Genomic DNA, 72089 nt, shown 5'->3' with positions numbered 1-72089 from the left:
GTAACATTTTTGTCTTATTCTCCAGCTTTTAAAATAGCAAAGGTCAATGTGTTCCAAACTTATGAAGTTTAGAAGTGGGATACAAAGTTGCTGATAATAAGGCACTTTTTCAGAAGTGCTGCCATACTACTTGAACTTTTTCTAAGATGTCCTACTTCTTAGAAAACATTCACTTTAGCCCAGAGTTTCAAGTTCACCAGTTGCTGTGTGTACTGTTTCTTTTTTTCTCCCATGAGATTAAGATGCTTTTCCAAGAAGGAAAAGTATATCAATCAGTTCTTCAGCGCTGCTAAAATTATCAGTGAACATCTTGTCAGACTCTGATGTGTGAATCTGTTTTGTATGCCTCTATCCCAGGCCAGGTTTGTTGATGGAAGGAAACACTTTCTCTTTTTTAAGCCTGAATCCCATCCTGTGTGGAACACATTAATGTAATGCAGAGTCTGTGGGGGTAGGCAACATTCGAATTTGTTTTCTAGCTTTCTTATTTGTCCACATTTCCTTGAACATTAAGTTTAAAACAATGAGCTCTTCTATTTTCTCTCAGTGTTTGTTGGATGCTTTTAGAGATCCTTTATTTCAAGCAGAATTGCACCCTGGTTCTAAGAACCTCTGATTTAGGGGTTGGAATCGTCTTTGTTATGTTCTTTAATGTCCTTTGATCCTGGTCCTGCACGCCTCAGCTATTGCAGCTATCCCCAAACCATTTACTTCTCCACTAACGTCAATGATGAAAGGGGAAATAAACCAGGTTTGTATAAATATGGGATCCTAATGTGGCCACTAACATAAAGTCACTAATGCGACCTTCTCATTAGTATTACTTTCAATTAGGTGTTCTCAAACAATTAGCTTTTGAGCTATATAATCTTATTTATAGCATATGCATTCCCTGATGAGAGAAGAAATTACTTCTGGGAAAGCTTTGCCTCAAACTTTTAATTTAGATACTAAATTCAGATACATTACCTCAGTTGGACTTTCTTCTCATGGAATTACTAAGCTCAGTTCTCTTGATCATGTGATCCTTTAGGTGTCATGAGCCTCTTATCAAAACAGCCAGTGAAATCCATGGATGCTTAGGGCACACAGGGAGATAAATGTAGCAGAAACCTGCTCTTCAAAAATAGCTTTTAAAGTTCTCAGATTTTCAAACCATTCTCAGAAAAACACCTCATGTTAATATTATCTTATTAATTATTATGATTACATTATTAATAATATTAATCATATTAGTATTATTTAAGGCCATATATTCATGGGCACCTATTCTTAGATACAGATTTGTCAAAAGTTTCTGTGGTTGTGTCTTTGACTACCATGAAAACTGGTATCTGGAGTCACTTCAAATACTGGTCCTGATAAACTTTTCAGTGTCTGTAAGAAATTTATTGTACTTGTACATATACATGTAATCTCATGGAAAAAATGCAAAATAAAATACAAACATTTATTTTATTTTTGTAAAAAAAAATATTGTATTTGCAATTTATTGTATTGTATTGAAAGTACTAGCTAATGAGAGGATCGCATTAGTGACTTAATGTTAGCGGCTACCTTAGAACCCTGTATTTATACAAACCTGCTACTTACCAGAGTGCTGTATCAAATTCTCTCCAAATAAGACATGACCTTTACCTGCAAAAAGCTTACCACTGAAATGTAAAGTCATACAACAAACACAAATGTATTCATCCATTCTTTAAAGAAATGCATATTGACTACTCAATATTTTCTGGGCTCTGAAGAGGCAGTCAGTACATAGGGACAAAGTCTTCCCTTCTATTCTGTTATTTTATGGTATGACAAGAGAGGTGGATTGGTGTGGGAGGGGAACAGAGAACAGCAAGAAAGGCAATAAACAAGGAAATTACAGATTGTGATAAGACCATGTTAAAAATAAGCAGGGTGATGAGTTTAAGTGTTAGGGGAAAAATTTTACTTTCGAGTGGGTGGTCAGGGAAGGGCTCTCAGTAGAGGTGAGATGTGATCTGAGATCTGAAGGATGGGATGGAGTTAGCGATGGAAGAGCAGACCAGGCAGAAACCGAGAGCAAGTACAAAAACCTGAGGGCCAAACTTGGTTTTCTAAAGAACAAAGAGAAGGTTACTGTGACTGGAGCACATGAATGAATGAGAGAGGTAAGGGGATGAAGTCGGTAGGAGAAGCAAGAGTTAGACAGTGGAGTCCAGGTTGGATTTTATTTTAAAGGCTGTGGGAAGTCATTGAAGTGTTTTAAGAAGGGGAATGTCTTGTTAGACGTTGAAAAGATACTTCTAGTTGTTCTATGGAGACTAGATTGTAAAGACAAGAGTAGAAATGGAGAAACACATTAAAGACCAATTTCTGTCATCTACATAAGAGGTGAAGTTAGATTGGACTAGAATGAGTCAGTAGGGATGGAGAGTAATAGGCAGATTAAATATATATTTTGAAGGTAGAATCAACAGAATGGAATGATGGGCTGGATATAGGGGATAAAGCTAGTGGAGGTGTGAGGATGATTCATTGATTTTTGACTTGAACAACTGGGTATCATTTGCTGGTAAACAAGGAATTCTTGAAATAGATAAACTGAAAGACCATGAAAGACCAAAAACAAACTTGGAATAAATCACAGGGCTATGGTAGTTATGTTTTCTTTGTTTATGTGTTTTGGATATGCTTATTAAAATATGATTACGGTGAAGTTCTGTTTTAAGTGTTGTAAACAAGGATAAAATAGACATGATTTTTTAAATCAGTCAGTCAATAACATTTTATTGTGTGACTATCATGTTCCAAGCCTACTGGTAAGTCTGTCATATTATTAATTGTCTCCAGGTGGAAAAAAATCAACCTGCCAAAAGAAATTAAGATATGATGTTATGAGAACTATGGGAACAGAGAGGGAGAGGAGAGGCATACTCCCCCTGGAATGTGGAGCAATCTTACTGGGAAGCAATGATAGTTCAGAAACTTCTCAACATGAGTTGCTGAAAACTTGCTGTGTGGTTGGGCTTAGGGCAGAGGGCTCAGCAAGCTTGTTCTGATGCTAGATTTGAGAGCAAATTTGTGGTTGACTGTGGGGAGCTGAAGTTCTCGTGGCACTGTCACTGCCTCAAAGTTGACATCTACGCTGGATGTGCAAAGCAAGACAGGGATTTCGCCAGGTAGATGTGGGAAAATGGCTTTGTAGCTAGAAGAAAGAGAATGGTACCCAGGTACAGAGGGGTGGAATGACAAGAAATGAAGGTGGACAAGTAGAGTGGGAATGGTTTGGGAAAACTTTGTGTATTATTCTGGAGTGTCCCCAACTTGCCCTCAAGGATCTTCCTATCCCAGAAGGAAAGCTGTTCTCTCATATGCATACTGATTTTCATAGAAGCCTTACATTTTTGCATGACAGATTAAGAGAATAATAAATTCTCAATGAAGACTTGATGATCAAGAGAATGGTATCATCTTCAGTGGTTTGGAAGTGTGTGTACCCCAGAAAACCATGTTCTTAAAGCTAATCCATTCCTGTAAGTGGGACCTTTTGAATCAGTTACTTCTGTTAAGGCATGCCCAGGGTGGGTCTTAATCTTACTGAAGTCCTTTATAAATGGAATGAAGAGAGAGTAAGAGGGAGGGAGGGGGGAAGGGAGGGAGAGAGAAACCACAGAAGCAAGAAGCTGAAAAACATGAAACTTAGAAGAGAAGAGGGAAACCAGCAGATGCTGCCATATGACTTGCCATATGACAGAGGCGTCCAGGATCGCCAGCAGCTGGTCTTCAGGAAGAAAGCATGGTCTTGATGCCTTGATTTCTACATCTCTATGGCCTCAAAACTGTGAGCTTGAAGCTAATAAATTCCCATTGTTAAAAGCCCATCCTTTTCCTGGTATATTGCTTTCAGCAGCCTAGAAAACTAAAATATTATCTTTGGGGAATTATAATATATTTAGGCATTTAGGATCTATGTTTCTTCTCCCTAAGAAAGGTATTAGTAGCCTCTTGGTAGGAACTGCTAGGGAACAATGATGGACCTAACCATTGAGAAACTTCAAGATTACTTTTAAGGACCAGTTCCTTTTCTCAAGCTCTTGTTTTCTTTGCTATTATAGGCTTCAAGAAGTGAGCCCACCATCCCTTCTTCTTTAAAGCTACTATCTTCCATTTTAGATTTTGGATTAGTTCTCTCAGTAAAATGGCTTCTGAGTTGACAGCATTTCTGCCAGCTCCCAGCTCCCAGCTTCTAGAACCCATCTAGGCAATAGAGAGATCAAGAGATTGGGCTTTGTGGCCAAGGTGATCATATTTGAATCTTGACTCTGTCATGTATTAGTGCTGTAAACTTGGACAATTTTCTCAAACCCTCTAAGCTCGGTATTCTTTTAGTCTGTAAGATGAGATAGTGCTAATCACCACCCTGTAGAGTTGATGCAAAGGACAAGTGAGATAATGCATACAAATTTAGGATAGTGCCTGAAATGCACAAAAATTATAAGTTCTCTAAAATGGGTAGCTCTTCCTCAAAGCTTGAAGACAATTCTTTTGCAAGTACTCAATTCATGTTGGCTGCTGTGATCATGAATATTTACCAGGAATCACAAATACAACAATCGCAAAACTTAAGTAAATTTTGTAACCTACGCTTTCCATGGTCATATCAACATAGAAGCAAAGATAAAGTCACTCTCAAAGAAACTAGTTTCTCTGGATCTTCTTCTTTTTACTTGGCGAAAACAGCATTTTTCTTCATTTACTCCCACCTGGCTCAAGAGCACCAAGAAGTAGCTGGCTCTTTTGGTCACTGCAAGGTGTGCACCCCTGTTCTGTCTCACACTGGTGGTAGCTCCTCTTGATGCTTCCATGGTGGCTGCTGCTGTCATTGCTTCTGGTGTCTGAGCACTAGCTGAAGCTTCTTATCCACCCAGACCAGGAGAATGGCACTTGCTCTGGCTCCTGGCTTATTCCGCGGTTTCCATTCTGGCCTCACCCGTGGATCCAAGTGGAGAATCACTCCCTTCACCATCGATGGGACTCTGCGAGATAGACTGCTATGTTGTATGGTGCAGCCTCGTGCTCTCTGTGTGTACTAGAGAGCTCGTCTAACAGCTTTTTGAGCTTTTACTAGTTTGTTTTCTGAAGGCTTTTCTTCCTGAAATTCAGACTGGATTATTTGAGAACTAGTTTGGGAGATATGTTGCGTGTGGAGGGACCGTGATCATTCTCATGCTTTATGGTTCTTGACACTTGCTGGGAAAATTGCTGGAAGCAACACTGTACTTTTGACTTTTTCTTTCATTGCAAAAAATATTTATTTCCTGTGTCTTTCTGAATTCTTTAGGAAGATCATATGCTGACTTTCCCTGGAAAGTATGTGGTAGGTTGAATTATATACCCCAGTGAAAGAGTTACTCTGGGTATAAACTCATACAAATAGGATCTTTTGAAGTTGTTATGTTTGCTTAAGATATGGGGCTTCATCTGTATTACTGGATGTACTAGCTAGGATTCTCTAGAGAAACAGAATCAGCAGGAAATATCTATAGATATAAAATTTATAAGAGTCTAATGTAACTGTGGGAACATAGAGTCCAGAATCTGTAGGGCAGGCTGTGAAGCTGATGACTCCGATACAGAGTCTGAATGAACTCTACAGGAGAGACTCACCGGCTGAAGCAGGAAGAGAAACTGTCTCTTCTGAATCCGCTTTAAAAGCCTTCCAGTGATTAGATTAAGTGTCACTTATTGCAGAGTACACTGTCCTTGGCTGATTACAAATGCAGTCAGCTGTGGATGCAGCTGATGTGATCATGATTTAATTCTGTGAAATGTCCTCATAGGAAAAGACAGGCCAATACTTGCCCAACCAGACAAACGGGTGCCACCACCTGGACAAGTTGACACATGAACCTGACCATGACACTGGAATCATTGATAGGCAGAAGAAATTCAGGTACAATGACTCTGAAAAGGCAACACAGGTGGAAATTGAAAGTCCGTGTAAACTGGAAGAGCAGACACAAGAGAGAGAGATTGCCATATGATGGGAGGCATGGCAGAGGTGCAAGTCAAGGGACCCCAAGGATTGTGCCAAGCCAGTCCTAGGACACCACAGGCTCCTGGGAGAAAGTATGACTTTGCTGACATATTGATATTGGACATGAATCCTTCAAATTCGTGAGATTAGAAGTAGTTGTTCATTAAGTCAACCCATTGTGTGGTACATTTCATAGCAGCCTGGCAAACTAATACAAGGTCTTTTAAAATTTCTGTGGAGCTCTAGGTTAGTATCAGCTTTCCAGATATCAATACTAAGCAAGGAGGATCCCTTTCCCATCGCCAATGATAAATGTAAGGAGGAAAAAAAAGAGAAACGTATATGCATACAGATAAATGTAAAATACAGATTAAAATGACTTTTGTACATTTCCCCAAAGTTTAATTTTCTGGCTTAATCAGTTAGTCTTATTTTGATGATTAAGAAAAAAATAGGAAGAAAGTCAGGGATGCCTAGTGAGATGTACTGAAAAGAGTGAAGAAAGATAAGACAAAAAGGCAAATATATTGAAAAAAAAGTGATGTTTTTGTCTGTTGAGTATTTCACCAGGTCCTTTGTAGCTGATTAAAAGAAGTCATGCCTTGTGCATGTCAATGGTCCTGCTCTGGCTTCTCTAAAAAGCATTAGAATATATGGTATTTTCTACAAATGGAAAACCGCATCATTTAACAAGAGAAAGACACTATTTACCCTACCTTATTATATGACTTTGTATTTTCTTGGAAGTCTAAGAGAAAGTTTATAAATTTAAGAAAGGCTTTCTTTCAACATGTCAAACTAGCTTTTAGGCAAGATGACCCCATGTTAAATGAGATAAGTGACCAATTCTTTATTTGCTGTTTGTTCTCAGTACCACCCTAGAAAATATAAGCCAAATATTGAATTTAGGAAAATATATTTAAAGCCAATCAATGAAAGGTGGGCCACAGTTGCTCAGCAGGCAGAGTTCCTGCCTGCCATTCCAGAGATACAGGTTCGATTCTTACTCTTTATTTAAAAGTACTTCTTACTCTTAATCTAAATATCACCATCTTTCATATCATTAAATTCTAAACAGTTGTAGAATCTAAATAATGACAATCCCATTATGAAAAGTTTAAAAGAAAACTTTCATTATGATGTAAAGCAATCACTTTTTCTTTCTTTTTTTGTTCTAATGGCTACTAAAAGCATCACAAATAATGTTTTGAATTAAAACTGACAAATAACTATGTTTGTCACCTTTCTGTTGGCAAGCAACTTGGCACCATATGGGATTCCCTAAATAAATATTCTGGTTTACCATCTCAAAAGAAATTTTTTGTTATTCAAAAAAATCAATAAAATATATGGAAATAAAGCAAAAGGAACCCCTTATGTAATAAAGAGTTAAAAAAAAATATATGCTATCACCAAGTATTGGATTTTGGAAAGGAATCTCAAGAGAGTACTCTTTTATGCCTCCATAGTAGGTCAGAGTGTATATGTGGGCCAGGTTGCAGAAATTGGGGGTACTGGTGAGAAAATACTGTTAGATTCTGCAACTGATTATAGAAGTAGAGGAGATTCTGCAAGCAATATTATAGAAGTAGAGGAGAGCCCAGAAGACAGGACCATGGCTATTCTAACTCAGCTCTGTGTGTTTTTGCAATGGAGTATCCATGACCTTGGTTGAACCACTGGCCTCACAACACAAATGCCCAGATCAGTCCTCCTTTAGGAATCAGTATGGATGGAGGTGTTTAGGGGAGAAGGGTACCACTTTATTTATGTACAAAATATATTAAACTCTACTGTGAAATGTTGCAATAATACTAGGTGGAGGCTGTTCCTTATTGTATCATTAAAACAACAGTGGGTATTAATATTCACTTACTTTTTCTTTTGCTATTTTCACTTATGTATACTTCTGTCAAAACCCCTCCAATTTTGATGATCTTGTCATTTGATTATAGCGAACATTTCCTTCTTTTGACTGCTGTCATATGTAACTTTCCTGATTCACTTTACTTTTTGGGGGGAGGGGAAGCCTTCTTTGATCTTCATGAGCTGAATATGTATGTGCTAGGAGCACATATCTATGTATAACCAACCATGACACTTTTTACATTGTGCGCGGGGCCAGGCAGGTAACATAACTGCCTGAAACAGCTGGGTATAAAAAATAAAGACTACACAGCCTGCATTGCAACAAAGCTTAATTTATGCTTGTAGGAGCTAGATACTTATCCCTTGCTTTTGGTACATTAAACTCTGTGGCTACGGGAAGCATTCCTATCCTTACTTACTCTTGGGTCTCCACTAACAAGTAAGCCCTTTGTAGGTATTTAGTAGGGATGATTAAATGTTTGAATATGAGTTAATGCAATCTGGATTTTTCTCCCATAGCTCCATGAAACTTCTCTCTTTTAGGTTATTGGTGACCTCCAGATTACAGGATCCAACATTATTTATTCAGTCCTTATTATTTGGCCTCTTTCAAGTAAAACAAAACAAAACAAAACACAGTATTCTACATTATTGACTGTGTTTTCCTTATTAGAAAGTTTTCTTACCCTAACTATTTTGATGCCATTTGCTTCCTCTTTCTTTCTACCTCTCTGGCTTCTACTTTCAGGTCTCATTTCTCTGCCTGCCCTTTATGTGGTGATGTACCCAACAATAATGTATTCTTTCCTCCCCTTCATTTTTCTCTTTGATTTGCTTCATCAGTTCCCAGAAGCTTTAAGTACTATTTACCAATTACTCTTAAATCTGTGCTGTCTGACCCAGAACTCCCACCTGAATACCAAAACAGAAAAGATTCTAAAATTCTAAACATAAAATTGCCTTTGAAATTCATCCACAGGGATGTTCTACAGATTTCTTACATGCATATATACCTCCAAACACTCATTCTACTCCAATGTCCCTTCTCTATTCTCTTCTGGGATTCTACCACTTCATATATTTATGGGGTCCTAAAAATAACTGATCTTAAGTACTATGGATAAAGAGTGACAAAAACAGATCGAGTCATTTGACAGTGAGAGATATTGAGTATATACTAATCAAAAATAACCATATCATTTCAGTTGTGTTAAGGCCTCTGAAGCTAAAGATCAGTGTGCCACAGGAAAATATAATGCGATAATGTAACCCAATCTGGAGGCCAGAGCACAGCTTCCTGAGAGAGTGGCATTCAGGTGGAGGGCTGGGGAGACAGGGTTCTATGAGGAAGGATTACTGGGTGTGGAGACCTGGGGCTGGGAAGAAATGGATGCATTGGGAAGGCAGGATGTCATGGAAGAGAAGGTTGGGAATATTTGCAGAAGTTTTATAGGTCACACACAGGAAATTAGGTTATAGCAGTGTAAGTTATTAAAGTGTTTTCAGTGGGGGAGCAGCGTAATAAATTTTGACTAAAAAAGATTGCACGTAATCTGCTCAGTCCCCCAAACCAGCGAGATGAGAGCCCTTCCGGACTCCTCCCTTTTTTTGAGGTCCCACAGCTTTCGAATCAACTAACTCACATTTCTCTAAGTGGTCAGGCTTCTTCTCTCCTCAGTGTCTTTCTACTTGTTCTTCTCCCATCTGAATTCCTCCCACTCTTTCTATGCTTGGGTATTTCTTACCTGACTTTGTAAGTCTACACATCACACAGGAAATCTTTGTGACTTTCTGTCTCTCCTTGTCCCTGTCCCCATTTCCAAGCGAGCTAGTTGATATTCTCATTGTAGTCTATATGTATACCCATTCTAATGCTTATCATTTTTTAAAAGTTTTTTTTTGAGAAATCTTCACACACATACTGTCCATACATGGTGTATAATCAATGGCTCACAGTATCATCACATAATTATATATTCATCACCACGATCATTTTTAGAGCATTTACATCACTCCAGAAAAATAAAAAAGAAAAAACTCATACATTTCCACACCCCTTACCCCTCCCTCTCTTTGACCACCAGTATTTGAATCTACCCAATTTCTTACTCTTTGTCCCCCCCTATTATTTACTTATTTTTTATCCTTATATATATATTTCAATTTATCTGTCCATACCCCAGATAAAAGGAGCATCAGACACCAGGTTTTCACAATCATATAGTCACATTATAAAAGTTATAACATTTTCCAGTGGTATTCAAGAATTAAGGCTACTGAAACACAGTTCAACAGTTTCAGGTATGTCCCTCCAGCCCCTCTAATACATGATAAACTACAAAGAGATATCCCTATAATGCATAAGAACAACCTCCAGGATAACCTCTTGACTGTTTGAAGTATCTCAGCTACTGCAACTTTATTTTGTCTCAATTTTCTCTTCCCCCCTTTTGACCAAGAAGACTTTCTCAACCCCATGATGCCAGGTCCTGGCTCATCCTGGGAGTTCTGTCCCATGTTGCCAGGGAGATTTATATCCCTAGCAGTAATGTCCCATGTAGGGGGGAGGGCAGTGAGTTCCCCGGCTGAGTTGGCTGAGAGAGAGAGGACACATATGAGCAACAAAAGAGGTACTCTGGGCGTGAACTTTAGGCATAATTATAAGTAGGCTTAACTTCTCCTTTGCTGGAATAAGTTTCATTGGGGCGAACCCCAAGATCAAGGACTCAGCCTATTGATTTGGTTGTCCCCACTGCTTCTGAACACATTAAGAATTCTCTAGGTAGGGAATTTGAGTATTTTTTCCCTTCTCTCCAGCCCCCTAGGGGACTTCGCAAATAGCTTTTTATTCACTGCCCAGATTATTCTGGGATATATCAGGGCATCACACTAACCTGTACAAACCAATAAGCTCTCACAGCCCGTTCAAGGTTTCATGTACTTATAGTATTCAAGTAAACTAACCATACAAGTTTAATTAGATAATGTGGTGCCCAAAAATATGAATTTTGCACCAAAAAATATCTCTCCCTTTGGTCTCACACAGAAGCTGAAGTTTTAAAATATGGAGCAAATCATCCTTTACCCGGTATTCTAATTTGCCTTAGTCCTATTCAGATCAGCTTCATTCATATCTCTAATAGAAGTCTGATCACTTTTTCAGCTTTTTTAGCAGTTCCTCTATGGGCTAATGCCAACTTTCATGGCTTCAGAGCTCTAATTCTGAGTCTCAGGTGTCATATAAATACCTGGATTTTCAGGGAACAACCAGGTTGTGTACTAGCAGCTCAATATCTCAGAATTTAGAAATAACAATTACAATTCCTGAATATATGTTATCATGCTGTTTTGAAATTAAAGGTATACTTTCTTTTCTACTTCTCTTGACTGTGAGCTTTTGGGGGTCAAGGATCTCTTTGAGATTCGCTCAATACAATAGTACATGGCTAATAAACAGATGTTGAATAAGTGAAATATCAATAAGCAGGACTTATTTATTTGAGGCAGATATCAATTTTCTGAAAGATTATCTATGTATATTGGGGGCAGCACAGTTTTACAAAAAAGGTATGGGCTCTTCAGTCAAAGAGAACTGGATTTATACTTTAGGTTCTTAACGATGTCTTTTGTAGCAAATTAGTTTACTTCTTTAAGCTTCAGTTTACTTATGAAAATAATAAGTGCTAGTATGGTTTTCTGGATTGAATAAAATAACTTCAACATTATGCTGACTTATTGTAAGCTTCGAATAAATGTAACCCTTTCCCTTCATTACCCTTTCTTCCCCTTCACTCACATTCTCACACTGTCTTTCTTTTCTCCTCCTTTCAGTTAAATACTAACATACTTAAGTTATATAGGTAAATACTCTAATAATGTGGTCTCAGAATTTATGGCAATTGATGAGTTCTTTTGAGAAAGATCATGTGAAATGAACGGTCTACATTTCTGTAGAACTCTGGCACTAGAGTTCAAGAAGGAGCCCCAGATCTTTAGGGATATGAAAAACAGTCTGAAAGATGGGTTTTTAGCCATTATCTCTGTGCATATCACAATTGGTCTTGGATATAATGGAAAAATCATCTTGGTTAAAATATTGAACATGATTTACTTTTTCAGCTTTTTATATTAACCCATGATTTTTAGTAGATTAGGATTTTTGCATCCAATACATCATTCAGTATAAAATTCATTGTTAGCTAAATGATATATAATGCTAATATAATTGATATAGAAGATAACATGTCAATGGTGTTAGGTTAATTTTAAGTATGTATACATTAATAAACTCTTTTTTTATATGATAATATGTTGAACCAAGAAAATTTTAAATATTACCTTTTACCATTGAGGAATCATTATCATTTATTTTAGGACCTTTTTATTATTTCATATTGCTTGCAAGTATAAAAAAATAAAAGTACCAAATAATAATTAGACAGAATGTAATAGGTTTATAAATTGACAATGTCAAAACTTTTTATTAGTTTTCTGATCTGTGATCGACACTGAACACTGAACAGTCATAATCTGTACTCTGTTTTCAAGAACTAAATTACACTGGTAGGTATCGCTTAGATTTACTGGAGATGTGCTCATTTAAAAAAGTTTGGTATGGTGCTCTGTTTTTAAAATGGGCTAACTCTTGGAGACAGCACAGTCACTGGCTACCAATTTAGACTTGACAATCATTATAGATTAGAAGAGGCAAACACTGAGGTAGGTTTAAAAATAGTTGCAAGCCTTTATATGTCTCTGTACTTATATGTATTTGTATATTTATACATACACACAGAGAGAGGCAGATATGTGATATGTATATCATAGGGAATTTTGTTCACAATGTTTTCTCTTTTTTGGTGCATGGGTCAGGAATTGAATTGGGGTTTCCCATATGGCAGGTGAAAATTCTACCACTGAACTACCTGGGCAGAGAGGGTGCATTTTGCTGGAGAGAACTCAGCATCCAGCTAAAAGGAGAAGCCACTGATATTTCAATAAGTAGTTGATGCGAGAGAGGGAAGCAGAAGAGCATAATAAGGAGGATATGGTGACATGTATAAATGTGGGAAGGAATTTGGCATTAGGAAAGTCTGCCTGCAGGTGGCTGATGAGAAAGAGAACATCATTTTGGGGTGGAAGGAGAGTGCTGGTAAGAGTAAATATGGTCCCCATTGAGATTATTTAGCACATTTGCCAAGATAAGGACTCAACTAGAGAGAAATAAAACAAAGTTTTACATGGGCCAAGGTATAAATCAGGCAGAGTTCTCAAGATCAAATTAGACATTCAAACATCAGAGAGGGAACAAAGGTAATTTCTTGTTGAGCCTAAACATGTCAGAGGCTGAATAATGGAACTTAGGCTGGCTTCTTGAGTAAGAGAAGGGCTGCAAGGCCTGATATGCAATGGTTAAGATAAGTTTCTACGTGATTCTGAAAACTGTATGAGTGTGGAACTGCAGCAGCCAAGCCCTAAGAACTGTGGAAGGACTGGGTGTGATTGATGTAGGTGCTGATTCAGGATGAGCCACACATTCAAAGCAGGGTATTCTGAAAATGTCCCTCTGCAAAAATTTGTATAGAGATTGAGAGTTTCCTTGATCAGGCAAATTCATAGTATTATTTAGATTTTGGAATGTCAGTGATCCGTTCTGTACGGGACTCTAGGCCAGGCAGCCTAAGTGACGGTTATGACTTTAGTTGGAGAGAAGTAAATTTAGAATTGGAGTTGGCAGGGAATGTGAAGAATAAGAGGAGCTTGAGGAAGGAATTAAAAATAAGTGAGGAGGCTGGAGATAAGGACAGCTTAGATGGGTAAAGAAATGCCCACGTTAGCTGTAAAAATCGGGGTGCTGTGGAAGAGGAGAGAAGAAGCTTTTGAGTATGGAATACATCTGGGAAATATTTAGGAAAGAAGACTTACTTGGTTTACAAAAAATTGTGGAGAAAAGAAATACTGAGTTGCGATTCAGCGATGGTGAAATCTTTTGCTGGAGCTAAAATTCGAAGGGCTGAGACCTTACAAAGAACAGTATTACTTGAAGGTTGGAGATCAGGTAATGAGGCTGCTGACTTGGAAATGAAAGCTGGATGAATAGACTGTTAAGCCTGACTGTTGTGTCAAACAGCATCACATCAACTTAAATGTCTTTATAACCATCAGTTCTTATAGATGACTCTCTGACCTACAGTTTAAAATATAAAGAACAAAGAAACTTCCCTGCATGAAAGTAAAGTTGTTATGTATTATCTTTGCCTGACTAAAGCTTGAATGGTATTGTTTCAACAATACCTTTTCTAATGTAGCTATTTTCTAATACAGAAATGTACAACACTATTTGTTGTACAATATGTGAAAATATATTTAGACCTCTTGTAATATGGAATGAGTCTGTATGTCAAGAGGATCATTACATCCCTTTATTATTTCATTATTAAGGCAGCCCTTCATCAGACTTTTGTTTGTAACTGTTACTCTACCAGATGGTGGTTTTGGAGAAATAAAGGACAAACTATCTGCTTTCCAGAAGATTATGTCTAATGGACGACCAAACAAGTAAACAGCTAAATATTATTAGAATTATGATAGAACAAAACACAGAATGCTTCAGAAGCTTCTAAGGAGACATTTAATCCAGACTGGGAAAAATGGGAAAGTGCAAATAAGTCTTCAGTCCAGTTCAATAACTATTTTTCAGGAGGAGGTAATAACCTTTCTATTGAGTTCTGCAGGACAAAATAATTAACCAAGAGAAGAACATCCCAGAAAGAGTGACATGGACAGAGTCAAGTATGCTTACTACACAGCAAGCTGCATTTGACAGATTACAAATAATTCAGCACAGAATACAGGCTATGAGTGCTGGAGAGTTGGAAAGTAGAAGAGGTACAGAGCAAAGTTACTGAGGTATGAAGAAACTAGGTCATGAAAGAGTCTTAGAGGTCAAGTTAAGGACTTTGAATTTATCCTGAAGTCAAGGAGAGCCTGAAATCGTTGCAGAAGTGTTAATACACGAATAGCATTTTCAGGTTTCTCTTTTAAAGTTATTATCATGGAAGTAGTGTAGAGTATGGTTTAGTGGGGAATGAGCCTGGGGGAAAAGATATTGCAGTAATACCAACCAGAAGGTATGAAGTTTTGAACGAAGGTGATGGACATGGAAATGAGGGAGAGGAAGCAGGTTTAGAGGATGTGAGGAGATGGACTTGAAAAGACTTGGTTAACAATGGGAAGTAGTGGGTGAGTGAGAGGGATGATGACAAAGAATAACTCCCATATATCCTAGAAGGTAGAATGGGTGAGATCTAGAGAAAGAGATTATAAAACTGGTGTGAAGGGTATAGATAATGAGGTTTCAGTTTGAACATATCAGAGAGAGTGTAAGTATGGTATCTAAGTGGAAATGCTCAATAGAGTGTGAGAGATACGGGTTGGTGCTCAGATTGGCACAGAGATTTAGATTTGTTAGTAGTCAGCAGTTTAAGTAATAAGAAAGGGTGAAGTAATTCAGGGAGAGTTCATAGGGTTAGAAGGAAAGAAGGCTAAAGATAGAACCCTGAAGAATGATATTACTTAAAAAGAAGAGCTAGACTTGAGAAGGAGCAGCCAAGGGAAAGGAGCCAGGACAGAGAGAGAAATACCGATGTATACAAGGTAAAGAGTGAGTGACTGGAGATTGAGGACCCTAATGGAGGGAGCAAAGGGGTTAAAAATTGTCATGAATTTAGATAAATTAGGGAGAGGGAGAAAAATAAGGTGATTCCTTTGATTGCCCAAGTTCGCTGCCTTTCCAGCCACAATTCTGGGAATGGGAACCCAGGAAGAGTTTAGCAAAGTCCTTGCATTGAGAAGACAAATTTGGGACTTTGGTGTGAGTGTGGGGGCAAGTAGGTAAAGTTTGCCAAGTAGGGTCCTGGAGAAGAGAGTGTTCACAGAGAGAGAGAGAGAGAGAGAGAGCTCTGGAGACCTACAGAGAACCTTCGGTCCTGCAGCTGAGTCCTGCTCATCGAGTACATGCACAGGAAATATCCAAGGCTGGGGAAAGACCCACTGGAGAGGAGTAGAGCAAAAATCACTAGAATTAGGGTCAAGAAGATACCTATTCCCACTGGCCTTACTGGAAAACTTGTACTTCATGGGCATCAGGTAGAGTATTAAAAAGAGTTTTTCTGTAGCAGTGCGACAAACTTTGCCATCAACTTCTTTAATGAGCTTCTCTGGTTTTGCCCATAAAACCAAGCTTCTAGAGAATCAAACTGTTTCAAAGTAACTTAGTTATGACCTAGAACAAAGCTCAAGAATATTTATAGGAATACAAAAATATCCAGCACATAAGAATATTTATAGAACTACAACATATCTGGTATCTAACAAGATAAAATTCTCGGTGTCTTAGCATCCAATAAAAAGTTATCAGGCATGAAAAGAGGCACAGAAATATAACACATAATGCAGAGAAAAATCAATCAATGAGAAACAGGCTCAGAAATGACAGGTTATAGAATTAATAGACAAAGGTATTAGAACAATTATTATAAGTATATTCCATATATTAAAAAAAGTAAAGGAAGGATTGAATATGTTAAATGGAAGACTTGGAAGACATGAAATAATGATTCACACAAACTTGTAGAGATGAAAACTATAATGTCTTCTGTGATGAAAACCATACAAAATTGTATTAATAGCAGGTCAGACACTGCAGAAGAAATGATTAATGAACTTGAATACAAAGCAAAGCAAACCATTTAAAATGATACACAAAGAAACATGACTGGAAAAAAAAGAGAACATAGTATCAATGAGCAGTGGAGCAACCTAAAGCTGTCTCATATATGTGAGACTAGACTTCCTCAAGTGTGGGGGGTGGGGAGCGACAGAAAAAAAATTTGAAGAAATAATGGCTGAAATTTTTCTAAATTTAAGGAAGAATTATAAAACCACAAATCCGAGAATCACAATGAACCCCAAGCACAAGATGCTTGAAGGAAACTTCACCAACCTGCATCTTAATGAAATTCCTTGAAACCAACGATGAAGAAAAATCTGTAAGGATCCACAGAAAAAGGACATATGAGCAGTCAGTGGAACTGCATCTTTAAAATACTGAAGACAAAAAAAACCTGCCAATTAAAACATCTTTCAGGAATAAACTTGACATAAAACCTTTTCTGGACAAATGAAAACTGAAAGAATTAATCACCAGCAGATTTGTATGACAAAAAAGGTTAAAGTTCCTTCAGGTTGAAAGCAAATGATACTAGACAGAAATATGAATTTAAATAGAGCAAAGGAGAGCACCAGAAATGCAGGTTAATATGTGGGTAATAGGATTTTTCTTCTTATTTATAAAACCTTATTGAAAGATAACTGATTGTTTAAAGCAAAAATAATAGCAAAGTAGCATAGGTTTATAACATATGTAGAAATAAAGGGTATGAAACAATAGCGCAACGGCTGCCAAGGCTAAAAAGTGAGTAGAGTTTTGTAAGGTTCGTATACTTTATGTAAAGTTTTGTAATATAAACTGAAGGTAAACTGTGGTGAGTTAACGATGCATACTGTAGACCAAAAGCAACTGACAAAAATAAAAACAGGGCGGTGCGATGGTGGCTCAGTGGTAGAATTCTCGCTTGCCATATTGAGACCCGGGTTCGATTTCCGGTGCCTACTCATGCAAAAAGATAAAAAATACAAACAAAAATGAGGGATAGCTAGTGACTCAATAAAGGGAATAACATATAATCAGAAAAAAGTCCTCCATTAATCCAATAGGCGGGAGAAAAAAGTGAACAAAGAACAGATGAGACAGGCCATATAACAAGATGGTAGATTTCAATTCAACCAGATCAATAATCACATTAAATGTAAATCGTTTAAACATGCCCACAAAGGGTAGACATTGTCACACTGGATAAAAAGGCAAGACCCAACTATAAGCAGGGTTCAAGAAATCCAATTTAAATATAAAGAAACAAATAGGTTAAAAGTAGAAGAATGGAGAAAGATATGCATTAATACTAATCAAAAGAAAGTTGGTGGGAATTTAAAATAATACAACCACTTATGAAAACAGTTTGGCAGTTTTTTTAAAGTTAATGTATATCTACCATGTGATCCATACATTTCATTGCTAGGTATTTACCCCCAGAAAATTGAGAGCATATGTTTGTACAAAGACTTCAACAAAGATATTCATAGCAACTGTACTTGCAATATCTAAAAACTTGAAACAATCCAAACATTCATCAGCAGGTTAATGGATAAACAAATTGTGGTCTAGCCATAAAATGAAATCCTGCTTAGCAATAAAAAGGAATGAACTATTGATACAAATAATGATTGACTTTCATAATTATGTTGAACGAAAGAAGCCAGATGTAAAAGATTGCACAGTGTATGGTACTCTTTCTATAAAGTTCTAGAAAATGTAAAGTAACCTATAATGCAGAAAATCAGATTGGTGATGGCCTAGGGATGGGGAGGGGGTTTAGGGGGGAGGGATGACAAGGGCACATGGAAAACTTTGGGGCTGCTGAGTATGTTCATTATTTTGGTTGTGTTGATGATTTCACAGGTGTGTCCATATGTCAACTCTCATGCAACTGCACACTTTGAAAATGTGCAGTTTATTGTATGTATGTCAATTATACTTAAGGTATCTATTGTGTAAAGTATACTTAAAATATCTATTGTTAACAGATGGAACTATTACCAGGAAGGGTCCAGTTCCCAACTGAGGTGGGAGATAATGAATTTACTGTTGCAATAATTCATATGATGGCATGATTTTCTTCATCAGTGTCAGAAGTTTAGCTATATGAACAGAGAATGTGAAGACTTTATGGGACAGGGTTAATTTCTCCCCAGGGCTCCCATGTCAGTGTCAAAATAGTAACGTCTTCTAATGGGTGGGAGGATTCAAGTCTCTCTGGATGAAAGTTTCATGAGGTGCAGTCACTAATGCACAAGAACTGAAGAAATAATTCGCTCAATGTAACCACGAAAGAGTTAATGTGCATGAAGTGTCAAATTTTCTACCAGTGATTAGGTACCAAAGAGAATCTGACTTAATGTATTTTCAACTATGCTGACAACATGCTGTATTTAATAAATGATTTCCTATATAATATTTGCTCTACTAGCTCATTTCAGAGCTCCCTTGTACTTTTTAATAAACTGGTTATAGATGAGCTTAAAAGTGTTGAATTACAATGGACAGAGAATTGTATATTTAGTTTTTTCCTTGACCTACAGTGCTGGAACATAATGCTGTAAAGATTATAAAGATTCAAAAAAAAAAATTCTGTTTAATTGTTCTTAGTTCTGCTGTTTGCACTGTTCATTGGCATAGCACTTAGTAATCCTGATGTATGGTGCTCTGCAAGGGTGGATTTGCCATGGGTTCTGCCTCTCCCAGCAAAGCTAGGATCGACTATAACTCAAAAATGCCAGATGCCGACCATAATCAAACAATAATGCAACAGATAATTATTCAAGAGTAATGCTGAATTTTTGACTATGATGTTAAGCTTTTGCAAAACTATTTCAGGTTAAGCCCGGGTGATTGAGGCATTGTATCATAGATATTTACAAAACAGAATATTGTGATATTTGAATTATGGGTCCAGCTTTGTCAGTGTTTACTGTTGTAAGAACCCCAGAATGTGATCTCAACTCATCCTTGTAATGTGAGCATGTCTATATGCATAACTGAAAATAAGTTTAGCAGTGTACTTCATTTAAGACTGCAATGAAAGCTTCCCTAGACTTCATTAATGAGGCTGAGACAGATTCTCCTCCTTTGTTCTATCATAGGACATAGCATTATGTTATCTAATGGAATTATCAGTTTACATTTGTCCTCTCTGTGAGCTCTTTGAGTTCAGGAACTGCTTTTTTCTTCATTGTGTCCCCAGCAACATTAATTTGTTTAATTAATGAATGAATAAAACTGGAGTCACAGAATTTCATAATTAGTGTTATCCTCAATGTCCAATGTCTTTAATATTAACTGAATCTCATTAGAGGTGGGTCTAATCAATGTTCAAAAATGCAATTTTATTTACATGGCAGAGTCCAGCTTTTTGTTATTTTGTGTTGAGTGGTGCTAAGCAGGTGGCATTCTTGAAGGCCTATGAAAGTGTTGCTTTTGATTAACAAGTTTCCATGTGCTAAAAGAAAATCGATAACTGGATTTTCTATTATTGACAGCTTATGAAACAAGTGGAACTAAATTTTACACAGTCTTAGAGGTAGCATCTATTTAAGTAATGTGTCCCAGATGGTAATGATTTTTTTTTCTCCTCAAAAACACATGCCCTTGCAATTTTAAAGTTGTTTTCAATGAGTAGAAAGTGTGGCATTACAGATACCTCAGCACCTGCCCTTCCTCTCGCCTGGAAGTCTCTTGAATGCCAAGGGTGTTACTCTCTGGTTCACCTGAGACTTCACTGTCCGTCACTTTAAGCATTTTCTCACCAATATCATTAAGTTTTTGCTGTTTTACTTCCATTGCATTTGCATTTCAAATACCGCCCCCCACTGCAGGCCTGAGTTAAGTATGTACCTTTTCCATACTTACCTCTAAACTGCTTAATACCACTGGGAGAAACTAAATTAGATAGATTAGCACAATCAAAATTTATAAATCTCCACTCTCAGTCATGCCTTTGGCATGCTCTAGTAATCCTGCTTTCCTCAACACTTCTTACCCCCATTCTCCACAAATGTTATTTCAAGTTTTACCATTCTTTAAAACTTTCTAACCCAAACAGTTTTAATTTCCTAGAATTCCTGTAATACTGAGTGGTTTAGAACAAAGCAGAAATGCATTGTCTCAGAGTTTTGGAGGCTAGAAATGTGAAATCAAGGTGTCAGCTGGGCCATCCTACTCTGAAGCCTGTAAGGGTGAGTCCTACCTTGCCTCTTGTAGCTGCATCACTCCAATCTCTGCCTACGTCATCTCATGGTCGTCTTCCCTGTGTCTCTGTGTCCAAATTTCCCTCTTCCTGCAAGGAATCCATTTGTACTGGATCAGGGCCCATTCTAATCCAGTTTGGCCTCACCTTGACTCATCACATTGTTAGTGACCCTATTTCCAGTTAGAATCACAGTTACAGGGTCAGGAGTCAGGACTTGAACCCACCTTTTCGGAGACACAGTTCAACACATGATACCTCCAAACCCCGTTCTCTTCTCTTTTTTTATTCCTTCACTTCCACAGATGAACCCTGGTGCCTGTTACACAGTAAAAATGGAAGCCATTGAACAGGAAAGCACTCAGCTTCTCCTTTTCCACTTCTGATAGTATATAATTCTTAGACTAGTTCTTGGGTCCTTTCCTGCTTCATCAGGGGATCTTGGCACTGTTGACCATGTCTCTCCTCTATCTCCTTTCTCTACTGACTCCTTATCAGCATTTGAACAGATTCAAACTTATATTAAAAGTCTTCCCCTCCTGACTGACTTATCCTGTTCCTATCATAGCTAAACTCCTTTTAAATTTTATGTGCTTCTGTTATTTTTATGTCTTCGTCTGCCTTTCTTTCATTCCTTCATCTGCTGGAGTTTTTTTTTTTTTTGTTCCAGCCTAACTATGCCCTGAAGCTATTTCCAGGAACGTCAGTTTTTATGGAAAAATCCCACAAAAAAATTTTCAGGATTTAGTTTATTAACTTCATGGTGGCTTTTGGAATGGTTAATCACTTCTCTTTTTCCTTGAAAACATTTACCCTAGGCTCCCCTGAGAGTCCTCTTTCCTAAGTGTTGGTGTCCCTCCATGTCCCTGGGTGATCAGTCCAAGTCCCTATTTTGTACTCACTGTCTCGTGTTCTCTGAATGATCTCATTTACTCTTTGGCTTTGAAGACCATCTGTGCTGGTTTGAAAAGGTTTATGTACCCTAGAAAAGCCACATGTTAATCCTAATCCCATTTTGTGGGAGCAACGGTTTCTTCTAATTTCTATTCAGCACTATAGGTTGGAAACTTATATGACTCGATGAATTGTGGATATTAAACTTGATTAGATAGAGACATGCCTCCGTCCATTCTATGTGGGTCTTGATTAGTTTACTGGAATCCTATAAAAGAGGAAACATTTTGGAGAAAGTTGGAGATTCTGAAAGAGCAGAGAACGTCACAGCACCATGAAGCAAAGAGTCTACCAGCCAGTGTCTTTTGGAGTGAAAAAGGAAAACACCCCCCAGGGAGCTGGAGAGGAAGCTAAGCAGATGACACCATGTTCACCATGTGCCCTCCTAGCCGAGAGAGACCGTGTTTGCCATGTGCCTTTCCATTTGAGAGAGAAACTCTGAACTTCATCGGCCTTCTTGAACCAAAGTATCATTCCCTGGATGCCTTAGCTTGGACATTTTTATAGACTTGCTTTAACTGGGACATTTTCTTGGCCTTAGAACTATAAACTAGCAACTTATTAAATTCCCCCTTTTAAAAGGCATTCAATTTCTGGTATATTGCCTTCTGGAAACTAGCAAACTAGAACACCATCTATTCCCTTGTAATTCTCGATCTCTCTTCTGAGCCTTATCTGGTACTCAACGTGGTACTCAAATATCTTATGAAAACCTCCACTTGAGTTTGTCAAATAATCACAAAGCTCTATCTATCCCATAATGAAGCTATTACTTTTCCCTTCCCAATGTCTTCCTCTTCCTGTGCTTTCCCAGCAGTGAGTGGAAGCACCCAGTTGCCCAGCTGTGTGTGTGTCCCTGGGTTCCTCTCTTTTCATTCCCACCTACATATTCAATTATCTGCCCCCCTTCAATGTTGTAGTTATTTGCCTCTAAATATCCCTCAAATCATTCAAATTCTCTCTATGTAGATGATCACTTTCCTACTTCAAAGACCACAATCTCTCACTTGAATTACTAATTAACCAACTGTTTCCCCACCTCCAGGCTGCCTGACTCTAATTCTGTCTCTATGCTGCAGCCAGAATGATCTTTCTCAAAGATCTAATCATGTAACACTCCCACTTAGAATTCTTTCCGTTGATTCCACACTACCTTCGGAATACAGTCCAAGCTCCTTAACACGGCTTACAAATCCTTCATGATTTGTCCTTGCTTATCACCCCCATCTCATCGTAAAAAGAAATTGTTTTAAATTTATTTATAAATTTATATATATATAAATTTATTTGTTTATTCCTTTTAATAGAGAGGTTGTGGGTTCACAGATCAATCAGGCATAAAATACAAGATACCCATATACCGCCGTATTACTAACACCTTGTATTGGTGTGGACCATTTGCTACAACTGATGAAAGCACATCACATCTTTTACCAATCTAAGCTCTCCTAGGCTTACAACTTTCAGCACTGCTTCGAAGTCCTGAAGGTGCCAGACTCTGTCATTTCTGGAACTTCACGTGTGTTGTTTCCTGTGCCTGAAACATGTCTACCAATCTCTCAACCTCAGCTCTTAGGTTTCTGCTTAGACATCATCTTATAAAAAGTCTTTCTTAATAACTTGATCTGGGTTTAGTTGCCACTCCCGGGTGCTTTCATAGCATACTAAACCTTCCCCCATTGTAGCATAGAAATTATCTTTGTTTCCTACACTATAAGCTTTATTAAAGGTGAACCATGATTGTTTTACAGCTATAATTCTAGTAACTGGGGTATTCTGACACTTAATGAAAATTAACTGTAAGGATGCAGGTATGTGTGCATGCATATGTGAATTAAATTTCTCTTTTTCCATTTTATTGCCTAGTTTTATTCATTCATTATTTATGCAATCTATATGTTAGCTAGGATCTTTTATCTCCTTAAGATATATGAAAGATCGACTTGAACCCACACTTCCATGTTTCTGAAATTCAGAGCTCACCTGGAAATTTCTTCAACTTTCAGGTAGATTTTTGCTCTAATAATCCTTGGCTCTTGTGACCATTGTTTCCTTATTGCAACAAATCAACCCAGATCTGAAACTCAGATCCTTTCACAATTCTTAAAGAGACTTACTCATAATAATTGTGAATATGGAAATTTTTGCTGAAACAAGGGGTGTGTGGGTACATGTGGGAGGTGTGGAGGGGTTTTATACACCAGCTCTGCAGTTTCAAATTGAACCCCCTGCCTCCAGGGGTCTCTAACTGGACCATTTCTGTGATTTCTCTTTCACTCCCCTTACGCATTCCTTTCCCCTATTCTTTGCTTCCTCAACTGCTCTTACAAAAAAACAAATTCTTCTTGTTTTGTGCAGACAAATTTAGCCATTTGCTGCCCTTGCTGCTCTGTCAAATCCATGCCTTCAGGTTTCAGTCTGTATCTCAAAAGGCTTTTCAAGATGTTTTGCCAATCAAGGGCAGTTCCTGCCTTCGTAGAACAATGCCTTTTTCATTTCTTTATGATTCATTTATTCATTCCTTCTTTGAACAAACATTTATTTTGTGTTGGACCCTATGCTAGGTGCTGTGAACTGAAAAGTTAGGGGAATAGGTCCTTTATCTTGAAGAACTCAAACTGGTGGGGAAAGGGATGTGCCAGGAGAGGTTTACGGTACTGAGAGAGCATAGAGAGGGGAATGGCCATCAGTGTAGTATTGTAGACTAAAGCCAGTCAAGAGTGTTTGAGGAGTAACTAGACTGGAGAAACAACAGAATGTTTAAACTTCTTTTTAATACTTCATCTATAAAAGGCAGGAGGCAGCTGTGATCCTGCAATGGGATGTGGGCTTGGGATGATATCAGCTTGTTCATTTTGCAGCCAGCTCAGTGGTTTGCTATGGAAGCAGGTAGATAAGTGAGGACACTGGGATTTAATAAGCTTTTTTTTTTCTGGGCCTTTTTGAAGGAGTAAAGGGTGTACAGTGGAAATTCTAGTAGTCTAGATAAGTGGGTACTAAACTTGGCTCCCTTACTAAGTAGAGCATAAGCTTGAACAAGCCATATTTGTCTCTGTTTCTTTGCTTTTTTATTTATTTAATTATTTACTTCTATTTCTTTGCTTTTAAACAAGGGAAAAAGATTATGGATGTATATGCTGTTTAAAAGAAATGTAAGAGAAATACACAAATGTAGGCTATTCATCAGTGTCTGCTGAAATTTGCTACTGAAGTTTCTAGTGAATTTAACTTGTGTAGAAATTAAAAGCTGTAGGGGTTATGAACCCAAAGTTCCAAGCCTTAAAACGGCTCCGTGAATATGGGTATAATGATTCACAAAGTAAATAAATAAATATAAAATCCTTTCTAGCTATCTTTATTTCATATTTGCATGCACTTGGCAACACTTCTAAATTGATAATTTAACAGAAATCTTTCTGTTAGAGCCACAGTAAACCTGACTCTGATTTTTCCCAACTTGAGCAGATTGAAGATGAGACCAGGATGCTTAATACTGACTGTGTTTCCAAGTTTTTGTCCATTCAAACTGATGGTGCATTTTGCTTGGAGAACGTCCTACTTTGCATGTGTGTTTTAATAACAGAAGAAAGCTTTCAATCTGTGAGTCAATTTATGAAACAGCAAACTGTATCATCTCTGAAGGCCGCACATATAATGACCAGAATCTATAGAAATGTTCCTAAGCCATGCTGAAACTGTTTCAAGAAACCAGATGTACAACCTAACTTTAAAACAGAAAAGGCTGCAAGGATAAAAAATGGAAATAAAAAGTACTATGATTAACATAGATCTGCACGTAATTCTTTAAAAAAGCGTTTTATAACAATACATGGAACTTAGCAATTATTTGCTAATAAGCTTCTTTTCTCAAATACAGAATGAATTATTTGATAATTTAATCTTTTGTATAATGAATAAAAGAGCAAAGAAGAACTCTAAGTTTTCCATCATTATCCTTTTAAAATTAAAAACTTTTAACAAAGTTTTTTTTGTTGTTGTTATTTTGTTTTTTGTGTTTTTTTGCATTGGCAGACACCAGGAATCAAACCTGGGTCTCCAGCATGGCAGGCGAGAATTCTGCCTGTTGAGCTACTGGGGTCCCCCCAACAAAGTTTCTTTTTAATGAGGAAAATAATAGGGAAGTAGAATTTAAATATTCCTCTTTTTTCTTATCAAATGTTTTATAGAAGTCTTCTTATAAAGACAATTTAGGAAATAAGTTTGCTTAAAATTGTGATTTATTCACTGTGTTTTGATGTGTCTTACTTAACATTCATTTACTTTATTTAAAGAGAGTCAAAATATAACACATACTGGAATAATTTAGGACAAAATAAATGAATGAAATCAACAATAAACTTGATGTAGTCCTTTACTCAGCACTATATTTTAGAAAGAGACTATGAGACTATTCTTTTATTTTAATTCAAAATGATTTAATTCAAAATGACACAAGAATTGTAGGTACAAAGTGTACTTTAGCTGCCACTTGCAAAAAACAAACATTTAATAGAATTTCAAAATCATTACAAAAATCCTTCAGTAACATCTAGCTTTCTCTGTTTAGAGTTTGGTAAAGTGAACTGATTTTATATAACAATATGATTAATATGTAAAACATGCATTTGATCAGATGAAATTTTAGTTTCTGATTTCATGTAAATAGGAATTAAAATTTTGCATCGTTTTGATTACATTGAACAATAATAAAATATTAGGGCAGCTTAATTCAAGATCGGTGCAATGACGAAATTATTAAGTTTTACGTGGCTTTGATTTCTTGATTTACGTTGACTAAAAGGAAACAGGCCTCCTTATAGACGTTTCTCTCCTCTAAAAGAATATTCTTTGAAAAATTAAATTTTTATAATCAAGTGTTTTATTTTTAGCCTCTAGAAGAGTGAGAATACATTCTAATAGGAATTATACAACGACTCTATATCAATAAGTATTCTCACATAAACACAGAATTCTCAAGGGAGTATGAAAGGAAAGATGTCTTAAAAATTATGGTGATTTAATTTTATTTTGCCCTAGAATGACATTCTCTGGAGTATTTGTGAAAATGAAGATGAATATGCAGGGATACATTCGGTTGATTTTGTGCCAGATGGCCGGTTACAGAGGCTGAACTAAGCTGAACTGATTGATTCGTTTTTGCCATATTGCACGCTGGCGTTTACCAGAGTTCATGTCACTCAAGTACTAACAGATTTGGTAGGCTGTTCCCCATCCCTCCCCACCCCCCCACCCCATATTTTAAATTTTTCTTAGGATGTCCATTTTTAAAATGCAACTTCTTTTTTTTTTCTAAGTTATACCCAAATGTCCAGTTCTGCCAAATAAGTTTCTTAACTTTTTTTAATAGAAGAAATAAATCGTACCCTCAACATTACTACTTTGTGTTCATAAAGGTAAATGATTCATATTGAGTGATAAACATGCAAAGTAAATAAAAATAATTACCAGTTCAAATTTGGGGAAATATCTGCAATGGATAGAATTTATAATTCAAATGACTAATTCCACAATGACTTTGAAGAAATACAGAAGATGTGGTACCTACCTTCGAAGGGTACCTACCTACTAAGGAGGAGGAGACATGTGGCATATGTATTTGCTTAAAGGGAAAGAGAGACAAAGAGAAGCGTGAAATACCCAGAAGCTAGGATGCAGGAATTATACAAACCACGTGTGCACCTCTTCTCTTCTTTCTACTTCTCGGGACCTTTTCCTAAAGGCTACTTCCAGGATCTAGAATGTGCTGTTGTGAATATAAGTTGTTAGATAGTGAATGATCATTTAAGAACAGAACAGCAGCAAAAGCAGTCAGGAAACTCCCGAAGAAGAAAAAATGTCACCGATGGATTATCTACCAGGGGTGAATGATTATTGCAGTGTGTATTTCATTCCCAGGATTTAAACTCAAAGGAGTTATTACATTTTTCCAAATTTTAGTATCATCCCCTTTTATTGTACAGGGCATGGATCACTGTCTAAGAGATATGTTTATAGAGTTATACATTGAGTATATAAAGTCCTTTAATTTTTTCCCAAGAGTATGAGGTTGGTTGACATAATACCAAATAAACCTTAAAAAAAAAAAAAAAAGAACAATTGTGCCTGCTTCGGCAGCACATATACCCAAATTGGAACGATGCAGAGAAGATAAGTGTGGCCTCTGTGCAAGGATGACGTGCAAATTCGTGGCGTGTTCCTTGTTTAAAAAAAAGAGAAAAAAAGGAGCAATCATCATAAACCTAAACAAATCACAATGTTGAATACTCTAAGTATAATAAAGGATTTTGAATCCTGTATTGATAAGAAGTTTCAGCATAGTTGGGGAGAACTATAACCTGAAAAGCACTTTTCAAAGGAAAAAAGAAATGATCTCTTGGCATGAGATAGCAGATTGTGAATTTTTAGTTATTCATCCTCTACAGAAATTTTAGAGAAAATGGTAGGAAAATGAAGGGGGATTATTTCAAGGTGCATAAGGCCAAATTATAATCTATTTTAGTTCTCACTTATATGTTTACCAAGGTTGTGCAATATCTCCCATGAATGATGGGTGGATGAAAAATTTAATAAAGAAACAGATTTTATTGTGACAAGAAGACTAAAAATGGCATTACCTAGAAATGAAATTTGACCTTTATTATTTGAGTTGAGAGGGAAAAACTTGGCAAATGATTCTGCAAAATTAGTTTTTTTCATCTTCTGAAACTTGTGACTGACAGAATATATAAATTTCCACTATGCTAAAAATTCCCATACCTTCCATGTTACCTACAGTAACATGGTGAGTCAAATAGAGCAGGCAGCCCTGTAGACTGTAGGATTGAAAAGGATTAAAATGGGTGAACCTATCGTACTTTATTGACCCAGGTCCCACATTAACCTGATCTGATCCTGTAATTACTATGAATAGAATAGGGCTTACAGTCCTTCCTTAATAACACCCCATGCTTTTTTATTCTATAAAGAGATTTTCTATTCATGTTCTTTACTCCTTTTCAGATTTACAGATTTGTAGCAAGGAAGAATGTGTGTGGCTTGCTGACATGTTAGGAGAGAAAGATACCTTATTCAGGAGCAGTAAGTTACATAGCTCAATACATCCACATTTTTTTAAACCTAACTTACTTTAAAGTTTGTCTCAAATTTCCACTTATCCAATTTCTACCCCTTTTTAGAAGTAACAAAAGTCAATACAGAAAGCTAAGGCAGGAAGGAAGACTAGGCTTTAAACAGAGGGAATTGTTAAAATGCTGTAATTTCATAGTTTTCTTCTGGTTTTAACTTTTGGAGGGCTTACATTGAAAAATTATGTTGAAAACCATTAGCTTCTGTAACCTAGTCAGAATGATACATAGTGAGAAAGATTTTGTGTATGAGTGATGCACAATACTATAATTAATAATTGGCATTTTCTTTCAATTTAGAAAAACAGCTGCAGCTAGCTGATAAGGGGTATTATGAGAATAAAGTAATACCTGACTATTAATAATTATAATTTGGGTGTTCAAAAATAGTGACATCATCATTTTGCTTGTAAAAATGGATTAAAAAGTCCATAAGTAGTTGACCCGAGTTAAGAATTAGGAGGTAAATAGTGGTCATGTTAGAAGATGACAGTTTAGATTATCATGATGTCTTCTAAAATCTTATCAAATGAGAGTTTTACTTCTATAGTAACAGCTTTTAATTTTCACTGTAGTTGTGCAAAAATTCAAAAGCACACCTTTGTCATTAAGAAATGATAAATGTCCTTGTGAGTGAAGTGAGTGAGACTGAGTGAGTCGAAATGATTCTGTATCTATGTAAAAGGAAGAATTAAGATATTAAAGTACTGGCTTTACAACACCTCAAGTAAAAATAATGTTTTGTAAAACTTCTATGATTATTATATTTGTCAAAATAATGATCTTTCTTAAGTGTCAGCATGAGTCAATCTTTTCCAGAAAAATAAATAAAATAAAATAAGCCCATTATGAGATTAGACTTTGTTAGTTAAAATGTTTGAGTAAATATTTTAAAATGAAGTATGTTAAAGAAAAATGTGAGTTGCAAAATGAGATTAGTACTTTGACAGCTACAAGATATTGGATAGATGATATAATTTCATTTCTTTTTAAAGTTCCTGTTTAGAGAAATTAATGCCAGGAGATTGTAGCATTTAATATCAGAACTTTGTTTTAAAATCTTTTATCATAATTTTCTCATCCTCCCAAATAGAGGGATTATTATAAGTCAATTTGATTAGTCTGTCAAAAGCCTCTTTCTTTGCTGCTTTTTCTAAGAGCATGAAAAATCTATAGCATGCTTTTAAGAAGGAAGAATTTGAAATTAGTCAGGTTAGTAGTTGGCCAAACAAATTCAGCTTGTTGCTATTCATTATGAAAAAGGCATTTTGCTTTAGAAGTGTTAGGTGCAAAACCTATTTAATGGTGGAATTCTGTGAGCTCTTTTGGTATTTGAGGTTTTGCTTTTGAGGGAATATTGATAATCTCTCTAATAACATCATGAAAATATTTTAGGCTCATAAAACCAAGTTGGCAATTAGTGACTTTAAAAGAGCATATGTGTATACTTTATTCTTTGTAATAGTGTGTAATTGGTAAGAGATCCACAGTGAAACCCCATCTTTTTGGTAGCTATTTTTACCATTAGAATGAAAAAGCTTTTGGAAACAGTAGGGTAGTTTTCATCTGTAGGATTAAAAGGAATCTGAACAGAAAATGGATTCATATCATCTTCTTTTTGGGTACTAAACATAGAAAAATATATAGCAGTTGATTTATTATAAGTGGGTTGAATTTTCTCTCCTGGTGGGCTTTTCAAATCTTTAGTTGCTGTTCTTATCCTTGCTGTGCGAATATCATTTTTATATCACTTTTTGTTAAAAGGAATTTCCCATGAAAGCCCAGAAAAGTAGCCTGGAATCTGATTATCCTCTTTCCATAAAGATTTTGATGGGTTGGGGTCAGCATTACACCTCTGTTCGGATGACATAATTTATATCAGACTCTATAATATGAAAATTGTTCATGAATAAGAGTGGGCATTATAGCCTTTAGGACTCGAAAGGATTTCTTCTGTAAAACACAAAAGGACCAAAATGACAGGAATAGGAACCCATGCTAGAGAAGAGACTGTGAGATTGTGGTGAATTTTTACGGTTTTAGTAGATGAAAATATAAATATTTTCTCCTTTATGTTGGAAAAATGAAAGTGATAGAGCATAAAAAAGTGTTGTTTTTTTTTAAAAAAAGTTCCCAACTACTTACTGTAGGCTGTTCAATTTTTAAATTTGCTAAATCAGTTGAATTATCTTGGGTCTAAACCTACTTATCTTATTAAGAAAGAAGCTAGTATTTGATTAGGGCTTTTAAGTTGAATGTCTGAATAAACAAGTAATAACGTGTTTAGATGCGACTGCTATTGTGTTTAAATGCCGAAAATGTAGGCCTGCTAGTAATAAATCATATTTTGTGCAATCTCCTACATAGTAAACTACAATAATGTTTGATTGGGATATAGAATGTGTTCCTGTTAAGCTTAACTCAGACCTTACAGGTGATAGTGACTGAAAGCTGAGATTTTGCACTTTTGCATTAGAAAAAAAAAGTGCAGTTTTTAAATGCTTGTTTCCTAACAGCTCTAAATAAATAAATATTTATTTTATTTTGACTTATAACTATAATATGTACCACTCTATTTTTTGCCATAAAATGTAGAAATGTGCTATCATATCTGTATGCTATTGCAAATTGGCTTATTTTCCCATTGTAATAATCACACTAAAATCATTTAATTTAAAAAATTGCACTCTTGGAAGTAACTTTAGCAAACCTGACACTGAAGATTGTAAAAGCAGACTATCAGCTGAGCAATTTTCTTTCCCGATATAAACTGAAGCAGTAATGAGAGTCACAAGTTTATGTCCAGAAAGCTAAATCTTATAGGTAATTTAGCTTTGGATTTCAAAAATCATTTTTAAAAAGACTTGAATATTTTTTTGTATAAGAATATGCTGTAGTTTTTATTATATGCTTGTATTTCGGAGTTGACAGTTTAAGAATTATGAAAATGCAGTCAAAGGCCCACAGACAGTTTCCTTTTTAAATTGCTATTATTTTTATTTATTTATTTTTAGGAAACATTTATTACACAGGGTGGCACTGTGTAAAGTTTATATAATTCACTCAGTGCTGCTGTTTTTATTCATTAAAACATAGATCTGTTGGAAAGGGAAACATTTAAAAACATTTTTTCCTCTTTGGAAGGAATTCTTATGGTTCCCTTTCTAAAAAAGATATATTAAGATAGTTTGGAAGGCAAAAAAATACTTTTCACAATTGTAAATGATGCATATAAAATCTAAAAATTGAACTAAAAATGAGGTTACACAGCCACAAAAACAACAAAAAAATTAAAAAATGAATTCCATAAAGCCCTTCTTAAATATGAGTATTGATTGTTGCCTTGCATCACTTATGCAGAATTAATGGCAGACTTCACCATGTTCTAGATAATTCCCCTCTTTTGGTTCAATAAGCATATTGTGCACACCTGTGTTCTTGCACAAAATTTTTGGCAGTGCAATTTCCATTTTATATTTATTTCATGGGGTCATCAAATGCAGGTCCACCGATATTGAGGAGAACAAAGTATATGGTTATGTATTTTTCCCTGAAGTCAATTATATTCCTTACATCATTGCTGAACTTTAGTTACAGCAACATTTCTCATTATTACTTCTGTCATTGTGTGTGTGTGTTTGTGCATCCATGTATCTAAATTAGCCATGGATTTCCAAAGAGAAAGACCTTTCCTTAAGAAGATTACAGAACAGGTGGTTCAGTGGTAGAATGCTCGTCTGCCATGTGGGAGATTGGGGTTTAATTCCAGACCCATACGCTTCCCCCACCGCAAAAAAAAAGATTACAGTAAATGTATGTGACATACTTATTTAAGCAAATCTAAACTATCCTGAACTGCATAGTACATGAATGTAGGGGTATGATGATAACACAGATAGTATCATCACTGATAGTTATAACTTACTGAGTATCTACTCTGTAACATGTACTTTTCTTTTTTATAAGGGCAGGCACTGGTTTCGAACCTCGGTCTTGGGCATGGCAGGCGAGAACTCTACCACTGAGCCACCGTGGCCTGCTCAGTGTCATGTGCTTTTCATATATTTAATCCTATATGCTAAGTATTCTCCTTATTTTATGTGGAAAATGAAATCTCAGAGAGGTGAAGTGACTCCCCAAACGCACTGCAATCAGTAAATTGTGAGAGATGGAGTTTTTACCCATGTCCACCTTAACCTACCCTGCCTCTTTACCCTAGCATTTGCATAAAGATTTAAAGTTTACAAAGCACCCTGATGTAAAGGATTCCAAGTACACCAGTTCTAATAAAACATAATCATTTCCAAAAAAGTAAATGCATTTGATGGCATTTGGGGCATCTGCACACTTGATGAGTTGAAGGGATAAATGCACATTATTTTACATTTTATAGAAAGACTTTAAAAAGATGGCAAGGTACACATACTTTATCCAATCTAATAAGTGGCCTATTGGACATAAGGGCTGCAGTAATCTTCTCTTTGCAAATAAGCACCAAGCACAGGATAATGTATGATTGAATGGGATTAGAAAGGCGATGTTAAGCATCCCTCCTTGATTTTTTTGCTCTACAAAAAAAGATAAAACTCTATCCACACATGTAAATTGCCAGGTAGATTGATAATAGGTCTACAGTGGACATTATTCACAGTTTTTGGAGCTCCTTTATTTTCTACCAAATATTTTCCCAATTTTTTCCAATCAATGAAATATATTCATATGGGTTTATTCAATACTGTTTTTAAAATTATTAAAGTTTTTATATGTGAAAAATTGTGTTTAGTCTCTCGATTTTTATGTTCTCAGGAATAGAGTGAGAAAACTGTTTTTAATTTTTGTGACTGATTTTCAGGTTTTGCTTTGTTGTGGGCATTCCAAAGGTAGAATCCATGGTGCTAGCCTTAGTAAAAGGTGCTATGAAATTCCTCAGAAATACACTCTTTATTTCTAGGCTGGCCATTCCATCAGCTGTCAGGAGGTCAGGGGTTGGGGGAAGGGAATTCAATCACAAAGTGTTCAGATACTCCACCTTTTCATTATAAGTCCTCCAAGGAAAATATCTGTGGGATCCAGGTCCAACGAATAATAGACAAAATTATTTTAAAAGAATTGTAAGATTTCATCCTTTCAGTGACAGTAGCAAATGATGGTACTTTCCTGGCAATTCATTCAAATTAGTAACAGAAAATGAACACACCAGGGATAGAGGCTAAACACAGTCCTTTATCATCAGGTAATCTTTCATGGATGGATACAATATTGCCTTTGTAGTGCCCTCGCCAAAAATATATCCACTAAATCTAGTTGTTAAAACAATAAAGAGAAATTTCAATTGTGAGACATTTTAACAATTCGTATGTGCTCTTGAAAAATTTTAATGCACACAAGAGACAATTGCTAAGGAACTGATCTAGATTTAAGGTGGCTAAAGAGAAATAAAAGTAAATGCAATGTGTGATCTATAATCCTTGATTGGGGTCCAGATCTCATCCCCAAAATAAGTTGCAAAGATAAATGGAGAACTTTTAAATATAGACTGTATAATAGGTCATACTGTCACAACAATGTTCTCTTTATTGGGTGTGATAATGGTGGCATGGATTACATAGCAGAAAGCCTTTGCTTTTTGGAGGTACGTGCTGAAGTATTTGGGGGATGAAATGCCATCAGGTTTGCAGTTTAGGTGCAAATGCTTTATCATAAGAAAATAAACTTTAGGTTGAAATATGGTATTGCCAATATTCATCAATTTTTGGCTAAGAGAGAAAATGCTGCAAAAAAGTTAACAGCTGTTGCAGTAAGGTGAAGGATACATGGGTCTTTGTTGCACTCTTTCAAATTGTCTATCGCTTTGAAAATTTTCAAAAAGAATGTGGAATATAATGTTTTGGTCTTAGAGAGCTGTGGAAAAATGACTTAGTCAAAACTAGCATACTATACTCAGTGTACACAACTAATTCCTCTTATTCAAGCCAAATAAAGCATTCTCATTCTCATTTCTGGGGTTTAGAATTCAAATGACCCAAATAATTTCTTCATGGATTCATGTCACTTTTACAGAAAATAACATTCATGACTCTTTCATTCGAAAACCATTTGAAGTGTACTTTGCATCTCTAACTGTATGGACATCCTTTACTGTACTAACTGGAACATATTCTATTATTATATGAAGACTCCATTGCTCTTAGTAGTTTAGTGATAGCAAGTTTAACTCCTGATCTTACAAAGTGCAAACTAAAACTTTTGTTGTTAAAATAAAGTTTTTTTATTCCATAACTCTAAATGTAAAATCTTCATGGTTAATGCTAATGTAAAATGTATTGATGAGTAATCAATATTTACAATAACCCAATAGGACTTCACATTCTTCTTAACCAAATGATCAGCTTTTAGATGCTCGGTAAGTTGGTGTTTGAGTGTGAGTTCTCTGCTCTGCATTTCAGTGAAGCACAAGCTGCAATGAATAGGCCATAAGCACCGGTGTACCGAACTGCAAAAGATTCTCCTGTGTGTGTAAGGTTGGGGATTTGTTTTGTGGTGATCACCCTTTTTGATTTGAAGATTGCATGACAAGGAACCATTAAAGTAAAGGGCAAAGAATTCAGTTTCTTGATACCGCTTTGCTTGGACAGGCTTTAAAAATAGGTCACTTAATGTTATCTGGGTTTGTGTATTACAGCAGCACCTGCTCGTGTGGGTATGCTGAAGGGTCTATCAGCATTTTATTTTCAGGATTTGTAGGCTGTATCTTAGTTCTTTAAACCTAAATGAGTGTCTATTCAATTGGTAGTGAATGAGGTCTGTGACAGGTTACATATTTTTATACTGTACTGCAATTAAAAAAATGAATGCTTGGTTTAAAACATATTAAGAGGTAAAAAAATGAAAACAGCATGAACAGAATCATTCTAACACTGGATAACTTAACATTTGGTTCTTTCAAAGATCCACGAACTGTGCAGTTATGTATCCTCTTTTAGATCCATTACAATGGTAATTATAAGTTTCTGAAATTTTTGTGCGTGTTACATTTTAATCAGGAACATATGGATGTACTACCTTTATGCTATTTTAAATTTCACCTTTCAAATGTGTCTAAGTAGGGATTTTTGGAATGGGCAATTATGCTTTATTATTATCATGAGCTATTCTACTAATTTAAAGATAATGCTGCTAATATTGTGTGTGTGTGTGTGTGTATATATATATATATATATACACACAGATTTTTATATACTATCATTTCATTGAAGAAATATCTTCTCTGACATGTCTGGATATAAGCTGTTAGGTGATACATATTTTTTAAAATGGCATTAATAATTTTATTCATAATATTGAAAGCAGTTAATTGATTTTATCAATTGATACCACCTAGGTCTAAAGGTTTTACAAAAGGCTATTAAAAGTAATATGGCTACCACTTTCACTTTCTATGATATATTTTAATGTATTTATATGTACATTTTAACATTACTGCATTTTAAACCATTTATATAAGTGCAGAAATATGTTTAATTAATCTGTTTTTTGGGGGTTGGTGATTATTTTAAAAACCCAAAAGCTAAAAATTAAAATAAGCTGGCAACCTATATTGTAGAGCCAAAATACTGTGCTGCTACTAGGATTTAATTAAATACAAGAAAAACTGCTTACTTGCTTGTCTGCTAGTGAGTATTATGTCATATAAATTAGAAAGCAAATGATCACATTGCCCTTAGGTAAAATACCAATTTTTAGTGATAATTCTTAGTATTCTGCAAAGAAGCATTGTATCTCTAAGTAAAAAATTGACATATTAGAGTAAGAGTAGTAAATGCTTAATAATTTGGTGACGTTAAACCTGTCTTTGGAAAAGAGGAGCAACTAATACTATATTGTAAATGATTTCTAAGTTAGTAATATTGTGCTTGTGGCTTAGGGATCCTGTCTTTATGGAATAAATTTATCAGATTTCTTGGTATTCAAGGATTCTTACAGTATCCAGGCTCACCAGGGTTAGATTAAAAATTAGTTTGAAAGAATCATCAATGATGATTTTCCTAGCTTCTCTGTTCTTAAGTTTTCTTTTTTACAGACTTTCATATTGGGATCACATGCTCCAGTATCTAAGCTTGATGGGATGAGTTAAGCATAGAGGCTTAAGATGGCTTAACTGGCATTTCTGCTTACATTTTAAAGGCTCAGATCAGCGTGGTCTGAGGTGTCTTTGTGGTCTATCCTGACACAACTGAAAATATTAGAAATACAGATGGGACTTTGGGACAGGAGCCACAATTTGCACGTTAGGGTAATTTATATTTTGGTCAAGTCGCTTATTTTGTGCAAAGGTTTCTATGCACATTGATTATTTCTCCTGTTCATGTTAAATGAGAAAGCAAAAAAAAAATTTTTTTTTCCAGAAAGTCAACCGTTTTCTACGTAAATGGGTTCAGACTTAATTTTAATGGAAGTGGAACATAGTCAATAGAGGCAAATTAAAACCATATAATTTTGTAATCTTAGTTTAGCTATAATTGCAGCAATAAAACAGTGGAAAGAATAATTGTGGAACATATGTTTGTGAGTGACATTATCTAGGTGACTTCCCCTTTACAGCAATGTGCTGTCCTATTTGTTCCCCCTCCCTATGTATTGGAATGACAAACCTGCAAGCCTGGAGTTACTGCTGATTGCAGCAGCTGCTTACACATGGAGTCTCCATAGCAACTGTGAAGGTTGCCATGCAACCATATTCTTTTAGGGACAGTGAAAATGCCCAAAGGCTTACTAAAAATACATGAGGAAAAATCTGAAATTTTCTTACTACTTTTAGTGGTTATAAAGAACTATGATGCAAGTTGAAAGCACAGGTCAAGCAAATAAAAACCCAGCCATGACCTTTCAAAAATTGCCTGCTGTTGCCCGAAATTTCAAGCTTTATTCACAGAGATGACTTTTGATCAATTATAAAATTGGTAGCTTATGCTATGCAGTCCTTGAAGTCGGGAAGATTCAGTACAGTGCTACTGGTATTCCTCCTGGGGTTAAAGGTCAGTAGAAAGTCATCAATGCAATATTGATTGGTGGGGCTGAAAAATGCCCATGTTTACACCTTCTCACTGCTTAGGGTTGCGTACCAAACCTTAAGTAGACTCATGCAGCCTCTGAGCGTGCTCTGGAACAAACCATTCCATCAGCAAATGTGACATCACTTCAGTCAGCTCAGCTGTTTCTGCAGCTTTCTATAAATAGCTGGATAAAAAATTGAAGACTACTTGCAGAGAATTTAGCCAACCAATCTGCGTATCTGAATCATTTTAGATAGAATTCTATTTTTCAAAAAGTCTTCAGTTCTTATCTATGTTTTTCAAAGTAAATTGTTATTTTAATAGCAGGCTATCTTTTTGTATACATATAAAATGTGCACCTTTTAAAAGGGTGATGCACTTAAAAACATGTGAAGGTATCGGTCAGTAACTAATATGCCTTCACATCTGATTGCCCATAGAGGTTTTTTGCATTGTCAAATTTATGATTTTTAAAACAAAACTTAGTGAACATGTAATAATATGTCAGACAAGATGATTATTATCAAATTATAATATCATAAGGTGTTAAAAATGAGCTGAGATGATAACAGAGATTAATATTTGGAAAAGATAAATGGATAAAGGATCTATATATTACATGCATTTTCTTTAACCTTATTTCATATGTATTCAACTTATAGTCTAACATTCTCCTTTCCAATTTTCTCAAAGATAATTATGTGATTGTATTTTGAAATTTCTGTTTCTCTACAAATGCTCTGAAAGTGTAATCTATTGGTATTACACTAATGGTAACATTGCAATGTTTTGTGGTTGAGGCATGTCTCAATTTTCTGTAGATTTTGTACTAGTGAAGATGATAGCAAGTTAGCAGGGTCATAGTCATAGAGAGAGTTTTTGCTTCAAATAGGCAAAATAAACTTCCTTTAATCTTATCATACCCTGTATCTACAGTTTACCAAAATATGTGGTTAGGTCATTCAATTTAGTTAGAATATCATATGAAAACTTTGTTTCTAAGACTTCAAATGTACAGACTGCTCTAAGAAGTGAAAATATATGTGTGTGTGTGTATATATATATATATGTATTTGTGTGTAAATAAGTGTGTGTGTGTGTGTATTCCAAATATATATTTGGAAAATAGAATAAGCCTTCATTGCTTTGGAGTATCCTTATGAACAATAAAAAACAGCATCTAATAGGAAAAGCTCAATCTGCATACCAGCTAATTTCTTACTGTTTTGTTTTCCCCTTTATTCCCAGCAATTTATGTTTCTAAAATATTCTCACCCCTCCTTTTGGAAGGACTCTAGTGGGAATGTGAATTTATCCAAATCCACTCTTTTCTTAAAATAATGAACACAGATATATTAGACTCTTGCTTTTTCTATTTGGTATTCTTCTTTAATTGATAAATTCATAAAGACTGTGCTTATTCACTTAGTGACTGAATTGTGAGAAAAATTCATTTTTAAACAAATATTTACTTTCTTACTTACGTGGCCAATGGCTGAAATCAGACATTAAAATTTTCTATTGTGACTTGAGATGAAATAGATTTTTTGAAAAATCATGATAAAATTGAGCATGTAAACATTTGATAATTATTGGGTTTGATACCAACTTATCTGAACTAATATTTTTGAAAATCTGGAAGGGGTTGAGTTGATATCATTTATGTAAAATTGAAAATGTGTGTATGTAAACTCAGCAATAGGCAATAGAAACAATCCACAGGTTAGGGCTTTAGATTTCTACTATTTCACATGCCACTATTTCTTAAACTGAATAGCTTATGATATAAATGGAAACCTAACATAGCATGCAAGCTTGAAAAAAATTAAATTAGTATTGTCACATTACTATCCTCCTCCCCCATTCTTGTATTTAAAAAGCATGACAGAAGAGTATGCCATTTTTACGATTATGTATTTTCTTTCTAACAGCACTTGCTGTATATTCTTTTACCCTGGTTTGGTTTCAAATTTGAGTCTTTTTCAGGGAGCAGTTTTTACTTTGCATTCCATAATCTATTAACAAATTGAAACTAAGAATATAGGTAGACTGCCATCACTCGACTTGATAGGCAAGCTTCTTTCTGAATATGTGCAGATCCCCAAAATGTCTTGACTTCTACAGTTTATTTTACTTATTTTTTTCAGAGTCATCCTAAAATAGTGAGAAAACTTTTACACTTTTAAATTTGAAAAACGAATAGTGCTTGAATGTATAATTATGGTTATAGTTTTAATTCATCTCAAATATACCCTTACATGCTCATCTATGCTCAAAGGGAACACCAGGGCCAAATTTATGCTTAAGTTTTGAGCATCTGATCTATGTGCTCTCAAAATTCTTTAAAGTAAGCATTTGATAGCTTGGAAAGAGGAATGATTAGCAATGAAAAGATCACTGTTTATTAAAACATGATAAAATGTATTATCATGTAAGTTTTTATTATTATTTTTAAAACATTGTGATGCTATTTTAGGCCCTTATGTCTCAGGGCTTTATCATCACTCTAAAAAAAAATCAGACTGGGAAATAGCTCTCTAAGCTTTTTTTTTTTTTTTTTTTTTACAGTGAGCCATTAAATCTCATGAGTAATGTTGAAAAGAGCGGGATTGTGCATAGATTGCTCTTTACCCAGGATGCACTTCTGTCTGCAAGATTCTGAATAGAGACACACCTGCTAGCTCGCTGATAACACTCTGGGGTCATTTCATTGAAGAAACTGTCAGCCAGAAGGTACTTTAAATAAAGCCACAGACAAAATCATGTCCTGCACTGCAGAGACTAAAAAGGTGTAAGAGCGGTAAGGAAATGTAGATAAATGCGCATGCTTTTGTACCGTAACAAAACTTCTACATGTAAATTCAACTGAATAGGAAAGAATGGGAAAGAATGTTTCCCTCCACAGTAGAAACAAATTAGATTGTTCAGCTGCACATTTGGCTCTCAGCCAGAGGAGTCGTGTGCCATGCTTGTTTGCCTACCAGTGCTGCTTAGATTGGCAAATGCCCATGCAGTTTGAAGAGGGCAGGCGATGACTGGATGCCTGCCAGGAAGTGTGTGGGACCTATGCCAGTGCTGGACTCCATAGCCTGGTAGGAATGAGGAGTACAAAGGCATTCAATAATCTGAATGTCCCTTTGCTTCAAGAGAGTGGTGCCAGGCAGCATTTAATGAGAGATTGCTTTGTTACAAAGTCCTCAACATCAAGTGGGCTGGTGAGCTCATTAACCTGACTGCAGCAAATAAAAAAGGCACACTCAGAAGACTCCCATGATAGCCTACTCAATGGTGTAAGAGCCCTTTCGCTTCCTTTATGGTGATCCATTAGCAAGCAGCAGTGTAAACACCATAAAGCAAGCCAGGTTTCTGGTTGTTCAACTAAAGTCTGTCTCCCCTTGGGGATTATACCACCAGTTGATGTAGGATTTTTCGTCTTAAAGTTTCTCTTTGCTATACACTGACCTTCTTTGCAATGAAGGACTTTGGGAGTTATTCTTAAGAGCAAAGCTCCAGTTAAGGAAACATGAACAGTTCAGGTGTCTGAAAGAAGGTAATGATGTAGGACATACAGAGAAACAAACTACAAAGTGGAGTGATCCCAAGGGGAAATCTTGCCATACACTTCAGAAGCCCAAAATGGGGAGCATGTTACATTACTTTCCTGTGTTCCCTTTATTCTTAGCTCTCATGGCACTTTACATTTATACAGGAGGTTGGCCACCCCTGCAGTCAGGAGATCGTTAGTTCACTGAGCATCTGTCTCTGAGTGCTGCTCTGGCTCCCGAGGGATTGCACTGCTCTGCAGAGGCTCTCCAGCCAGGATTCACTTCTTCTCCATTTGAAGCAAATATGATGGTTGGTTGTGCAAAAATTCAACTAAGAGCATGCAAACAGAATGCTACAGAATAAAAAAAAAATTTTTTTTAACTGTCAGACTAGAAAGGCAAAGGAAGACTAAAAGTAAACACAAAATATTTCAACATTGCATCTCTAGAAATCTAAGGACCATCTGTTGCTTCGTTAGGCATCCAATTTCTAATCTGGGATGTCAGACTAGAGGGAGTGGGTGACTCTAGAGATTGGTTTGGGGAATGGAAAGTAAAAAGCCTGTTACTTCCAGGTCACCAGTTCGAATCCAGGACTAGTTGGATGAGCGCCTGTCATTGTTTTAAAATTGATATTCGGTGGGCAAGATGATATTTGGTGGGTTAGTCATCTTGGTCTTATTTTTAGTTGCCAGTGTCTTCAGTTATCAAAACTACTGCCTACACTCTCAATCTAGTCTGGACATAGAAACAATTATTTTTACTTCCTCCAAGGATCAAGTCTGACTGTGGTGGAATCATGTGTGAGACTGTTCTGGCACTTGTTAATATTTTAAAAATAGAATAAATCAAATAGACCTGTGCCTTTCGGAGTGCCATATAATACCACGACTAGGGACTACATCAAGGGAATTGAATGAAAAGTGAGGAAATACTGAAAATGTCTTACATTTTATTAACATTGAATCCATTCTTCTGAGCATATTAAACAGAAGCCACCGTGTGCCTCATTTTCCCAATTTATATAAAAAATGGATTATTTAAAAGCAGGTTATTATCTTCACGTATGAGTACCAGGAAGAATAACTAGCTTGTGTCTGACCTTTCTCTTTGTACGCGTATGTAACAGATATATAGATATTGGGATGTAGTTAAACATGCTGATAACTTTATTTTGAATTTATTGCCTGTTTAAAGTAAAATGGGAAGCATATAATGAGAAAAGTATCCTTTGTTGGCATATGGGAAACCAAATTTGAAAGGTTTGGTTAGACATATCTTTCTGAGTATCAGAAAGGCTTAATAAATACTTCAGTTGTTTTTTTTTTTCCTAGATGGTGTGCTTTTGGAGGGGAGCCACCATAATTTATCTTTGTCTTGTTCATCTTTGTTTTCCTTGTTCTATTTCTCATAGTGCTTTACACAAATAAATTTTTTAATATCTTTACTTTAGTGGATAGAAATTTCTAAACAAGTGATGGGATTGAGCCATATAAAAAGCAAAGTTGTCTTTGCAGGAAGGGCACCTGGGTTTTAATTTCAGCTTCTTTACTCATGAGCTCTGCATCTTGGGCAGATTACTTGACTTCTCTAAGTCTCAGCTTCCTCACATACAAAATAGACAAGGATGCCTGCCTTGGAGGGGATTAAAGAACTTAAAACCTGGCCTGTAGCAGGCGGCATTATTACTGTCGCTTTGGAATTGTTATTTTAAGCTTGGGACCATTCACCTATCCTGTGTTTACCGAATGCCTACTGTCCTAGGCTCAATTTATTAAGCCATGTCCAGTGACCTCTACATACTATCTTATTTTTCCTGCTGCGATCACTAGTGGTCATAAAGAATGCTTTAGAACTATAAAAAAAATTGTATCTCATTATTCATAAAAACTAACCCTATCATTTGATGCAGAGAGCTTATTGACCAGCCTTTCTTTGGCAATGGTAAATAGCTGAAAATCTAAGTACAAAGCAAACCTTCTTTTGAGCCCCTTAGTCTGTCTCATACAAGGAACCTGACATCAGGGTGCTTTTTATTTTAAATGCACTTCGAAACTGATATTGCCTCCTTTAGCACTGTGAACTACAAAAGCTGATGAAGGGCAGCTATTCCACTAGGAGGCAGCACAGTGTCATCAGAAGGCCCAAGAATTGGCTGTCAGATGGACCTGGGTTCAAATCAGCTCAGTCGTTGACTAGCTGCATGTGACTTCTGCCAGGTTTATTCACTTCCCCGGGGCGAGAGAACAAGAATAATGTTTCCTGTGAACAGTTATTGTGGGGATACGTGAAACTGCAATAAGCAATGCAAGGAGCATCTGAGCATTTTATATATGTTCATTTTGCGCGCAAACAGCTGAGGACTCGGGAGCTGGCAGCACTGAGGGGATGGGATGACATCGTGGTGGACAGCAGTATTCTGCAACAGGTTGGCATAGCGTGGCATGGGGAGAAGAAGAGCTAAAACTGAGTCAAGAGGAAACCACTGGTTTTCTTGTGCAGTGCAACTTCAGTATGCTGATCAAGACAAACAGAATTAGCACAGAACTCTTTTTGAAGGCTAAGGAATAATCTGCCCTAAGAAATCATCTTCTCTTGGTTAGGCTACTGCCTCGAAATCTTTCCTGCTCTCCTTAATCCATTTTTGCTCCTCTTAAATCCCTTCTTTACACTGAAGCGGAAACAATTTTATTTTTCTCAAAACAGTTATCACTGACTTCATTCCCCACCCTTGACTTCCTTACCCTAATTCTCCAGGGTTGGCCCAGACTCCTTAATGGCAAGGGGAATTTTCTAAGGAGGAAATACCACAGTTGCTAATAGTCTAAGCCAGATAAGAAAAACCAGCAAGTTAACGAATTCCACTTTCTCTCTGTCCAGAGTTTCTTGTCTATAGTGAGAATAAACAGGTAAGTGTTCTGCACACACACAAAAAGTTATCGGGATCCCCAGCTAGGTGATTCTCTGTAGTTCTCACTCAATTTATACCCCATATACTCTCACTTTTGGTCCTCTCTCTATTCAAACCCTCTCTCTACTCTGTCCCCCATGTGGATCTCACAAGGCCACATGTTACTCTGCCCCAGATTATTTGTTACTACATTTGCAGGCATGTCTGCTCATTATGCTGGTATTAGTTTGAGCAGGAGATCTTGTAACAGAAATAATCAGGGGTTATGATTGTGCAGTTTCTTTTAGAGGGAACCTTTTCTCCACTAGGAGCTGTCATTTTTGTGAGTGCACGAATACAGAATCTTCACTTTCTGGCTTGTCTTACTAATAATGTCTTCATATAGTTGGGGCACCAAAACATGTTCTCCTAAACATACTGTTATTATCATTCTGCTAGCATTACATAAAAACATTGCTAAGCATAAGATAAAACGTAGGATCGTATCACATTGCAAACTATCCATCCAAATATATATAAGCTCAATTTAATGTCCAATTTAATGATTCATATCTAAGTTGTTTCTTTTTTTTTTTTTTCTTCCAAAAATAAGCTGTATGTGTGCGCACTCACGTATAACACAACGACACACCGTGTAGCACGGGGTCCCGTGCCCGGAGGCCCAGTGTCCGCTGTCAGCCGAGGAGAGCTGGCCCGCCTGCCTGCATCAGATCTGCGCTCACAGCCAATGACAGTCAGTGTACGTGCTGCACTCGCTCCCAGTTTCAGCCTCTCTTTTTGTCATTATTATATGTTTCTGTGAATACTTCTGATCCATGATGGCTGCCGGAAAATTTCTGTCCCCAATCCCCGACAAAGAAACAATATCTTTCCAAACATAAACATCAAATTTTGTGGCTGCAGGAGCTTACTGAAACAGCAGCGGAAGCCGGCTAAAGATCAGCCGGCAATTAAGGACGAGTGCTCTGACTTTACGAAGGGCTTCACGACGCCCAACAATGATATGAACAGTAGTTGCCAGCACAGATGGCTGGAGGTATGTCTTGTCTTGAGGGGATTTGAAGAGTAGGGTGAGCGGCTTGATCCCTCCCTCTATCTGGGTAACGCCGGGGAGCACATAGCTCGGTAGGGAAGATTTCGCTGACTCAGACCTCCTTTTTCTAGAAACGCATCCCTGGTGTCAAAGGCGATACGCGCCTGTTCTTCACGTGCCCGATTTTTCGCCTAGCAGTTTTCTCGGATCCAGGGAAAACGTTTCTTTTCTAGATCAATACGACCCCCACCCCCACCCCCTCAGTGGCTTCCATTGCTCTCAGGATGGACTCAGTGGCCGAGCTTCTGCAGAGTTAGCTCTCAGCTCTCACCCTCACGTTCTGGTCTTTTGAAGGTGCCGGTCCCTCTATCTAGAAGGCTTTTTTCCTCTCACCTCTTTGCTTAGTGAAACTAAATCCTTTGGCTCTTCACCCTAGTAGCCCTCCCCAAGGAGGCCTTCTCTGTATTCTGGTCACTGCTCCCCTGCACCCTAGCTCCCCACTTCTTCATTGCTGGTCACAGTTTACAATTATGGTTTGTTTATGGCCTTGTATTATGATATAGTCCGAGGAGAGCAGGAATTGGGCGAGTAGCTGCGTGCACCATAGATCCCCGGCTCCTACCAGGGGATGCGTAACTCATTGTAGTTGCTCAGTTACTGTCTGTTGAATGACCGGATGGACTCACACTCACTTTTCAGTTTCATTTCCACCAGCATTCCTCTATGCTCCCTATTTTCCTGTTATCTTGATGTCAAAATCATATTTTCCAAACACATAATGTACTTTCCCATTTATCTGCCTACGTTTATGATCTTCCTACAGTTAGAAGTGCATTTTATGCTTATTGAAATTATGCTCATAGCTTAAATGCCTTGTTTCCAGATATTCATTTCCTAATCCCCTACTAAAAATTAGTTGTTTCTTGCTCAGCACGTCTTCGGCATGTTAATTATATCTTTCTTTAGCACTTTTTCTCCTTTTGTTTCCTTTTCCCATATTACATGCTCTTAGAGGCCCGAAATTATGCAAGTGTTCTTTGTTCCCTGCGTGATTTTCCTAGCACCTTAGCCAAGGGCTTGGAACATAGATTCGATGAACTTTATGAATGTTCCTTGTGTTTGAATTAAATTCAATCATACTGTCAAGTTTACTTCCCAGATTTTCAGGAGGCCGATCCGAGGGCAAGAAAAAGCTACACTTTCTTGAGAGCGGTATTGGCAAAAAAAAAAAAAAAAAAAAACATGTAGCAGGAGAACTAGGGTGACGATCCAAAGGATTTAGTTTCACTAAGCAAAGAGGTGAGAGGAAGGGAGAAGAGGCAGACATGAGCTTGTGTGAGCTGTGGGGCAAGGGAGGAGTTTTGAGAGGCAGAAAATTTCGGAGCAATCTTTGTAGGGTCTCTAAGAAGTTGAACTATTAAAGAGACCCAGCATGCTTTGCTTTGCACAGTTCAATGCTTCAGGAAAATCTACCAGAAAAATCTTCATTATTCTTCAAGTTTCTGTAATTGAATATTTGGGGTCTGGATGCAGATTGATGACAGATAGAGGCCTCAAGACAGTTGACTTCTTGTGCGTTATATAATGATCACTGTTGAAAACAAGCGGTAAAATAGAAGTTAGGATGGCACAGAAATCTACTTTTTTTTTTGATAAGCTTCATAGCCATAGGGAGAAAAATGATTTTAATTATTTTTGATAAACAATCCATTTTTCCCCTGACTTCCTTTTCTTATCATACATTTCTACAATGGCCCCCAAATTATTCAGTCATTAAAAACTTTACCATAATATCTGATACAGACACTGATGTGGTAAAGGTCATTTATGGTTTAGGTGAAATTGCATTCTACTAGATGACATATTTAGACCTGAAGGGCTACGCAGAAAAATATACAGATTAAAAACTATACTGGGATTAAGGAGGAGGTATTTAGGTCAGTGGAATGAGATTTGAACTCTCACAGCTTATGGAATCTTATAAATTTGTAGAGAATATGAATGAAGTCAGTCAGTTACGTCAATTGAATAGGGAAATGGAAAGAACAGGGATCAAGTGATTTATTTATATGCTGTATAGGGTTTACAGCTCAGTCCTACTGGAATACAAAATCATGGGATTCTGGGGTTGAAGGGGGCAGGAGAAACAATTTAACTACTACCAGCAAATCCAGATCCACCAAAGTCAGTCCTATGAAGAGAGCTCCGAAGGGAAGAAAATATTATAGCTCTTCACAGTGACCTATTTTTTTTTAACAACACTTACTAGAAAAAAATTTTTTGAGCACAACGTGAGTTAATCATTACTCAGTTACTTTGACCTTGATCTGAGGGATTTCTTGGCAAAAATTAGGGGACACATTTTAAATGCTTTCTAACAATGGAGTTAGGTTGGGCAGTCTAAATATGGAAGAAATAACTCCTTTTTCTCCTCAGAATATTCCAACTGGAGCGACATGGGTTTCTTCAACTGTTCTTGGATCTCAAAGGTAACTTCAATTCAATTCCATCTCCCACACTTACATTTGGGTGACTGAAAATAGGACAGTAAGACTGTTATACTTTTAGCCCATGGTGGCTATGTTTTTTTGTGTATATCTTCCTTTCTCGAAAAATAAATAGGGGCATTGTGGATACACTAGTCCAAAAATTTTGTTTAGTTTTCTCATATACATAGTGAGATGTAGTAAAAAATAAATACAAGCCACATTTCTTTCTCTGTTTAATAAATGTGAGTGTGCAAAAAACTCAGTTATTAAAATTGTCCTCAGAATTTCCCTTTCTAGACTAAAAAAATCTGTGATTTCGAAACCTTTCTTATAGAACTCATTTTGCAATATCAGTAATCAGTCATTCACCATAAAACTTTATTTTTCCCAGGTAATATACTTATTTTGCACATTCTGTGTGGGAGTAGAATGGTAAGCAAGCTGACAAGTGATCTGCACTCCCGATATTTGTTTTACAATAAGAACCTTACTTTGCCATGAATCAATGGGGGACCTGAAAAATGTATGGGACCCAAATCCACTCCTCTGAGAATTTTTATTCTGGAAGAAAAGGAAGGAAAACATAAAATCAATGTTTATTGAACTTATGCATCATGTATGTGCCATGTGCAAAGTAATTTCATTTAATTTCAAATACCCCTTCAGGTCATGTATTATTTTTTTTCATTTTTGTAGTAGATGAAGCTCGGTTTCACTAGTGGCAAACAGAAATGCAAGTTGATATCTTAGACTCCGTTAAGTTTCATTCTTTTGTTTCTGACTCTACAGGATTCAAAACGCTATACTGTTCTTCAAACATTAAGCATTATGCCCAACTTGGGTTATGAATTTAATGAACAGGCTTTTTATTATTTGGATCATTGTCTAGAGATCTGTGGAACTATAGGAAATTAAAAGTTTCCTGAAAGATATTAGAAAAATGTTTCTTGATACCAAAAGAGGATTTATCACCTTTTATTTAAAAGAGGTAGGGATGAGTGTGGAAATTCCACAGATTTTCATGAAGAGTTCTTCCCCAATGGACTTAATACCCATTTCTTCGCCACAAAGGAGCGTGTTGAAGTGACACAACATCACAAATTTAAACAGTGTTATCCTCTGGAAAATATGTAGCTTAATATGCTGCCTCATATATGAAGAAAGGCTTGTCATTTGAAATATTTTTTTGAATAATCTCCTTATAATAAATCTTAACAAGAGTGGTCACCATGACAGTATTAAATATCAATCTGGCATTACCCAGAACAGGCCACTAAGGCATGCTCACCAACTGGGAAATAGAGTTAAAATAATTAGGAATAACTTTTGTCAATTGGCTTCAATTACTTAAAGTGAGCTTTGTGCCTTTGCGAGGCTTGTAATTTTTCTTTTGCTTCCCCCCCTGTAGTGTAAACTAATATATTCAATTGTGGATTCACATTCTTTTTGCTACATAATGTTCATCAAGTTTAACACTTCATTTTAATGTCCCTCTACAATTTTGAATCATATAAATCTAGAATCAAAGTTATCACTTATTTGTCTTTTAAAAGGTTTTTCTTGCTTTTCACATCATTTTACAGTACCACCTGTAGTGTTTTTAATGTTATATTTCCTCTGCTGTGGACTCCAGAACGAGAGCTCCTCAAGGTGAGAGGTGAGAGCAGGTAGCTAGAGGAACGGAAAAGAATCAGTTTTATATGGAATCAGAGGAACAACAACCAGAGAGAGAGAGGCCAGGATGGATGGAAGTTGTAGCTGATGCCAGGGTGGGAAAAACTGGTAGGATAAGCTGTCTTAACCATATTTACTTATCTGCTCATTTGTTACTAAATGAAATTTGGAAACCTGATTTTGTTAATTGTGAGTAGTATATTTAATTTACCTTAGATTGATTTGAATTATGCCAACTTATGATGATATTCTTGTTCTTTGAAGTACGCAAAAAAAGTTAAGGTGAATTTTTAGTTTTTCTGTAGACTCTATTTGCTTGGGTAAATGAAGCTACACTATTAAAGTTGATGAGATTTAAGTCCTAGGTCCAAATGTCTTTTGAACTCCTAACATGTGGTTAAGCCACTCATATAGTCTCCGTGATTCAAACAGCAGTGGTATTTTGAAAAATGCATTGAAATGGAGTTTTGAATGTTGCCATGATGTATTCATGAGGACTAAGGCCATGACTTAACTCTGTACATCTCAATTAAGTCATCTGTAAATTTAGGGCGATGAGCTGACAGAGATTTTACAGACATTTTTCTAGAAAGTTCAAAGCACTTTTTAAAAATTAAAGTCTTATTTGGTGCTCCAAAATGTAGAAAACTGATAAAAGCAAAGCATCTTCTGTTGCAGAGGGGAGGAAGCTCACTCAGAACTCCGTGGTCCAACCTCCCTGTCATCATCCTCAGAGCTCTTCAGGTGCTGCCTTGGCACACAATTTGAAACCAACTGATGACTTCCAAAGCTCTTTCCAAATTTGGGTTTCTAAACACTGGGTGTGGCCCACTCCTCTTGGTCCCTACAACCAGAAAGTGCTAAATATGCGTTGAATTGAACTAAGCTGACTTGACTTGCATTAAGCTAGCACCATCCAGAATCTCCAGTGCTTTTTCTAACTAGCTTCTACAAGATCAGGACTGGAATATTCTTTACTTGCTATGTTCACCTGACTTCTAGCAGTTTGGAAGAATGAAAAGTCATTTCCTTTTTTTGGTCTCATTTATGTTATTTCCATGCTGTTGGAGGGGCACATATTTGAGTCCAGGATGTTAAGTGGTCTAATGTTTATTTGACTTTATTTACACACAAATATTTGATATTAAGTATTTAACAAGAATATATAAATGTGAGTATTAATAAAGTACAGACAGGAGCAAAGGGTTAGCAGATTTAAGGAAAATGGGTTAACAACATACTTAAATAAAACAGACAATGGATCATTAAAATGAGTACTTTCAATTCATTTCCTTTTTTAAAAATAATGCTTCCTAAAGACTTTAATTTTGTGGTTTTAGGAGTTATGTAAGATATCTGGAAATAAAAATGGCTACCAATGTAAACCTTGTTTTCTTGGACCAGATGAGACATCAGTAGGTTAGAATTTTAGTGTTTAGATGAACTAAAATCACATCTACTATGAATGAATGGAAATTTTTAAGTAGAATGTTGGTCATTGAAAAAACAAAGTATTTCTCTGGAGGGAAAAATAAGTTTTCTCACTTTATTTTGAGATTAGACCTGCTGAAATGTTATATTTACACAAATACTTATACAGGTTGTGAAAGGGTTATTAATTTTTCTTTAAGTTTAAATGCAAATGTGCCTTTCTCCCCTTCTCCCTCAATAAGAAGAAATGGAAAATCATAAAGAAATACAATAAACTTTGCTTAGCTTCAGTAAATGGGAATAGGAAAATCATGACTAATTAAATTTTACAAGTAATTACCAAGACTCATTTAAAGGCGAATAATTTCAACCTCACCCACCATTGAAATCCAGAGCTACTAACCAGTTGCAGATCCAACCGGGCTTAATTTCATTTCCGTTATTTTTCTTGCACACCCTCTGAAGCAGTGCTCCATAAAAAGAGAATAATAATAAGAAAGTCTGTGAAAGAGAAGTGGAAGAGTGAAAGAGTGACTAATGAAGAAGTGATTCTATGGGCTAAGAGAAAACGTGGCTGAGGTGGACTTGATCTCCTACAGTAATTAATTTGACTGGATTGTCCTAAGTGAATTTTTGTTGATTTGTTTCCCTGGATTTCCTTAATGGGTATAACCTTTTCTGAGTCCTGTCTCTCAGAAGGAAATGGCAAATATTAGGTTTCGACTTGAAACTCAGAGTATCCCAACCCTTTTATTGGTGGAATCCATGCTCAAGCTTCCTTTTTCCTTCAGCTACCAGTTGTGATGGTTGGTATCATGGAGGAGCTCAGCAGTTACGATGACCACTGAAGCACTTTTACAGTGGCCAAAGCAGATGATATTGTCAGGACATTAGAAATAGCTCCAATGTTTTACCATCGCAAATATATTAATATTAACTTGTATTGAAAACATCTATTTTAAATGAATGCCCTTAATATTCATTAATATCAGCCATATACATGTTACTTTTCCTTAGACTTCAGAGTGGAACATAAGCACATAGTAGTGGTACATATAGTTGCGGGATGCAATGAGGTGGTCTTTACAATCTTTAGAATGAAGAAATATTATTTGACCTTTGAGAGTCTCTGCCAGACATTCCACAATGCCTCCCTCCAGCCCAGCAAAGGACCGGCTCTTTAAAAATTCTATTTGAGTTTGAACAATGGCTCATACAGAGACATCTTCATTTTGGTAACCAATGAAATATGCTCCTCTGAATTCAGGTCTACTCTGGGACCAATGAGCCAAGAAAAGCAAATAGACCCATGATAGGAAATGAGTACAGCTTGGCTATAGGAGCGCCACATTGTATGAAGTGATTAGAGGTTAATATGGATGCATATTAGCTTTACTATCTCTCTTCCTTTTTTTCCATTTCCAAATTGCTGGGTTTTTTTTTTAATCCCTCATCTGCTCCTACTATTTATTTATTTTTTATCCTTATTTTTAACTTATTTGTCCACACCCTGGATAAAAGGAGAAATAGACACAAAGTTTCATAATCACATGGTTGCATCGTAAAAGTATATTGTTATACAAACGTCTTTAAGAATCAAGGCTACTGGAACACAGCTCAACAGTTTCAGGTACTTCCCTCCAATCACTCTAATACACCATAAACTAAAAAAGGATATTATATATAATGCATGAGAATAACCTCTAGACTTTGTTTGAAATCTTTCAGCCACTGAAACTTTATTTTGTCTCATTTCTCTCTTCCTGCTTTTGATCAAGAAGGCTTTCTCAGTCCCCTGATGCCGGGTCCTGGCCCAATGCGGGAGTTCTATCCTCCATTGTCAGGGAGATTTATACCCCTGGGAGTCAAGTTCCATGTTGGGGCGGAATGAGTTCTCCTGTTGAGTTGGCTTAGAGAGAGAGACCACATGTGAGCAACACAGAGGTTCTCTGTTGGTGACTCTTAGGGGTTATTATAAGTAGGCTTAGCCTACTTTTGTGGATTAAGTTTCATTGGGGTGAACCCCAAGATTGAGGGCTCAGCCTATTGAATTGTTTGTCCCCACTTCCTGAGAACACATCAAGAGTTCCCCAGATGGGGGATATTTCCTCCTTTCTCCCAAGTCCCCCAAGGGACTTTGCAAAAACTTTTTTATTCTCTGTCCAAGTTACTCTGGGATGTATTGGGGCACCACACTAATCTGGACAAACCAACAAGATCTCACGCCCTATTCAAGATTCCATGTACTAATGGTGTTCAAATAAACTGACCATACAAGTTAAATTAGGTAATGTGGTACCCAAAATATAAGTTTTTTACCAAATAAATGTCTCCCTTTTGGTCTCACACAGAAGTTGAAGTTTAAAATATGAACAATAACATCTTTTACTCTGTATTCTGATTTACGTTAGTCCTATCCAGATCGTCTCATTCATAGCTCCAGTCAAAGTCTGAGTCCTTTTTCAACTTTTTAAACATTGCTGAATGAGGTAATGCTGATTTTCATGGCAGAGCTCTAACTCTGCATCTCAGGTGTCACATAAATACCCAAATTTTTTGGAGAATGACCAGATTATACACAAATAGCTCAGTATCATAGAATTTAGAAATAACAGTTACAACTCCTGAATATATGTGACTGCTGTAAGACCTTATAACCTAGGACTCTAACAAAAGGCCCCCATCTGATTACCCATGCTCTCAACTTCGATTCTCTGAGTTTATATATTATACTTAGTCCATAAGAGTGAGGCATGATAATATTTCTTTCTGTTTCTGACATTTCATTCAACATACCGTCCTTAAGTTTCATTCACCTAGTTGCATGCCTCACAACTTCATTCCTTCTTGTAGCTGCTCAGTAGTCCAATGTATGTATACACCACAGTTTCCCCTTCCATTCCTCAGTTGTTGTATCCTTAGGCCACCTCCATCCATTGCAAATCATGAACACTGCTGCCATAAACACCAGGGTGCAAATGTCCATTCATGTCCCCACTCTCAGTTCCTCCAGGAATATCCGTAGCAACAAGGTTGCACATATCCTAGTTTTTACTACTTTAAACACCTCTCTTTGCTACCTACCTCTCTAAGCTATTAAGTTGAGGACTATCAATGGTAGGAGACTTTATACTGATTTATCATTTGTTTCATAACATAAGAAAGCAAATTTAGACCTTGCTGAGATTGTAGAATTTGGTGTGGAAGTATCCACAAAAACATGGGCTATATTTTGTTGCCATTTAAGTGGCCAAAGGTACACTTATTCACCACCATAAGTTGATATGAATGAAGTGGCCATCCTGCAGTATAGTTAGGTTATGGAAGACCAGTGCTAGGAACACAGTAATGCTAAGAAAATTATTAAGTTTGTGATATAAATCTTAATTATCTCATTGTCTTATTTTTCTTCTTACAATAAGAGTTGTATTCTTGACTGATTTTTTTTTCCTGCTAAATTCCCTGGAGCCAAAAAGTGTCTGGCACATAATATGTGCTTTGTAAATATTGGCTGAATTGTATCTATTTCGTCTTTAGCCTTGTTCCAAGCACAAGTGAGAAATTTAAATGTACTTATTGCTGGTAGTTGGATAGGGGACAGACCTTAGTTATAAGATCCCTCCTACAATTTCTTTCCTAAGTAGCAGGAAGAGAGAGGTGGACTTTCTGAGGACCCTTCCATCATGAGTGACCACCACAGGGTTTCCCTGGATCTGTCATCTCTGCCCTTTCTTAAATGGGTTTTCTGAGGGATGGAAATGAGCCTTGGTGAGTTTCACCTTCACTGCATATAGAAAAGAGAAGACCATGGTTACTTCTAGGCTAGAGCTTGCCTGACCCTTCACATGTTAAAGCCCTGGCTTCAGTTTTGATCATCTATTTATAGATATCAACAGTTACCTCCTACCATCACTTTTGTTGAAACAGCATAATAAAAATATATAATCGAAGTATCTCAAGCAAGTCTTATATTATCTTCATTCTTATTTGCATCTCAAAATATAGATAATCAGCACATTTAATTATGAAACTTTTGGGATCACAAATGCTTTTGCTGAATCAGGGATTTATCATTGTTTTAGGCACTAATTAATTGCCTTGGTGAAAGTAGAGTTCTCAGAGTTGCTTGTATTTTAGAAATCTTTATATCTGCTTCTAAAGATAGAATAACTTCATTATTTCTTCATTTAGTCAGTAAATACTATGGTGGGAGGTTCTTCTAGGAAACAGGTACTCTGTTAGGAGCTGTGGCTATAAAGTCTAATGAAACATCTTTCTTGTCCTGAGGAGATTTCAAGAAAGGAAGTACGGAATCACTGTACATGGCATATTATGATAAAAGTATCTCCAAAGTGCTCTAGAAGCACAGAGAAAGGGCAATGAAATAAAGCATGGGAGGGACATCCAGGAGGACTTCTGAAGTGAATTTATATTAGAGACGCTCTAGGTTTACAGAAAAATAAAGAATTAAATAGAGTTTCCATATACTACCTGTTTTAGTTTGTAAAAGCTGCTGGTTGCAATATACCAGAAATGGAATAACTATTAAAAAGGGGAATTTCTTAAGTTACAAGTTTACAGTTCTAAGGCCATGAAAATAAACTAAGGCATCCAGGGAAAGTATGTTAACTCCAAAGAAAGGGCAGATGAAGTTTGGGGTGTCTCTCTTAGCTGGGAAGTCGCAAGGTGCTGTTTGCTAGCATTTTCTCCTCATTTCATAAGGCTTCCATGGGGGTGTTTTCCTTCTGCATCTCCAAAGATCTCTGGCTCTGTTGGCTTTGTCTGCACTGAGCTTTTTCCAAAATGGTTTCCTCTTAAACAGCTCCAGTAAGTAACCCCACCTTGATTGGGTGGAGACACAGCTCTATGGAAACCATCTAATCAAAAGTTACCACCCATAATTGGGTGTATCACATCTCCATGGAAACAATAAAAATGATCCCACCCACCATTATTGAATGAGGATTAAAGGACATGGTTTTTCTGAGGTACATAATAACTTCAAACTGGCATACCACCCTATTATTAACACCTTGCTTTAGTGTGGTATATTTGTTACAATTGATGAGAGAATATTACTTCATTTGTAGTGTTAACTATAGTCTATGGTTTACATTAAGGTTCACTGTTGGTGTTGTACAGTCCTATGTTGTTGTTTTATTTAATTTTTATTCTAATAACACATATACAACCTAAGGTTTTCTTTTTGATGACATTCAAATGTACAATTCGGTGCTGTTATTTACATTCATGATGTGCTACCATTATCACCATTCATCACCCTAAATAGAAACTCTCTATAATTTAAACATCAATTTCCCATTCCCTACCCCACCCTGGCCCCTGGTAACTTATGTTCTAAATCTAACTCTATGCATTGCATTTTCTAATTATTTCATAGCTGTGAGATCATATAATATTTGTCTTTTTTGCGACTGGCTTATTTCACTCAACATGATGTCTTCAAGGTTCATCCATGTCATTGCATGTATCAGAACTTCACTCCTTTTTACAGTTGAATTCTATTCCATTATATGCATATGCCATATTTTGTTTATCCACTCCTTTGTGGACGGACACTTAGATTGCTTCCATCTTTTGACAGTTGTGTAAATAATGCTGTTATGAACATCCATGGACAAATAAATATCTTTCTATGTCTCTGGTTTTAATTATTTGGGATATATACCTATATATGGGATTGCTGAGTATCATGGCAATTTTGTACCTATTCTGAGTACAGTTTCTTTTAAGGAACCACCAAACTGTCTTCCACAGAGGTTTCACAATTTTATGTTCCCACCAGCAACGAATGAGTGTTCTTATTTTTCCAAATCTTCTCCAACACTTGTAATTTTCCATTTTTCAATAGTACCTGTTCTAGTGGGTATGAAATGGTAACTCAATGTGTTTTGAATTGCATTTCCCTAATGGCTCATGATGTTGAGCATCTTTTCATGTGCTATTTGGCCATTTGCTTATCTCCCTAGGAGAGATAAGCAATGTCTATGCAAGTCTTTTGTCCAATTTTTAATTGGGTCATTTGTCTTTTTGTTGTTGAGTTGTAGGATTTCTTTAAATTTTGGATATTAAGCCCTTATTAGATACACAGTTTCCAAATATTTCTTCCCGATTTGTAAGTTGTCTTATTGTTTCCATGATAAAGCTTTTGAGGCCCAAAAGTTTTTAATTTTGCTAAGGTTCCATTTGGCCAAAGACTGAGAGTTTATTTCTGAGCTCTCAATTCCATTCTATTGGTCGATATGTCTGTCCATGTGCCAGGCCCATGCTCTTTTAATTACTGTGGCATTGTAAAAAGTTTTAGGATAGTGAAGTGTGAACCCTCCAATTTCCTTCTTCTGTTTTCAAAAAGACTGACTATTTGGGGCCTCTCATCCTTCCAGGTAAATTTGGTGATAGATTTTTTAATTTCTGTAAGGGAAGCTGTTGGAATTTTGATTGGGATTGCATTGCTTTAGATAGAATTGACATTTAATAATATCTAGTTTTCTAATCCGTTGAAATGGAACATCTTTCCATTTATTTTGCTCGTCTTTGATTTATTTTAAAAGTGTTTTGTAGTTTTCTGTGTAGGAGTCTTTTACATCTGTAGCTAGATTTATTCCTAGATATTTGATTCTCTTTGTCACTATTATAAATGGAATTTTTTCTTGATTTATAGAGCAGTATGATTTTGATAGAAAACGAAAGTAGAGGAGACATTATAAGTGGAAGAAATCATGTTAATATGGATGTGTTGCTGAAAATGTGATCTCAAATTTGGTATGCACCAAAGCACCTGGAAAAATTATTAAAACACAAGTTGCTGGGTCCCATCCACAGAATTTCTGATTCAGCAGGTCTGTGGTGGATCCCCAGAATTTTCATTTCTCATAAGTGCTCAAGGTGATACCAATGTTGCTGATCTAGGGATCACACTTTGAGAAACACTGATTTAGGGCAGAATTTTAATGGAAATGAATCATACAAAGGGAATAGCAGGAAAGGCAGCTAGAAAAAAAAGTTTAGGGTAAGACTAAAGAAGAAATTAATATTAACTGGTATCTTTTTTGTTCCTTATGAACATTTTGAACAATGATTACTAGTCTAAGAAGGTGTGCCAGTTTGAAGCTATTATGTACCCCAGAAAAGCCATGTCCTTTAATCCTCATTCAATATTGCTGGGTAGGACCTTTCTAATTGTTTCTAGAGAGATGTATCTCCACCCATTCAATGGGGTTGCTTACTGGAGCCATTTAAGAGGGAACCATTTTGAAAAAAAGCTTCAGAGCCCACACAGCCAGAGACCTTTGGAGATGAAGAAGGAAAACACCCCTGGAGGAGCATCATGAAACAAGTAGCCTGGAGAGAAAGCTAACAAATATTGCCATGTTTGCCTTTCCAGTTGAGAGAGAAAGCCTGAAAGTCATCAGCCTTCTTGAATCAAGGTATATTTCCCTGGATGCCTTAGATTGGACATTCCTATTGTCTTACTTTAATTTGGACATTTTCATGGCCTTAGAACATGTAAACTTGCAACGTAATAAATTCCCCTTTTTAAAAGCTGTTCCATTTCTGGTATATTGTGCTCCGGCAGCTTACAAACTAGGACAGAAGGATTCATTCATTCATTCATTCATGAATTCACCATAGATGTATTTATCAATTACTCTGGAGATCACAATACATGGAGCTAAGTAGAAACTCCTAGGAGCTCCTTTTAAGAGGTTATTACATTCGTTTCTTTCTAGGTGCATGCTGATGATAGTGAATGTGGCACTGAAAAATTAAAATGGGATCAAGGGGCATTTCAAAAATAAGTATCTTGGAGATTTATTAGATACGGGGGGATGAATAGAAAATGAATGTAAAGGCTTGTGACTGAGAGAATGCCATTAAGAAAAACACGAACACCAAAAGTAGGAAATGATTTTAAGAATGAGTTCATCCTTTGAACTTTTACATTACATAGAATTTCATTGGTGGTCTGCTGAGTGTGAAGTACTTGTGGGGGACATCCAGAGACTGAAATGCTTCCAAGGTAGTATAAATGGGGGGAAAACTTAAGCCTAGTTAATAGTTGCAGCCACTGAATGGAGATGCTCACCACAAGAGTGGAAAGCTTGAAGTCTTGTGGGTTATGGAAATAAATACCTGAGTTTAAGATTTCACAGGTGCAGCAGTTCTGGTGTTGACATGTTCCAGGATAGGACCAAAGGAGTGGGTGGCTGAAATGGAGGGAAGGATATGACAATTAGATCAAGGAGGTCAAAGAATAAGGATAGTGACAGTTAAATTGAGGGGGTCAAAAAATGTAATCTTGGTTTTTGGGTCATCCACATAGGATCTAAAATTGCCCAGGAAGAGAGCTAAAGAGAAAGACTGAGTGAATTATTATAGAATTCAATGAACTCTGGAAAGTGACCAGGAGACAGGATATGACAGTGATCAAGAGGAGTAGAGTATGATATATTTATAAAAATATGAGCATCAAGCGAGGTAGTGTTTAAGGACACAGTATAATGAATGGGCTGGGGTCAATAAAACAATTCTAACCATTCTATCTTAGGACTAACCCTAACCTTTCATATCCTATGAAACAAAGTGGTGGTGGTGGGGGGGAGTCCACCATTACTCGGAGAGCCATGAAAGGAGCAAGGCTGAGTGTCCTGGGGATGAACCAACAGCCTTGGAAAGCTGGAGGAGGGGCATGAAAATCTATGGTTGGAGGTGAAAGGGAAGTTCCTTGGGCCAGGAGCTCCAGGGAAAGAGCAGTAATGGAAGGGTACATTGGGGAAATAAATAGGATATTAGGAATGAACGGTCAGTTTAGGAGGGGTAAGAAGGGCATGTATTATGAAGGATGGGCGAATATAACCAGTCATGGGACTTCAGACGTGATTTGAAATGTATGTGCCTATTGTTTTTCTGCTAGAGTCACTGTGAAATTTAATTTGTGTGTTTCAAATGATACCAGGTGTTTTAAAAGGTACACATATTTAAATTTTCTTCAAGAATTTGAATTTTGTCTAATGTCCTTGCAAAAAGTTTATGACAGTATAGTGGATTCAGAGTTCTTAATTCTAATTCATGAAATTTAAAGGTGATTTTAAAAATATGAAATACTACTATAATGCAGATGTATAAATACCTATTTTTCTATCATTACGTAAATGTGAGCAATTGGAAAAGGTCCATTTCATTAATGGTTTTCCTGAAAAATATATATGAAAATATATCACCTTCTAGGAGATTTTATACAATTCATTGAAACTATGATAAAAAATTTTCAATTTTTTCTCTTAGTTTATTATCAATATTTCTCTATCAGCCTTACCTGCTTTTCATCCCATCTCCCAGCTCTCTTTTATAGTATGGTTATAACCACAAATTAGGTTTACAAAACTTCACTGGTTTTAAAGGTCAACATGTAAATGAACTAATTAGGTCAATGCAAATCACTATAGCACTTTCTGTTACAAACCTCACACCTTTTAAATTCTTTCTAGATTAAATAATGAGCCATATTGTTAACAGAGAGCTAGCATAACATAAAAAAAGATATTAAATACTTAAGATTCTTAGATAAACAGAAAACCAATTTGCAGATATTTTACAAGGATAAAATAATGCATAAAATTAGAAGTATAAGACTTACCCAGGACAATATTTACAAAATGGTAATGTAACCTTAGCGTTAAGAAGAACAGGAAATTATAAAATGGAATTGAAAGAGATCAAGGAAATGGAACCAGCGCTCAATTTGTCTAAAAAGAATTTATCTTTCAGCTTTCTAAAAAAGCCTATTCATTAAACCAACACATGAACTAACAATAAACTAAACTAAATCAACAAAAAAAAAAAAAAAAGAAAAGAAAAATTTCTAATGTCTTAAGAATCTTGGTTGGGATTTCATTGCATTGGGGACTTTTGCTATTAGTCATTTTGCATGCCATAAAACAGACCATAGCTGAGCTGTCTATTGACATAAGGACAGTTAATATAAAAACAACCCCTCAAACCTTTGGCTGTATTGTAGGTAACTGTTACACTCTGTGACAGGACTTCTTAAATTACTTAAGGACTTAGAACATTTCCAAGGATAGATATTAAATTTAACTATTAAGGACTCGTGGGTCTAATAAATACCAGTTTTAATATTTTTCTACAAAATAGATTTCTTTATGTTGGGGAAGTCATTGGCATCAATAAAATGGTGATGCCAACTTCTATTTCTAGTTCAAACTTAGTAGCTATTGAATAATTCAGCCTGATCCTTGTATCAGAACCAGAAGTAGGAAATCCCTTTTCTTCTCTTTCACTGCTTTGAGCATTTCAAAGATACCAGATGCCTCAATTGTGAAAATAATAAATATTTACATTTTTCATTGTGATATGCAAGTGAATTGATCCCTAAAAAAATAATGTGTTCATAATTTACTCTGTAGAATCTACCAATATACGAATTCTCAGTAGAACTTTCATTTCTTTTAAAATTTTAACTCTTTTTTAACTTAAAAATAGTGTGGCATTTTTAAAAGAATGAAAAATGTGAGAGTAACTTATAACATATTAATTCATGCAACAGCATCTGTCTCTTTTTGCTATTCGAGTGTGCTTATGGTCTCAGTTGGGGTGAGAGAGATCATATTAGCACACTCCTCTTGTGAAAGAGACAGCTGCTGCTGCTGTATTCATATGTCTCAAATGGCTCCAAGAGTAAACAAAATGCTATAAATTACTGGAGGGTCCCTTCTGATGTCAGGAAGTTGGAGACCACTGGAATGCTGATGAGACTCTTTTCTTTCTCTATGACATCATTGCAATAAAAGTGGTGGGAAATAGATTGCATCACCTTGCTTTTCTGTGCGGCTTTTTGTTTATTGCCATAAACAGCTCATCCATAATGCTATGTGTGTTTTGAGTGGATTTACAGAAAGGGTATACCACCATATTTAAGTATCTTCAGTTTGTGTATTTTAACCCTTTCATCTTTCTTCTGCTATTACATTCCCTGGCCCTTGATAGGTCCTGACACTGAAATAATCTGTGGGGACCTGTCAGAGTTGGCTTGTCATCTAAGAGAGATGTGGAAGGGAGAGGGCGATTGGTGCACCTTGGGACGACTTTAAGCTAATTTAGCAAGACTTTTCTGTGTGAGGTGAAAGAACGTGGGCTAGTCAAGGCAGGAGCATGTCCTGTTGCTACAATGTCATCATCTCACTTGCATGTTTGGGAAAGTATATCCAAAAGACATGGTGAACTTTTACTGACATTAGTAACTTACATTTGTGTTGTTTTCTGTATGGAATATACTGTTTTTGATAATCTCTGCAAAATTAGGGAAGTATGTTCCTAATATATATATATCCACAGACAATTTAAGAACTTTATGGAAGGCTTGTGAGAGAACATTTCCCATGATTATACCTTTATATTAAGGACAAATACATTAAATCTTAGAAAAACAAAGAAGTATGTAAGTAGTTTGCATTTTCCCTCTATATTTTGATAAACACTTTAAAAATATTTTTATGCTAGTGCTTTCATTTTTAAATTTTACATTGTATCTTAGACATCCTTCAAGTTCAGTACACCTAGAATCTTCTACCCTTCTCTTTAAAAGCTGCAAAGACCCTCTCCATTTACTGGAGGTGGTAGTATAAAGTGCTGAAACTATGACCCACAAATCTCTCTTCCAGGAACTTGTCTTATGAATTTGAGAATGGAAGGTAGACCTAAAATGTCATTGTCACAGAGTCTGTAAAAGAGAATCACTGGAAACAACATATACGTCCATCACCGTCGGAAGTGTAGGCATTATAAATGTTGCTATGGAAGTAGATTTGATGGAAAAATATTTACAACATATTATTAAGTAAAAAAAGTGATTAAAATAGCAGATATATAGAGAAACACCTCTTTCTGAAATCCTTTTCTTCTAGGAATTTTCGAAGGTTATTAATAAAGTAAGTAAGCCTGTTGTTCTATAAAGCGAACACATATATTTGTTAATTGTAAAGTGTTTGTAGAACCACATAATGAGGCTGTTAGTAGTTGACCTCTTTTAGTTAATCAGGATTGGGAATTCTTATTGGCTTAAAGAAAATTTTGTGTCCTGGTAACCTCAGGCCATCCTAGATACAGGAAAGCTTATGGTTCAAGGAGAAACCATTATTACAGATAAAAAGGAGTATCTGATTTGAAATAATTTCTAGATCTCTCTACCATCCATAGTTTTTTTTCTTTTTGTTCTTTCTCTATTTCTTTTTTTCAAAGCAATGAATAGATTAGGAACCATATTTTTGTTCTAAGAGCCTAATTCAAAAAACGTCCTAATAGAATGTCAAAGGTCATATGTTCGGCATTGTAACGCAGATCTGCAAATCTATATCTCCCATAAGTATGGGACTTCCCTGCTAGAGATGTGTGCAAGCCTTTCCCCATTATAGCCTGGGGGAACCAACAAATCCCTCAGCCTAATTTCCTCTTGGAAATGTTATACAGAAGCTTCCTTGCTGCTGCGAACTTACTTGAACTCTCCTAAATTGTGAATATCTTTAGTACATTATCACTTGAGTGTTTTGAAAGATCATTTGAAATGTTATTTTAATTATATATAGAGGCAAATCATCTTATTCATGTGAATCAAGGCCAAATAACAAAAGGAATTGTCTTCAAAGTTGAGACAGACATGTCCTCTAATCAGACAAGGCCTGGTAATAATTTCGTCCAACCTGCTTATTTTGCTTGTGAGAAAACTGAGGCTCAGAAGGGGAAAATAATTTGGTAGAAGATCAATTGTTCTGTTATATTTTTCATTACTATGCAGAACAACTCTTGAAAAGGGGCGCACAACTTGCACTCAGGTACCCTGTATAAGTAAATCAGCAGCCCTAGCCCTAAAAGGAGAATGCATGCTATTACAGAGATATTTTTAATAGATACCAGTTTCTTAACAATATCTTTGTCTAGTAAATGATGCACTAGAAAACTCAATGCTGAAATGTGACCCTACCTCATCTAAAATGAGAATGACTGACAAAACTTGCATTAAGAGATTTTCATAGTCATTTTTATTAGAAAGTAGAAAATACTTACTTTAAAAGGAATATCCATAAGTTAACTTCCTTTGCTGGCTTTGACATTATTTAATTCACTTGGAAGCTTTCCCCCAGGAAGAAAAATAATTAACTTCTTATGAAAAACACACTCCCCCTACCCACCACCAACCCCAGCATCATTTTTGCTTTCTAAATTACATTTCTATTTACTTGGATGTTTTCAGGGCAGGTGGAATGGAGGATGGGACAGTTGGGGCATACTATAGACTCTGTAGAGGTGGTCTAAGGATAGCAGAGCTAGTGTGCATGAATGTGGGTGCATCAACCCCAGAGTGCTTAGACTTTTAAAAGAGAAGCAGAGCTCATGGCTCCTGCTGGTTGGTACTCAGGGTAGGTAGAAAAGTTCTGTCCCACCAAAGAGAGAGGGATTATAAAAACGGATTAAAAAGGATCTCAAGGAAAGGGAGGTATGATCATGGGGAATGCCACTCTACACACACACAAATTATCAAAGGAGAAGAGAGAGCCTGCCAGCTGCCCCTCTCTATTTCAAGAGAGAACGATCTCAACTTTTCTCTGAAGGCTCCAATGAGAATCCCCAAAGCGAGTGCTTTGCTCCCTTCTAAAGGACTCTGGTCACCAACTGCTCACTTCCTGAAGCGGGATAACATTTGGAATAAGAAAAGATGGGCAAGAAGTTATTTCATGTATTTAGCTGGGCTGAGGTGGATTCACCAAGGTGTTTGGGCGAATGAAATGAAATGACAGCTATAAACTTTTGGTCTACTTGGAAACTGTGAACTTTTGGAATGTTATCTGAATCTTGATAATTTCTCATTACTATACCTACTACTATTTCATAAACATAAATATAAAGAAGGCTAAAAAAATAAAAAGATGTATAAATATATCATATTCAAAAATATTCTATTTGAGAATGGAATATTTCCACTGATAGCCCATTTGTCTTGTTGCTCAGAAGTGATGGTGATGTGTTTATAGTTATTCACAGAGTGTAACTAAAACAACCATATCTAGTAATTTCCAGAGAAAAATAATTGATAAGTATGTCCATGGGGAAAAAAAAACAGGAAATAAAAAGGTTTCTTCCTTCTCCCATAAGAGGACATGGAAGGATGATAAAGTTGATTTATTAAGGGTGTATATATGTAGACCACTCTTCTGAGACCACCTATACAGTATGACCCTTTTTATTAATTCTGAGATTATTTATTGTTTCAATTTCTATAGAAACCAATATTAGAAAGTGCTGATCCCATCAGAAGCTGAATACCATTTACCATTATTTTTAATACCTTACATTTAAAGTTGCTTCTATTGTGTATTTTAATCTTCAAAAATTCTATTTCTAGGAGTGATAAAAGTTTTCAGAAACGATTACCTTAATGATCAAAGAGTGGTAAATATATACTATTGGTAGTTTAACTGTATAAAATACATAGTAGGCTTAATTTGGATTAGAGGAACAAAGCAGCTTTGCCCAACTATTTCTATTCTAAGGAATAGCAAGTCCTTACCTTTGAGCCGAATTTAAAAAATGATGCCCTTATACAATATTTAGGTATTTTTATTTTGCTTTTTGTACCTTGTATTTCTCCTTGTGGCTGTTGCAGGCATTTATAGAATTTCATACAGAAAAGCTTCCCTGTATTACATAGTGAAGATTTGAAGGTCCAAATTTTTCATTTGGCAATTCTCATTTCATAGCTGGGAAAACTGCAGCACCCAAATGTTAAGTGACTCCATCCAAGACATTCAATTACTGAACTTGGTACAGGAGGCCAAGTCTTTAACTCTCAGCAGAATTCAGTAATCTATCCTTGACAATCCTCAGAGGATTCTTTTCCTTACTCTAGGAAAATCAGTTATATATCCTTACTGAAGTTACCCAACTGTGACTTTGAGTGAGCTTTGAGTTTGGATAACTATGGTTGGCTTAGAAATATACCCTGTTAGTTCTCTAAAAGACTTATGGGTGAATTTGTTGATGAGCAGTTTGGTGTAGTAGGAAAATGATGGGATTTTGAATTAGGTATAGCTGGCTTAGTTGGGATCCTGGTTCCACCTTCTATTGCTTTTGCCATTGAGGGCAAGCTACTGAAACCCCCTAGTTTGTTTTCTCATCCATAAAAATAGGGTAGCCATGTCTCACTCATACCATAAAAGGTATATGATCAACCTACTAATGGTAGATGCTTAAATGATGTTTCTTTCCTTCCACAGTAAACACTCAGTCAATCCATAGGCATTTTCCTAAGTGGAAGCTTTTTTGGGTGCCACAAGAGAGCATGTCTAACCTTAACGCCAGAGAAATGCCATATTGTGATTTCATCTTAGGCTTGACTCAACCAGCCTAGTTGACCCTATGAACTCTTAAATCCCCTCCTGGAGCATTAACAATTGATATTTGATGGTTAAAAACAGAATCATAATCTACTTTTCTGCCTGGGCTATTTCAACCCCCAAAGAGCAGTTAGAAAATCAGTTCCATGACATGAAGAATGTGGTGGTGAAAATCAGGAGAGAATTTTGAGGAGAATTTTGCTTGGGCTATAAGGCATACTAGCTGTTTTTGCTCAATTAATTGATACTTACGTGATTAATAAAATGCAGTCAATTTATATATAGCATTTTGTTCCAGTAGATACTAAAAGGACAATTACAATTATGTGGGAGGGGATCCTCAATTCTGTTGTTATAAATAGTTTCTTTTGTTGTCAAAGTATGGGATCCATGGTGCAGTGTAGTTTTGGCCTAGGATTGAAGAGAGACAGTTTTGGGTCCTCCCCGTTGCTACTAATAAACCATGTGACCTTTATCAACTTGCTTTTCCTTCCTGTACTTTATTTTCCTCATTACAGGAAAAAACAAGTAAAAGCTTTTTATTTGTGCCATTAGTATTTATAGAATATGAGAATATTTTGTGGAGTCTATAAGTAAATTGTAAAAAATGGTCTTGCTAAAGTACAGAGGCATTTTTGATTTGGGATTGAAAAAAAGCAAGCAAGTTAAATGCTTTTTGAAAAATAACTTGTGTTATTTTTCCTTTAATTATTACTTTAAGGAAATCCTAGTGTTTTATACCTAATTGTAAAAGTAATAACTTTAATTTAAACTGATTTTTCATGTCTCAATCCCTAACCTTGCACAGGGACCCTTTGCTTTTTTCCGTATGGACCAGGCCATGAATAGATAGGCTAGACTTAGTCAATGGAATCTCTCAACAAAAAATCACTTGTTCACATTAATATGCGTGCAATAAATATAGTTTCTAACTTCTCTACTTGGAGGTCTTTGGGGATAAATATAAACATTGTAATCGAACTATTGTTGTTTAGAATTCACAGTGCTGCAGCAATAGGTGCTGAATTTTGAGAAAGTATTACCACTCAGGCAACCAGATCCTTATTTCTTAAATAGTCTCATGTGCTCCCAGCTATTTACGCATATCAACTCAATGAACTCACAACAGCCCACGTGGGGTAGGTATTGTTATTATTTCCATTATACAGATGAGAAAACTTTAGCACAGACAGGTTAGTAATTTGGCTAAAGGCAGCCGGGGTTTAATTTGGTTTCATTGCAGATTCTGTGCTTTTACATGCTTAATTATATTATTGGATGCTTAGGTCAGTTAGTGGGGACTCCAGATGCACTGGTGGCAAAAGCCACCGTTCCCAAGGTAACCTGGCTGAAGAATGGAAGACTTGAGAGTCTAACCAATTTCTGAGTCCAATTAAGTCTCTCTCTGTGTGTTTTTAAATAATAGATTTATTGAGATGTCATTCAACACAATGAAATGCACCCTTGTATGAATATTCACAGAACTGTGCAATCACCACAACTATCTAATTTTAGACTTTTTTCTTTATTAGAGAAGTTGTGGGTTTATAGAACCATCATGCACAAAATACAAGATTCCCATACACCACCCTATTATTAACAGCTTGCATTGATGTGGAATGTTTGTTACAATTGATGAAGGTATATTTTTATAATTATGCTATTAACAATGGTCCATGGTTTAATTTAAAGTTTACTCTTTGTGTAGTGCAGTTCCATGGATTTAAAAAAAAAACTTTTTAGTCTGTTACCATATATAGAGCGTAACATTTCTCCTTTTAAGCTCATCCAGATAAATATTTCAGTGCTTTTCATTACTTTCACAATATCCTGTTACCATCACCACCATCCATTACCAAAATATTTCCATTGTTCCAAATAGGAACCCTGCATTTTCATGCCTAACACAAGGTTCTAAAGATGCTTCCCTACATTTTCTTTTAGGATTTTGATAGCTCTGGCTCTTATATTTAGGTCTTTGATCCATTTTGAGTTGATTTTTCTTTAAGATATAAGGTAGAGGTCCTCATTTTTTTTTTTTTTTTAAATGTAGATCCAAATTTCCCAGTACCATTGTTGAAGAGACTATTCCTTCCTAATTGACTGGTCTTTGCCCCCTTGTCAAATTCATTTGGCCATAAATGTGAGGATTGATTTCTAAGTTCTCAATTTGATTCCATTAGTCTGTATGTCTGTCCTTGTGCCAATCCCATGTTCTTTTTTTTCTTTTTATTGAGAAATCACCATACACATATATTCCGTACATGGTGTACAATCAGTCACTCACAATATCATCACATGTTTGTGTATTTACCATCATGATCATTTTTTTAGAACATTTGCATTGCTCAAGAAAAAGAAATAAAAGAAATAAAAAGTAAAAACTCATACTTACCATACTCCTTACCCCTCCCTTTCATTGACCATCATTTCCATCTACCCAATTTATTTTACCTTTTGTCCCTCCTAAAATTTATTTATTTATTATCCATATTTTTTTTTACTCATCTGTCCATACCCTGGCTAACAGTAGCATCAGACACAAAGTTTTCACAATCACATGTCCACATTGTAAAAGATATATTGTCTTCAAGAATCAAAGTTACGGGAACACAGCTCAACAGTTTCAGATACTTCCCTCCAGTCATTCCAATACACCATAAACTAAAAACAGATATCTAGATAATGCATAAGAATAACCTCCAGGATAAGCTCTAGACTCTGTTTAAAATCTCTCAGCCACTGAAATTTTGTTTTGTCTTAATTCTCTCTTTCTCCTTTTGGTCAAAAAGACTTTCTCGATAACTTGATGCCAGGTCTCAGCTTATCCTGGGATTTCTGTCCCATGTTGCCAGGGAGATTTACACCTCTGGGAATCATATTCCATGTAGGGGGGAGGGTAGTGAGTTCACCTGTTGAATTGGGTTAGAGAAAGAGGCCACATCTGAGCAACAAAAGAGGTTCTCTGAGGTTGACTCTTAAGCCTAATTATAAGTAGGCTTAGCTTCTCCATTGCAGGAATAAGATTCATAGGGGTGAGCCCCAAGACTGAGTACTTGGCCTATTGATATGGCTGTCCCCACTGCTTGCAAGAATATCAGAAATTCCCCAAATGGGGAAGCTGAATATTTCCTCCTTTCTCCCTACGTTCCCAAAGGACCTTTGCAAATACTTCTTTATTCACTGCCCAAATTACTCTAGTCCTATGCTCTTTTGATTACTGTGGCTTTGTGGTAAGTTTTAATATTGGGAAGTATGAGTCCTCCAACTTTGTGCTTCTTTTTCAAGATGACTTTTACTATTCAGGACTACTTTCCCTTCCATGTAAATTTGAAGATTGGCTTTTCCGTATCAGTAAAGAAGGTTTTTGGAATTATTATTATAATTGCATTGATTCTATAAATTGTTTTGGATAGGATTGACATCATAACAATATTTAGTCTTCCAATCCGTGTACCTGAACATGGAATACCCTTCCATTTATTTAGATCTTCTCTGATTTCTTTTAACAAAATTTTATAGTTTTCTCTGCACACGCCCTTTACATCCTTGGTGTCCTAGTTTGCTAGCTGCCAGAATGCAATATACCAGAAACAGAATGGCTTTTAAAAAGGGGAATTTAATAAGTTGCTAGTTCACAGTTCTAAGGCCAAGAAAGTGTACCAATTAAAAGACGTCTATAGAAATGTCCAATCTAAGGAATTCAGGGAAAGATACCTTGGTTCAAAAGGCAGGTGGTGTTCAGCATTTCTCTCCTAGCTGAAAGGGCACATGGCAAGCATGGTGGCATCTTCTGGCTTTCTCTCCAGGCCTCTTGCTTCATGCAGCTCCCTGGGAGGCATTTTTCTTCTTCATCTCCAAATCTGCTGGCTGGTGGGCTTTGTGCTTCCTGGTTCTGCAACATTCTGAAGCTTTCTCCAAAATGCTTCTTCTTTTAAAGGACACCAGTAAACTAATCAAGACCCATGTAGGATGGGTGGAGACACGTCTCCATTTAATCAAGTCGAATACCCACAACTGATTGAGTCCCATTTCTGTGGAGATGCCTAATCAAGTTTCCAACCTATAGTACTGAATAAAGATTAGAAGAGATGGTTGCTCCCAAAAGACTGATTAGGATTAAAACATGGCTTTTCTAGGGTACATAAATCCTTTCAAACTGGCACACTTGGTATGATTTATTCCTATATATTTGATTCTTTTGGTTGTTATTATAAATAATTTTAGAATATTTTCATAACCCCCCAAAGAAACCCCATACCCATTAGTAGTCAGTCCCCATTTCTCTCTCCTCCCAGCCTCTGGCAACCAACAATCAACTTTCTGTCTGTAAGAATTTTCTTATTGTTGACATTTAATAGAAATGGAATAACACAATATGCATTTTATTTGTGTGTGGGTGTGTATGACTGGCTTCTTTCACTTAGCAAAATATTTTCAATGTCCGTCTATGTTGTAGCATGTATCAGCAATTCATTCCTTTTTTTGTCAAATAATATTCCATCTTATAGACCAAATTCTGTTGATCCATTAATCATTTGGGCTATTTCCACTTTCTGGCTATCATTAATAATGCTGCTATGAAAGTTTGTGTACAAGTTTTTGACAAGTTTGTGTTTTCATTTCTTTTGGCTACATACCTAGAGTTAGCATTTCTGGGTAATATGGCAAATCTTTGTATAACTTTGTTTTTGTAAGTTTTACTGCTGTTTTAGTTTTTAAGCTGCCAGAATGTAATATACCAGATAGGGAATGGCTTTTTATAGTTCTGAGGCCATGAAAATGTCCAAACTAAGGTATCCAGAAAAAAATAGCTTAACTCCAAAGAAAGAGTTGATGAGGTTTGGGATTTCTGTCTCACATGGCGATGTCTGCTAGCTTTCTCTTCTCATTTTGTAAGGTTTCCCCGGGGACATTTTCCTTTTGCATTTCCAAAGGTCTCTGTCTGTGTGATCTTTGTCAACACTAAGTTTTTTCCAAATGGTTCCCTCTTAAAGGACTCCAAGAAACAACCCCACATTGAGTGGGTGGAGACACATCTCCATAGAACTCATCTAATCAAAATTACCACCCCACAGCCCAAACTCCCCCTAAAGAGAGGGATGGAAAGATCAAAGAAGATGGTGCAGTTATACAGTGAAGATAGGATTTAACAAAGGAATATGAATGCTGAATCATTAAATAGATATCTCGTTTAGTCTCCAGTGTTTCAGAGCAGCTAGAAGTAAGAACCTGAAATTGTGGAATTGTAACCCATGTCAAACTCTGAAATATGTTCTACAACTAATTGTGGTTGCAGTGCTTTGAAATTTATTGCTTCTTTGTATATATGTTGTTTTTCACAAAAAAAGAAGGAAAATGTTGATTGTGATGATAAAAAATATTTAAGCCTTCTAGCCTCCTATATTCTGGAGCAGCTGGAAGGAAAAAAAATTCTGAGAGGATTGTATGGTAGCCCATGACAAACTCTGGAATCTGTCCTGTAACTATCTATTGAAGAGTACTTTGAAAACTATTGCTTTTTTATTTCTTTGCTTGGTATGTATGTTATACTATAAAATAAAAAAAGTTAAAAACAAAAAAGCTACTACCCACAACTGGGTGGATCACATCTCCATGGAAAT

The 72089-nt window shown here is 36.3% G+C and overlaps 1 long non-coding RNA gene and 1 other non-coding gene across 2 annotated transcripts; one reads left to right on the top strand and one right to left on the bottom strand.

The window, feature by feature from the left end:
• Window positions 1-27875: 27875 nt before the first annotated feature.
• LOC143689233 (U6 spliceosomal RNA) lies at window positions 27876-27982 on the top strand. The gene has a single exon (XR_013178690.1). It is a non-coding gene; the product is annotated as a U6 spliceosomal RNA (small nuclear RNA).
• A 20445-nt stretch (window positions 27983-48427) lies between these two features.
• On the bottom strand, window positions 48428-61813 carry LOC143686265 (uncharacterized). Its single transcript, XR_013176994.1, has 3 exons — window positions 61780-61813; window positions 59192-59265; window positions 48428-48493 (listed from the first exon to the last, which is right to left on the bottom strand). It is a non-coding gene; the product is annotated as an uncharacterized LOC143686265 (long non-coding RNA).
• Window positions 61814-72089: the final 10276 nt, after the last annotated feature.

Source organism: Tamandua tetradactyla, chromosome 6, assembly GCF_023851605.1.
Source record: "Tamandua tetradactyla isolate mTamTet1 chromosome 6, mTamTet1.pri, whole genome shotgun sequence".
Taxonomy (NCBI): Eukaryota; Metazoa; Chordata; class Mammalia; order Pilosa; family Myrmecophagidae; genus Tamandua; species Tamandua tetradactyla.
This window is presented reverse-complemented; position numbering and strand designations above follow the sequence as displayed.